Raw genomic sequence first — 72089 nt, 5'->3', positions numbered from 1 at the left:
GGAAATCGGGATAGTGTCTTCAGCCTTCCAATTATTGAGTCCGTCACCAATTGTTGGGTAGACCCAGCTATCCAGGTCGCAATCGCTGTCAGCATCCTCTATAGCATTAAGAGTTTTGTCATGATCAGGCAGAGGAGCAGTGATGACCTTAGGAGTCTCAGGCGGATCCAATTCAAATTCTCCGACGTCGATCATATCCTGAATTTTATTCTTCAACGACTAACAATCGTTCGTATTATGCCCGGGGCTATCGGAGTGATACGCACACCTGGCGTCGGGATTATAACTAAGAGAAGTAGTGTTGGGTTTTGCAGGAGGATCTCTGAGGGTAATTAAATTTGCTTTTAGCATACCCTGCAGTGCTTGTGCTAAAGTCATATTGATCTTCGTAAACTGCCTTCTTCCCGGGTTAATGTGCCTCACAGATTTCTTGTCTTTTTTCTTCTCGAGCAAGAGAGCCTTCAGTTCTTCCTGCCCCTTGGATAAGTTCAAGATCATCTCCTGGAGTTGAGCATTCTGAGCATGGAGATCTTTGACAGTCTGTCCGAGGTCCATTTTTCTGCTTGCATGAAAACCGTGAGAACATTGATCCCTTTAGAACACCTGTTATGCAATGTTATGCTATGCAATGTATGAAATGTTTTCAAGGACTTTTGGAATTTAACTTTGCATAAACTACCAAAAAAGGAAACATTTTTTTTTTTTTTTTTTTTTTTTTTTTTTTTTTTTTACAAAATAGAGCAAAGTTAAATCCCTAAGTCCTCGAAATGGTTAGTTCAATGCCATGATGTTATGATGTTAAGTAAATAACAAGCACAAGCAAGTCACACAACCATCATTCCTAAGTTTTAAGGCTTGCATGAGTTCCATAGGTAAGTACCCTCCCCACTGAGGTTTGGTTGGTTCAACCTGTCCTAGAATAGTAACCGGGTTCTAGAAGGATCTCAGATCATCGACCTTTCTTTAAGTCCACTTCAGTGCAACGCCAAGTGGTTGACCAAAGCTTCCCTAAAGTCCAATCTCAAAGAGTGTAGTATCGAGTCTCAACCAACCCCAGTCGGAACCGAAGTCAGTTATCTCACTACTTTCTAATGGCTAGGATGAGTCAATTAGGGTTCTAAAGGTCTAGTTAATACTTTGATGACACCACGCGAATGCCAAATTTTTCCTCAAGTAAACATGAGGAACATCAGGACATCCAAAGTGTCACATTAACCGTAGCCATCATTTTAACCATTCCAGTATACGCCGGATAGTCGCGATGATCTATTGCTACTTACCTAAGGTACACTAGATCCGGGTGTAGGATCTTTCACTCAAACATAAAATACCCTCAAAAGAAGGAACAGTTTAAACATAAATGATGTTTAAGGTGACCTCTCTTTGTATTTCCCCAGCAGAGTCGCCAGTTCTGTCATACGGTGAACTGACTTGGGGTATTTTGCTTTTTATCGCAATGTCGCGGATAGCAAGAGTCGCCACCGACTTTTCTTTTATCCGATAAGGAAAGGTGGAAAAGAACAGGAAAGACCTTAATTTAGATTCTTAGGTTCGGGAGGTGCATTATACAAAGGGAAGGTGTTAGCACCCTTTGTATCCATGGTTATCCATGGGCTCTTAATTGCTCAATCATTTATGTTTTTTCTGGTTTGAAAAAGTGGTTGAGAAATGTGTAGGAAATGTTTTGAAAGGGAGAATTTAACTTTGTAATGATTCTTGAATGAATGTATACAAAGTGGTTATCTCGTTTAGTTTTGAAAATAGTTTAGAAAAATATGACTCGGCAATGATTCTAGTGCGAATGTATGCCAAGTGGTGATTTTCTAATGGAGATTTTGAAAGGTGTAAGGTGTGAAAATTAGTTTTAACTTGTGAATAAGCAATTAAGAGTTATACCTATCCGAGGTCTTTTCGGGCATTTCCTATCCTTATGAGGGTAAAACTGTCCTTACTATTGAGAAGTAAGTAGTTTTATCCTTTGGATGTAGAAGGGTCATCGAAGGGTCATCGATTGGCTATCGATTGGTCATTGAAGGCAACAGTTGTGAGGATACCTTAGCATTCGAAGGGACGATCATCATTTAACCGTAGGCTACACCGAAGGGTCGTCGAGGGACAAAATCATATATTCGAAGGCAACATCCGAGGGACTATGATTTATTTTATGATGATTTAATCGAAGGGTCTTGGCTAAGTATATCCCCACATTCGCGGGACATGACCGTAATACCGTAATCGTAGGGTAACAAAGAGAGGTCCAAGATCACTTATTTAAAGGCAAAGTTTTACAATTAATTAGGTAACCGTAATCAAGTAGGTAATTAGGTCCATATTAAAATCAGTACATTAAGATCAATTAAGCCATTAGTGTGGGTCTTCGCCATAACATTAATACATTAAAATCAATTGAATAATTCGGGGTGAATCTCCATAAGGGTATCCCACACATAAGGTGGAATACCTAGCCGGCCGTTTCTTCGAGAATATGTAAGCCTTTACACCATTTAACCCACGGGTTAGAGCATTGAGATAAAGTATGATTTGACAATTGCACCATAAAATAAACATAACAGTCATGAACTCAGGCCAAATGATGCAGAACTATAATAAATCATGATTAGATAAACATAAGACAGAACAGCAAAGAGACGAAGCAGCCACTGTCCCGTTCGCCTCTGCTTCGCCTAGCGAAGGCTCAGCGAATGCTCGCTACAAGCTCGCTTAGCGATGTGCTAGCGAGCGGCCACGGGTTTGGATTTTGACAGCAGCATGACCTCCGAAAACCTGAACTTTTATGGCATTTGATTACAGGAACAGCATGGACAAACATTCATGATATTCAAGCATATTTAAATTCGCATGTGAAATCAAATTACGTATTCGAAACTTCAATCATGATGCTTTATGTATATAGAGATTACCGATTAAAAGCATAAAACAATAGTGATGCGCAAACCTGCTTGCAACTAAGCTGCTATGTTGAAGAGACTGATCGCTTTTGGTATCGGATGGAGTTGGGCGGCGATAGCTTCGGAGCGGAGGGGGCGGCCTTCAGGGTTTCTTCACTCGGAATTCTCTAAAGTAGCCTTCAGGGTTTCTGTCCGTCTTCCCTCTGTCTTTCCTCTGTTTTTCGTCCGTTTTTCGTCCTCCCCTTCGTGACTGAAGGCTTGGCTATTTATAGTGCTCTTGTTATGACCTAATGGGCTCAGGATGAAGCCCAGAAATTCTGATATTCGCAAGCTTCGCTAGGCGAAGGAGTTGCTCGCCTAGCGAGCAAGCTATTTTGGGCTTTTACTGGATCTGATGCTTCGCTGGGGCGAGTGTCATAACGAAGTGTTCGCTAGGCGAAGGAATTGCTCGCCTAGCGAGCAGGCCAGTTTGGGCCATCTTCTGGATTGGACCTGTTGTGAGTTGGGCTTTTGTTCCTTTGAGGTCAGTGTCTTGCATAACAAGTCGGAGTGTCTTGAAAAATGCTTTGGGCAAATTTTGGGGTATGACAGTAAGTTTCTAAGTGAAGTTAAAGTTCCAGAAGGGTACTCTTCAGATATTAGAAGACTTGTGTCTATGAAAGACCTCAAGTTAAAGAGTTTAAAGACCCATGATTGCCATGTTATAATGGAACATTTTCTCCCAATAGGTATACGTTCTATTCTTCCAGAAAAAGTAAGAAGCTCTATAACTAAGTTGTGTTCTTTCTTCAAGTCAATTTGCAGTAAGGTGATCAATCCTGCGATCTTACTAATGTTGCAAAAAGAAATCGTTATTACTTTGTGTGAGCTTGAAATGTTTTTTCCTCCATCATTTTTTGACATAATGGTACATCTAGTTGTTCATCTTGTGAAAGAGACACAATTGTGTGGACCAGCTTATATGAGATGGATGTACCTTGTTGAACGTTATATGAAAATATTAAAAGGGTACGTGAAGAACCGAAGTCGACCAGAAGGTTGTATGGTTGAAAGATACATTGTTGAAGAAGCGATTGAGTTTTGTACTGAATATTTGTCTAATGTTCAGTCAATCGGACTCCCCAAGTCTCAGATTGTCGAAAAGAAAGAAGGAAAAAATCTAATTGGAAATAAAATCGTGGCAGTATGAAGGGTCGAACAGGATCAAGTGCATTTGTATGTTCTGCACAATGAGAATGAGGTTGAGCCGTATGTTGAAATTCACAAGGATGTTCTCCGAGGTTTAAATCCCAATATAAATGAAAATTGGATAGTACGAGAGCACAATCGATGTTTTATACCTTGGTTTAAGGATCATATTTATTCAAAGTATTATTCAGATCCCGCTTCAATAACAGAAAGGTTGAGATGCTTAGCATATGGTCCAAGTTTCCATGTTTTTTCTTATAGCGCATACGCGATTAATGGATACACATTTTATACCAAAGAACAAGATGATAAAAGTACTATGCAGAATAGTGGTGTCACCGTGGTAGCTGAAGCAATGCACATATCAAGTGTGAAGGACTTAAACCCTAAATTTGCAAATCTGTCGTATTTTGGTGTTATCGAGCGCATTTGGGTGTTTGATTATGAGAAGTTTCAGATTCCTATATTTGGTTGCAAGTGGGTTGAAAATAATAACGGCATTCGAATGGATAAGTCAGGATTTTTGCAAGTGGATCTTAATAGGGTGGGATACAAAGATGAGTCTTTTATTCTAGCCTCTCAAGCTAGACAAGTGTTCTATGTCAATGATCCGAAAAGTACGAAATGGTCTATAGTTCTTTTTTCCAACAAAGTAATTGATGAAAACACTGGAGATCAAGGTGATATTGATGTTGAGATTGAATCGTTTACCAGAAATGATCAAGATGAGAATATTATATCAAATGATTCATATATTAGAAATGATCATAATGAGGGTATTTGGATCAATCCAACCGTCCGTGTTGTTAAGAGACATGTAGAACATATTCCAACCAAGAAAAGAAAGAGAACTTAGTGAAAAAGGTACAGGTCAAATGATTTTAATTGTGCTCTTTATTACAGGTAAAATGACTTTTATGATTTTAATTGTTTTTACATTTGTCATCTGATTTTAATTGTTTTCTTTATTACAGGTAAAATGGCTATTATGAAGTCAATCATTCGTGCAAGGGGCAAGGGATACTCGAAAGTATCAATTGATATTTGTTTAGATGGAGATGTTCCATTGTCGTCAAGCCTCATTCGCGTAGATGATGATGCTGGATATTTGAAAGTATCCCTCTACGACAATGGAACATGTCCATCTAAACAAATATCAATTCTATCTTCAAAAGATAAGAGACCAAAAATATAAGGGGATTACGCAGCAAATCGAGTCAGTTGCATAAAAAAAAAGGTATAAACACAATTATATGATATTTATGCATAGAAAATGTTAATTCTTGATCTTATACATCACCTAACTAATTTTATGATATTTTAGGTTCATGCTATTGATATTGAACAAAAAGAGGTTGTTGCTAAGAAGACTGCTGCTAGCAAAAAAAACATACATCTCAGAGATGCTTTTGCTACTTAGTTTTATTTCTTTTTAAGTTATGAATTGGTTGTATATAGAATCTTTAGAAGTTAAACGATTATATATCAGTGGATTGTTGTATATGTATGGATTGTTGTATATAAGGCTTGTTGAATGCAATGTGTGAAAAAGGGCTTCAAATTATATAGTTTTGGGTGTACTGCTTCAATATACAGGTTGTCTAAAATAAATAAAAAAATATAGCGCTTTTTAAAAAAAAATTTAAATAACCACCCACTTTAGAGGGCGCTTTTTAAAAAAAGCGCCCTCTAAAGTGGAAACATTTAAGGGTTTAGAGGGCGCTTTTACTGGAAAGCGCCCTCTAAACCCTTAAAAGTTTCCACTTTAGAGGGCGCTTTCCAGTAAAAGCGCCCTCTAAACCCTTAAATGTTTCCACTTTAGAGGGCGCTTTTTTGAAAAAGCGCCCTCTAAAGTGGCCCTTAAAGGGCTTAAAGAGCCACTTTAGACAGCGCTTTCACTAGGAAAAAAAGCGCTGTCTTTACCTATGCCAGCGCCAGATTAGAGGGCGCTTTAAAGCGCTGTTATAGGCCAAAAAAAGCGCCCTCTTTTCCCTTATTTGGCGTAGTGGTGTATGTGTATGCGTGTGTGTGTGTGTGTGTGTGTTTGTGCGCGTATGTGTGTGTGTGTGTGTGCGCGTGTGTGTGTATGTGTGTGTGCATGTATGCGTACGTACGTGTGTGTGTGTGTGTATGTGTGTGTGAGTCGAAGGGAAAACGGGACAGTGTGCGTGTGTGTGTGTGTATGTGTGTGTGTGTCTATGCGCGTGTGTGTGTGCGCGCACGTGTATGTGTGTGTGTGTGTACGCGCACGTGTGTGTGTATGTTAGGATCAAATGACACCATGATGTCAAACTTAATAACATAACACCTTCGATAATTCTTTACAGCATATTCGTATAACAAAATCTTTCATCGGATTGAAAGCTATTATGATATAGATGTTTATAAAATTTAATATCAATCAAAAATCATTTGACATGTCAACAAGGTACATAAAAAAGAACGTCTTACAAAACTTCGTGAAAGTCGTTAATTTTTATCATTTGCTTTATCAAACCAAATGATATTTGATTGATGTGAAATTTTATAGGCATGATCTATACGATAATAGCTTTCAATCCAATGGTGGATTCTATTATATGGACATAAGGTGAAGAGTTATCAGAGGTGTCATGTTACTAAGTTTGATACATTTGTGTCATTTAATCCCGACCGTATATATATATATATATATATATATATATATATATATATATATATATATATATATATATATATATATATATATATATATATATATATATATATATATATATATATATATAAATATAATTTCGAAGCCAAGCAACTAATATGGGTTTAGGCTTGGGTTACACAACTTGGATTATATCTCAACATACCCCCTTATAATCCAAGTCGTCAAACATAAACTTAGTCATAGTCGATCTGAATTATTCCTAATTTCTTTCTCAAAGTTAGGAATATGTCGATCTTCAGTCCTTTGGTGAGAATGCCAGTCAGTTGTGCTTCACTCGAGCAATGTCTCACTTCAAGTTCACTCTGCTTTACCTTCATCCTTAAAAAATGAAACCTAGCCTCAATGTGCTTACTTATCCCATGAAGAACTGGATTCTTTTCAAGATTAATGATTGACTTGTTTTCGATCTGTAGTACCAGAGGTTTCTTTACTTTGACCTTCAACTCTTCCAGCACAGATTTGATGCAAATTTCTTGAAACACAACATAAGATCCTACTATATATTCAGCCTCACATGATGATAATTCCACCATAGGTTGCTTTCTTGATTACCATGAGAATGGAACACCAAATACTTGAAAGAAATAACCAGTTGTGCTTCTTTGATCTTCCTTATCTCCACACCAATCATAATTTGAATAGAAAGTAATCTCAGCTTCTTTGCTTTCAGAATCTCGTGGAAATAGATTTTCATAGTTTGTCGATCCTTTTAAGTATCTTAGGATTCTTCTTGCAGCCTTCATGTGTGACACAATTGGTTCACTCATGTATCTGCTCACTAATACGATTGAGAAACCTATATCAGGTCGACTGTTGCACATATGTCTCAAAGATTCGACAATTTGTTTGAACAAAGTGACATCGACTTTGTCTTCCTATCCATGCTTCTACAACTTTAAAATTGGTTCGACGGGTATGGATGCAGGATTTGAGTCTTCCATCCTAAATCTCTTAAGTATCTCTTTGACATATTTTCTTTGATGTATCATCATACCTTTCTTCGACATTTGAAATTCCATGCCTAGAAAGTACGACAAATTTCCCAGATCCAACATTTCAAATTCCTTCTTCATCAGCCCTTTAAACTTCGACAAGTTCTCCAAGTTATTTCCAGTTACTAACAAGTAATCAACATATAAGCATATGATTGTTATATCTTGTGCTATAACCTGAACATATACACCATACTTCATATTTGCATTTGATAAATCCCAATTCAACCAAGTATGGGTCGATCTTCTTGTTTGATGCCTTAGGTGTCTGCTTAAGGCCATCGAGCGCTTTATGAAGCCTGCATATTTTTCTTGCTTCCTTCTGTATCATAAACCCAAGAGGTTGTGTGACATATACCTCTTCATCTAGAGGACCATTCAAATAATTTGATTTCACATCTAAGTGAAATATCGATCAACCTTGCTTACATGCCAAGGCTACCACCAATCGAACAGTCTCTAATCTTGCTACTGGTGCATATACTTCAGAGTAGTCGAGTCCTACTCTATGAAGAAATCCTCAAGCTACTAATCTTGCCTCATGTTGTTGTCGACCCATCATCATTATGCTTCAACTTGAACATCCACTTCACTCTGATAGCTTTTGTATGTGTTGACAATTCTACTAACTCATATGTGTTGTTTCTTTCGATCACTTGTGTGAGAGAATTTTTTACCTTGAATTAATTTTTAATGATAGCAAATTGTGTGATCATCATCCAAATGTTGGTTGTGCATTGCATTACATGATACATGTGTGTTTTATTATATTTTTCATCCCACTCTATTGTTGCATAACTGTACATATAGACCTACATTGATACTTCCCTCTAAATAACAATTAAAATGCATTTGGTGTCAGTATGCATCAATACATAAACCTCTGCATCGATACACACAGCATGTGATAAATCACAAAACATTTTTGTTCAGTATGCATCGATGCATACGAGTCATGCATCAATACATGAAAGGCAAAAGACTCTATGCATCGATCCACACGATCCCTGCATCGATACATGACTAATTGAAACAGTCTGTGTATCAACACATACGCATCAGGCATCGATACATACTAGTGTAATAATCACATGCATCGATACACACGACTTTTGCATCGATACATGAATAATCAATTTCACCAAAAATTCACATATCCTACAGTATGCATCGATGCACACTATTATGTATCAATACATAAAGCTGTTTTGTGGTATAACAGTAACTGTTTTGCAGCATATATATAAGACAGGTTATAACAGCAATTGAACACGAATTCATTGAGAAAAAAAAACAATTGAACACAAGATCAAAAGCAGTGTTGGAGCAATTGTTTTGAGAGCAATTAGAAACCTGAAAGAGACTTCATCTTCTTCATCTTCTCAATCACCTTTCTTCAAGAACATTTACACATAACCATTCTTGTTCTTTGGATTAAAGAAGCATCGAGATAACGTTCAGTGGTACGATCAAGGATCTAGCTGTGGTTTGCAGTGGAACGATCGAGGATCTAGCTGAGTTGAAGATTGAAGGGGGTTTCTAGGAAAAACCTACTGGTTTGTCCTTCAAGAACTGGAGTGTTCTTGAGGGTTTGGGAGTCACGTTTGCAGAACATATTCAGCCGCAGCGTTGCGTTTGGAGATCGGAGGATTTCGCAAGCAGGTCGTGGAACCGGTGAAGTGTTTGCAATTTCGTGCAGGAAAATCTTGATCGTGCTCAGATCAAGTGAAGGTTCATACAAGAAGAAGTTCTTAGAGTTTAGAATTCTGTCTTTGTATCATAACCTTGTATCAACGGATTCGGCAAAAATTGATAATCAAAGTTCTCAATTTCATTTGAAATTGAGAGGGAGACGTACCCACACGCGAGGACGACGTGGGGAACTTCCTTACCAAATCTCTGCGTATCGTTTTCTTACCTTACTCCTCTTTACGTTTTAAAACTGTTTTCATAATCTCAGTTAGTGTGTGGTGATTGTTCCTGTTGTAAGACAGCAGTGGCAAGAAAACTTTTGATCAAACTCCATTGTTGTTTATCATCGATCATACACACCAACTGTTTGACAAAACGGTTAGCTAGATTTAATTCATTGGAAATAGAATTTAATGATAAGTGCATTCAATTAGTTAAAATTCTGGTGTGAATTGTTTCTGTCATTCTCATTAAAATCCAGCAATTAAACTTGTGTGTCCGGCTTTCTAGTAGCGGTTCAGAATAGACGGAAGTCGATTCGGGACTGATTTTTCCGCCAATTTTGAAAACTCTGATAAAAATTTCAAATCCGTTAAATTTCAAAGAGGTGATCTATTCACCCCCCCTCTCGATCACTAGCCACACCGTTTAACAAGTGGTATCAGAGCGTCGGTTCGCTGGTGCTCTGTGGCTGCCTGTAACAGTATGGATTCTGAACCAAAGGGGGCGTATAATAGAGCGCCTATTTTCAACGGTGAAAATTATGGCTACTGGAAAGACTGCATGCGAGTTCATATAAATTCTGTGGATAGGTTGGTATGGGCTGCCATTGAAAACGGTCCGTTTCAAATTACTATGACTAATGCAGCTGGCGCCATAGTACCTAAACCAGAAGATGATTGGAATGAGAAAGATGAGAAAAAGTGGTCGTGTGATTGGAGAGCTCGAAACATGTTAATTTCAGCACTTGGTGTTGATGAGTATTATCGAGTATCCCATTGCACGACAGCTAAAGAAATGTGGGACGCTTTAGAAGTTGCCCATGAGGGTACTACTGAAGTAAAACAGTCCCGCATTAACACACTCAATCAAGAGTTTGAGCTCTTTCGCATGAAACAAGGAGAATCCATCTCTGACATGCAAAAGAGATTCACTCATCTAACTAACCGATTGAATGCTCTTGGAAAACCTATTTCCAATGAAATTGCTACTAATAAAATTCTCAGGTGTCTTAGCAGGGAGTGGCAACCTAAAGTTACAGCAATCAAGGAAGCCAACGATCTAACAAGACTTACGATTACAACCTTGTTTGGAAAGCTGGAAGAACATCAGCAAGCATTGGAAAGTCTTGAAAAATATGAGAACAAAAGTTAGAAGGAAAAGGAGAAGAAAAGAGACAAAGAGGGAGAGAAGAAGCCAATAGCTCTTGTGGCCTCTAGCTCTAAGTCCTCACGAAAAGAGCAAAGCGACAATGATTCAAGTAGTGACAAAGACTCGGATGATGAGGAAATGGGACTGTTTGTAAGGAGATATAATAGATTCATTCGAAAGAATGGAGTCAAGCATTCCGACAAAAATCTCATGAAATTTCGAAGACAATCTATAAATTCGAAACAAGAAGAGAACAAGAAGAGTAGAGGAAGAGGATCATGTTTTAATTGTGGTAAATCTGGACACTATAAAACGGACTGCCCTATGAAGTATAAGGACCAAAGAAAAGATTCGCCTAAAGGGTACAGCAAACAAAGAAGAGCGTATATTGCATGGGAAAGTGATAGTGATTCATCAAGCACACAAAGCTCAAGTGATGGTGATGAAGCTGCAAATCTGTGCCTTATGGCTCACACACAAATTCTGCCCTACCACAAGAAGAAAAACAATGACAAAAAGGTAAAACAAGCCTATTACAATAATTTCTCCTCTATGTCTTTTTCGGAACTAAAAATAGCTTTTGAAAAACTGCATAACGAAGCTGTAGATGCTTTTAAAAGACTATCTTCCGACAAACATATCTTCTCTTTTTGGAAGGTAAAGTAAACAAAGCTGAAATTGATTTAGAAGCATTGAAAACTAGTATTGCAGAAAATTCAAAAACTATTGACATTGACGGATGTAGTAGAGTTAGGTATTGTGACGCTTGTTATATTTGGCAAAAAGAGGTAAACACTCTTAAGGTCAAATTAGAGAAAGCGCTACAACCTAAAGTTACTTATGCCGTTGACCCCAAGTTGTTTAAGAAGTCATTGAATCCTCCATATGCAAAATACTTTTTATTCTAAAGGATTCAATGAACAAGAAACAACAAACACATCATCATGGTTTATGTCATTATTGTTGCCATGCTGGCCATACCATTGAGAAATGCAAATTTAGGAGATTTCTTGTCCCTAAAGGCATTTATCAATGGAAGCCAAAAGGCAACCATGTTAGCACTTACCCACTTGGACCCAATGAAAATTGGGTACCAACTTCTCTCTTTTGATGTTGTAGGATGAGTGCCTTGCCTCCGCAGATAGAAGGTAGTTTCTTGACAGCGGCTGCTCGAGGCACATGACCGGTGACATATCGCTCTTTATAGACTTCAAGGCAAAGAAGAAGGGATATGTCACTTATGGAGACAACAACAAAGGAGCTATACTCGGCAAAGGTAGTGTAGGTAATCCCTCCACCACTACTATTTCAAATGTCCATTTAGTTGAGGGACTTAAACACAATTTGTTAAGCATAAGTCAACTATGCGACATGGGCTATAAAGTGTCGTTTACGAAAACTTGCTGCATAATTGAACATGTTGAACAAAACATTGTGTTTAAGGGTGTAAGAGTAAACAACATCTATATGCTTGACTTGTTTGATGTACCTTTAACAAATACTAAATGTCTAGTCACCTTGAATGATGACTCTTGGCTTTGGCATAGACGTTTAGCGCATGTTAACTTCGATTTGCTAAATAAGGTTGTATCTAAGGATCTAGTAGTCGGTCTACCAAAAATAAAATTTTCAAAAGACCACCTATGCGACGCGTGCCAAATGGGAAAGCAAACAAGGGTGTCCTTTAAATCTAAAAATGTAATTTCAACTTCACGACCTCTTGAGCTTCTCCATATGGACCTCTTTGGACCTTCTAGGACAAAGAGCCTAGGTGGAAATTACTATGGCTTTGTAATAGTTGATGACTACTCTAGATTCACTTGGACTATATTCCTTCATAGCAAAGATGAAACTTTTTCTGCTTTTAAAAATTTTGCAAATCTGTCCCAAAACAAAATGAATTCCAAAATAGTTACAATTCGTAGCGATCATGGTGGTGAGTTTCAAAATTACCACTTTGAGAAGTTTTGTGACAAGTATGGTATTGAGCATAACTTTTCAGCCCCTCGCACTCCATAACAAAATGGCGTTGTGGAGCGTAAAAATCGTGTTTTAGAGGAGTTGGCAAGAACAATGCTCAATGAGGGTGGATTACCAAAATACTTTTGGGCTGATGCTGTCAGCACGGCCTGTTATGTTCTAAACAGAATCTCAATTCGCCCTATTTTAAACAAAACTCCTTATGAACTTTTGAAAGGAAGAAAACCAAACTTGTCACATCTTCACGTATTCGGTTGTAAATGTTTTGTTTTGAATAACGGTAAGGAAAACATTGGGAAGTTTGATGCAAAAGCGGATGAAGGTATCTTTCTTGGTTACTCACTGTCAAGTAAAGCATATAGAGTGTATAACAAGCGTTTACTTACTGTTGAAGAATCTGTTCATGTTTCTTTTGATGAGTCTTATCCGAAAAATGTCGGAAAAGGTATTTCTTTTGATGACGCAGGTGTATCTACAGAAGACATACTCAAGGAAGCTGTTGAGGAAACTGATCAGTCCAAAACAGCTGCCCATGAGAAGGAGGAAGATACTAGTCATGAAGAAATTGAGGAAGAAAAGACAGCTGAAGTGAATGATCTTCCAACAGCTTGGAGATCCTCAAAAGACCATCCCATTGACAACATCTTGGGAGACATTTCAAAGGGAGTAATGACTCGTTCTAAGATAAGTAATTTCTGTTCTCACTTCGCGTTTGTTTCACAAGTAGAACCTAAGAATGCCAAAGAGGCCTTGATTGATGAATTTTGGCTCATGGCCATGCAAGAAGAGCTTAATCAATTTAAAAGAAATGACGTTTGGGAACTTGTCCCTCGTCCGCGAGATCATCATATCATAGGCACTAAGTGGGTTTTTAGGAACAAGCTTGATGAAAACGGAGTGATTACTAGGAACAAGGCACGTTTAGTAGCACAAGGGTATAACCAAGAGGAGGGCATAGACTATGAGGAAACTTATGCTCCAGTTGCTCGCCTTGAAGCTATACGTCTTTTGCTTGCCTATGCGTGTTCTAAGGATTTTAAGCTTTACCAAATGGACGTAAAGAGTGCCTTTCTTAATGGTGTTATAAATGAAGAAGTATATGTTTCACAACCTCCCGGTTTTGAAAATGCTGAAAATCCAGATCATGTTTACAAATTAAAACGAGCTTTGTATGGCCTTAAACAAGCCCCTCGGGTTTGGTATGAAAGGCTTAGCAAATTCCTAATTGATCATGGATATTCAAGAGGTAAAGTGGACAATACTCTCTTTATTAAACACAAAGGGAAGCACATTCTTTTAGTTCAAGTTTATGTCGACGATATCATATTTGGTTCAACTAACATACACTTGGTCGAAGAATTTTCTAAGGTTATGCAGGGTGAATTTGAGATGAGTCTAATGGGGGAGCTGAACTACTTCCTAGGACTGCAAATAAAGCAACTTGATGAGGGTACAGCAGTATGTCAAACAAAATACTGCAGAGAACTACTCAAGCGCTTTGGAATGAATGACTCAAAATCAATCGACACCCCAATGCCTACCAACGGAAATCTAGATAAGGATGAGCACGGTAAGTGTGTAGATGTCAAAAGGTTCAGAGGTATGATTGGATCTCTCTTGTATCTTTCTGCTTCTAGACCTGACATCATGTTTAGTGTTTGTATGTGTGCACGCTATCAATCAAATCCTAAGGAATCACACCTAAAAGCGGTGAAGCGCATATTTAGATATCTTCACGGAACACTTAAATATGGGCTTTGGTATTCCAAAGGAAGTGATTGTAGCTTAGTAGGGTACTCCGATTCTGATTTTGCTGGCTGCAAATCAGATAGGAAAAGCACAAGTGGTACATGTCACCTGTTTTCAAACTCCTTGGTCAGTTGGCATAGCAAAAAGCAAGTTTATGTGGCTTTGTCAACTGCAGAGGCAGAATACGTTGCAGCCGGTAGTTGTTGCGCTCAGATTTTATGGCTGAAACAGCAACTACAAGACTTCAACATTCAACTCAAACGTATTCCTATCAAATGTGACAACACTAGTGCCATAAACCTTACTAAAAACCCTGTTTTACACTCACGCACTAAACACATAGAGATAAGACATCATTTCCTTCGTGATCATGTTGAAAAAGAAGACGTTGTCTTTAAGCACGTTGATTCCAAAAATCAGCTTGCTGATATTTTCACTAAACCATTGGCAACGGAACCTTTCTTCAACATTCGTCGCGAATTGGGAATCCTAGATCTTTCTCAATTGATGTCATAAGCATGTTACCTCTTAATTATATTATGCCTCACCATGGTTGATAAGAGCTGTTTTAGATGTCAATTATCCATCACAAGAGTTCTCCAACAGAGGTAATATCAATCCTTTCTACAATTTTCTTATTGCTAAGTGATTGTGTATGTTAGAACAAATGTTCTTACTCTAGTTGATATAAAATTTGTTTGCATATACTCCTTGTCCATATTGTGTGCACATTAACAATTTGACTTCTGAATCTCTGTTGAGCATAATCATCATGACATAGTGCATAATGCATATTCATACTGCATTAAAATTCATTAAAAGCTAGTTCAGCATCAGTATGCATCGACACAAACGAAGCATGCATCGACGCATACATTCTGAAATTCAAATTTTTAAAAACTGCTTCAGGATGCATCGATGCATCCATCGCATGTATCGATACACATGCCAATTGTGAATATTCGGCATCGACGCATGACCCTCTGCATCGATACATACTGATGCTATCTAAATTAAATGCATTTCTTTCTCTCTCATGCATCGACACATCAGCCAATCATATCACTTCCTATCTCATTACTTCATATCATCTGGCCTCAAAAACCCCAAAACCAGTGGCTAACCCTAATCCTCCTCATCTTCACTCTCTCTCTAAAACCCTAAATCTCACATCACCATGCCTCCACGCACTATTCCAGCCAGAGCCAAAGGAAAAGGAAAGGGAAAGGAAACAGCCGGTACATCTCAGCAACCACCAGAAGTTCCTTCAAATGCCTTAGAGCTACTTCATCCTGCTGTTGCTGCTGAATTTGAAGAGTCCTTCAAGACAAGGTTAGTCATGAAACCTCACGTCTTTGATAAAACAGATGTTATTCACCTACACCTAAATAAAGTGGTTGAACTCTTACAAGCACAAAGACTTGGGTCGTTTCTGTCCATAAAGGATGATTATCATGAGGATTTCATTCGGATCTTTTATGCTGGGTTACAAACTGGTAGAGGCTATATGTTCCGGTGTTCTATCGGAGTCAGAACATATACCTTTGAAGCCTCTGATTGGGAAACGGTATTTCAAATGCCGTCTCCGTCGATGGTTTTCAAGTGCTGGCATGACCTGCATTTTGATCCTGAATTTGACATGAAGGACTTTACAACTTCTATCCTAAAGATTGATAGACCGTTGAGTGAGGATGAACACGTCACGTCAGGTATGATCAAGCAAACTCCGCGTATTCTTCACTGGATTATCACACATATTCTGCGTCCAACAAACAGCGGACACTCTCGGTTGGATAGGCCTAACATACATCTTCTCTACATTCTGCAAAATAAGGTTCTCCTAAATTGGGCGAACTACTTTGTAAAACGTCTATTCTTTGTGCGAGACAGCTCCAAGAATGTGGCTCTAGGTTATGCCTCTCAAATAATGAAAATTCTTAAGTTTTGGAAATATCGGTGGGACAAGGACCGCAAATGCTTCTATTTCTTCGAAAGAAAATCCAAAACCAGAATTTACAACTTTGACGTGCCCTCGGAACGCATCCATGTTGCTGAAGATCAGCCTGATGAAGAAATGCAGAATGCGGCTGAAACAGATGCACCACATGCTGAGGCCAATACTGGTTGGGGTGATTGGGTGCCACGAAGGTGGTCTCCTACCAACTACGTACCTGAACCTACAACCTCTCCATTCTCCGGTGGTACTTCAGCCTCAACACCAAATGCGGACATCACTCATATGCTTCAACAGATGGAAATTGTCAACAAAGAACGCCATGAAGAAGCACGGTACTGGCATGTTCAACAATCTGAATGGCACAACGAGCATCGGGACTGGCATGATGAGCATACACGGATGTATCACAATCAACACGCTTGGCACCAAGACTTGGTTAAATGGCATCAGGTTTTCTACAACGAAATGTCCGGCTTTATGGACGACTGCCGTGCAAATCTTGGTATTATGGACAGCTTTAGAAGCATTGAAGTTCAGAACCGATTTAGGCAATACTCCTTCATGGGCCAAAATCCAGACACAATGCCTCCTCCTCCGCCTCCGCCAAGCTACAGAGATCCTGACAGACATGATGAGGAGTCCTGTGGTGGCAACAATCCAAATTAACCAACCATCTTTTCATCTCACTGCATTTCATTTCATATTGCTCAAGTTTTATTTTGTTGCACAATATATGGTTTAGCTTATGTAACTCTTAAACTCGTTCGTATCTTTAAAATGCTTTTCTAATTCTGTTTATCTCTATTGTTATTGCCCTTATTCTTCATTCTTTGTGAATGATTCTTTACTTTGAATCTACATTCTTTGTGATTGACAGCCTGTTATCCATTTTTTGCCATGTCCTGCTACACTATGCTACCTTGATAAATTTGTTTCTTCCTCTTTTTGATGTTGACAAAGGGGGAGAAAATGCAGATATGCACAAACTCAGGGGGAGTATCACACATCTTGACAAGAATTTGCCATCATCAAAAAGGGGGAGTTTGTGAGAGAATTCTTTACCTTGAATTAATTTTTAATGATAGCAAATTGTGTGATCATCATCCAAATGTTGGTTGTGCATTGCATTACATGATACATGTGTGTTTTATTATATTTTTCATCCCACTCTATTGTTGCATAACTGTACATATAGACCTACATTGATACTTCCCTCTAAATAACAATTAAAATGCATTTGGTGTCAGTATGCATCAATACATAAACCTCTGCATCGATACACACAGCATGTGATAAATCACAAAACATTTTTGTTCAGTATGCATCGATGCATACGAGTCATGCATCAATACATGAAAGGCAAAAGACTCTATGCATCGATCCACACGATCCCTGCATCGATACATGACTAATTGAAACAGTCTGTGTATCAACACATACGCATCAGGCATCGATACATACTAGTGTAATAATCACATGCATCGATACACACGACTTTTGCATCGATACATGAATAATCAATTTCACCAAAAATTCACATATCCTACAGTATGCATCGATGCACACTATTATGTATCAATACATAAAGCTGTTTTGTGGTATAACAGTAACTGTTTTGCAGCATATATATAAGACAGGTTATAACAGCAATTGAACACGAATTCATTGAGAAAAAAAAACAATTGAACACAAGATCAAAAGCAGTGTTGAAGCAATTGTTTTGAGAGCAATTAGAAACCTGAAAGAGACTTCATCTTCTTCATCTTCTCAATCACCTTTCTTCAAGAACATTTACACATAACCATTCTTGTTCTTTGGATTAAAGAAGCATCGAGATAACGTTCAGTGGTACGATCAAGGATCTAGCTGTGGTTTGCAGTGGAACGATCGAGGATCTAGCTGAGTTGAAGATTGAAGGGGGTTTCTAGGAAAAACCTACTGGTTTGTCCTTCAAGAACTGGAGTGTTCTTGAGGGTTTGGGAGTCACGTTTGCAGAACATATTCAGCCGCAGCGTTGCGTTTGGAGATCGGAGGATTTCGCAAGCAGGTCGTGGAACCGGTGAAGTGTTTGCAATTTCGTGCAGGAAAATCTTGATCGTGCTCAGATCAAGTGAAGGTTCATACAAGAAGAAGTTCTTAGAGTTTAGAATTCTGTCTTTGTATCATAACCTTGTATCAACGGATTCGGCAAAAATTGATAATCAAAGTTCTCAATTTCATTTGAAATTGAGAGGGAGACGTACCCACACGCGAGGACGACGTGGGGAACTTCCTTACCAAATCTCTGCGTATCGTTTTCTTACCTTACTCCTCTTTACGTTTTAAAACAGTTTTCGTAATCTCAGTTAGTGTGTGGTGATTGTTCCTGTTGTAAGACAGCAGTGGCAAGAAAACTTTTGATCAAACTCCATTGCTGTTTATCATCGATCACATACACACCAACTGTTTGACAAAACGGTTAGCTAGATTTAATTCATTGGAAATAGAATTTAATGATAAGTGCATTCAATTAGTTAAAATTCTGGTGTGAATTGTTTCTGTCATTCTCATTAAAATCCAGCAATTAAACTTGTGTGTCCGGCTTTCTAGTAGCGGTTCAGAATAGACGGAAGTCGATTCGGGACTGATTTTTCCGCCAATTTTGAAAACTCTGATAAAAATTTCAAATCCGTTAAATTTCAAAGAGGTGATATATTCACCCCCCCTCTCGATCACTAGCCACGCCGTCTAACAACTTGTAACTTTTCTACCATAGTTGACTACCATTATTTATTCTTTAAATCCTTGCTATAGTTGATTGGTCCAACACCTGAAAGTAAAGAAAAATGAACTAATTCTCCATCTCTTGTGACTTCATCATAACCAACCATTTCATAGTCTATAAACCTTGTTGGAAGAACTCTAATTCTTTGAGGTCTTTGGCTTGTGCTAGCCATACCCTCTCGACTGTATGTTTTGACTTTCATAGTGGCTGGAACATTATCGACTGGAATTTCTTTGTGCTCATTACTTTATTCATCGACTTTGTAGCCCACCAATGGTTTGTTAGACGCGTCACCTGAATTCCAATCCCAGTAAGAGTTCTCATCAATCACAATGTCTCGACTCATCATGATATTATTGCTTATTAGATTGAATAACCTATATGCTTTAGTCTTATGATATCCTACCAGAATCATAGGTTCACTTTTATCAACAAGCTTCCTTCTTCTTGCATCAGGAACATGCTTGTAGAAAATAGAGCCAAACACCTTCAGATGACTAACTGATGGTCGTTTTCCACTCAATACTTCTTTAGGAATCATGTTCTTCAACTTCTTGGTAGGGCACATATTCAGAATATAAACAACAGTGGTGACAGCTTTGCACCGTAAGGACTTTGGAAAATTCTACTGCTTCAACATGCATCTCGCCATATCCAATATGGTCTTGTTTCTTCCTTTTGTTATTCCATTATGGTGAACCATGTAAGGAGTAGTTACCTCATGATCAATACCATGTTTTGCATAGGACTCTTCAAATATTTTGGATGTGTATTTGCCACCTCCATCTGTTCGCAGAACCTTGATCTTCTTTTCACTATAGTTTTCGACAAGCATCATGAATCTCTTAAAAATTTCATATACTTTATCCTTTCACTTGATCACTTATATCCAAAGCTTTCGACTATACTCATCGATAAATGAGACAAAATACATGTTTCCGCCAATGGTATCATCCTCGAACGGGCCACATACATATGAATATACTACTTCTAGTATGCAAAAGGACATCGTTGGCATAGCCGAAACAAAATATTGTATGGATTTCTTCCCTACTAAGCAACCTTCACAGAGTTTGTCGGGCATCTCAAGACTTGGTATACTAGTTAACATATCTTGAGTAATCAATTGATTAAGTGATACAAAATTCAGATGGCCAAATCTTAAATGCCACATCCGATTGTTCTTGTGATCGACATCTGTTTAGAGGCATTGTACCTCACTCAAACTGATCATGGTCTTAAATGTCATGTTATCTGACAAATGAGATTTTAAGACCAAATTATTTTAGGTGTCGAAGAGTTCCAATGCTCCATCTTTCATAACCACTGAGAAACCTTTTTCGACCAGTTGTCCAACACTTAGCAGGTTGCACTTCATTCCAGGTAAATAAACTACATCTTTGATCATAGCTTTTGCTCCATTGCTCTTTTGAATAATTATATTTCTAGTACCTTCAGCTTGCAACAAGCTATTATCTGCAAGTTTGACCATGCTATTCTTCAACTCGTCGAAATCTTCTAACCACATTTTTCGTCCAGTCATTTGATTCGAACAACCTGTGTCGAGAAACCAGATCTTGGTGTCAACATGCTTATCTGCAATTGCAGCCATAACCATCATGTCTTCAGAATCATTTGAATCTTGGCGTGCAAGGTTTGCTCCTTCATTATTTCCTTTCTTGTACCAATAACTCTTGGTCAAGTGACCTCATTTTTCACAGTTATAACATTTCACACCTTTTTTCTCTTCTTTGTCTTTATGATAGAAGCTTCCTTCTCGTCTTTTCAAGGATTCAGAAGACCTATCATCAATCTTATACTTTTTAGGGTTCGACCAAGACTTCTTGCTCTGAGTCTTGTCTCCTTTGCCCTTGAACTTATTGGAACCACCATATTTATTCTATGTCTGAGCCTGTAGAGCTTGTATCGAATCTTGAACACCTTTCATTTTGACAATCCTCATCTCATGTGCCTCCAATGAACCAACTAAATCTTCCAATTTCAATGTTTCAAGATTATTGGATTCTTGAATAGAAACGTTAACGTGATCAAAGTGAAAGGTCAACATATGAATTACCTTCTCAACTATCATCTTATCAGTTAGGGTTTCACCACAACCTTTTATGAGATGAACAAGTTTCTGCACCTTCGAGATATATCCTGCAATCTTTTCTTCTTATCCCATATGTAGTAATTCATATTGTCATTGCAACATCTGCAATTTGATGACTTTAGCCTTCTCACCTCCTTTGCAATACTTGACAAGAATATCACATGCCTCTTTCGCCGATTCAACATGAGATATTTGATCAAAGTTCGTCGCATCTACCGTTGATTGAATATAAAATGCAGCCTTGCATTCTTTCTTCTTGCCTTTCCTGTTCGAGACTCTCTGAGCATCAGTTGCATTCTCAGCAAGCTCATGGACACTATTAGTAACCACTTTTAGGATTTCATGAAATCCAAACAGAAATTGAATTTGTTTTCTCCATCGAATCCAATTCTTTCCGTCAAGAATTGGAAGAGAATTAGGAATGTCATTATTACCATTGATCTTTGCAGCAAACATGATTAACAACCCACGATCTCGGAAACACGATCATTGACGTGTGATTCTTGAAAACACGATCAAGAAACTAACTGGAGCTCTAGATACCAATTTGTTAGTGCGTGAGACACTTTTAGTAAGGAGAGAAAGAGAGAGAATGAAGAATAATGATTGTTATTATTGAATATGATAATTATTAAAATTGAATTACAAATGCATATATATATATATATATATATATATATATATATATATATATATATATATATAAAAAGTAAGTAACTAACTTCCAAGTCAAGTAACTGGTTTGGATTTGGGTTTGGATTACACAACTTGGATTATATCTCAAGCAGTAAGCACATCCAAAACTAAGATAAAAAGAAGGTAAAATGTTAGGGTTAAACTCTAGTGCAATCCCAATGTACCTAATTTAGTTGCGATAACAGTAGGATTGAGTTATAATTGGTTTGAAAAACAATGCTCATTAATTTTGATTTTGATAATAACAAGATATAAGAGAATAATTGTATTGTCTAACGTGTGTTACATGTGTAAAGAGCTATTCAAATGATTCTAAGTAATTCATCTTTATTAATGAGTGTGCAAGTCTAATTTTATCTAATTATCATTTTGACACAAGATAAATCTCAAAGATATCATTTGACAAATTGATCATTAAACACTTTTTATATAACATTTGTTAAATAATCGTCTCGGGGCGTGTAATAAATAATTTTCTCAATCACCTTTTAGTAAATACTTTCAAAGTTATCCTTCAGTCTAGAGATACTCAAACTATCATGATGTTCCTTTGTTCAACTAAATATTAAATAGTTTACACATTGATCATATTCTTAAAAGATCAAGTTGTTATCCTCTAATGATCTTATCCCCTAGTGATCAATCAATCAATGTTTATAAGTTTATTCTTTGTGGAACAAATTTGATCATTTCTCTCTAAAAAATGAACTAAAATTTTAACATACATCAACCAATAGTACATAAAGTACAAAGGTATAAGTAGTGCATGTACCATGAAAGAGCTATTGAAATTTGTGCTCTCTAGAAAATAATTCTTATTAGTGCTTTCTAGATCTGTGATTTCTTCCCCACATTAATCAAAATTTGTACCATATAGACATACAAAACTTTGTTGCAGGTTGAAATTTAATTATGATTTGTTCCAAAACAATATACGTTTCAATTATTGTCAAATGTCTGAATTCTAATTATTGTCAAATGTATGAATTCTAATTATTGTCTTGCTGCTATTATCTCAAGTGTACCTAACTTGTAGTGTGTCAATGTTATAATCATGTTAGGCGAGACTTGAACATTGTAGCTCTTAAATAAACATGCTAGGAGTAGTATCTAAAACATAAATGGCCTATATTCCATATCAACTATATGTTGCAGCTGGTTGTAATTATGTTTTAGTGAATCATACTAACTTTCATAATGTTTGGATTGCAGAAGATTACTTTAACTGATTGTACAAACTTTTTTAGTTGCCATTCTTGTTGGTGTTTATTTTTTCGATTTTTTCGCCAAGATATTGATTTTTCTCCTGTCAATTAGGAAAGAGGAAGATCATATAAAAAAGAATTAGGAAATAGGAATTGTCACTTTAGTAGTAGGAAGAATGCAGAAGGTATATTGTGATTTTCATGTAATGGATAGTTTTGTATTGATTTTTCAGCATGTTGTAACTGTAACTTGTTCTTTAATTACAAAACTTTCATGTGCATATTTTGCTGATGATCCCTATCAAATTTGAGAAAGGATGGTTTAACACAAGAGGTGCTTGTGAACGGTGGTCACCTTATTTCTTGATTTTGAATCATGATTCCTTTGTGATCAAAGTGGGCTATAATTGTTTCATGTTTATGCACCTGATTTGAATTCAAAAACGGTTTCTTTTGTGGATTTGTAATGTCATTGTTTATATTTGAAATCAACGATTGTGTTCAACCTGTTCATTTTTACTTCAGCATCATTCTACTATGTTTATAGGACAAAACTTAAGTTAACTTAGTTGTTATTCTCTCTATTGTTTGACAAGTATGTTTGTTATTTAGTTCTTTCCATGTTGCATTTTTTCTTATCCTATTTATTATAATATTTCAGGAAGAACTAAACAAACATAATCATGAGGTTGAAACTTCTCAATCGGTCCAAAAGACACTCATATATCTTGGAAGGATGACATTTGTTCCCAAGTAAAGGGATCTAAAAAGAGGGGATGTGTGTGCAATATTCTCAAACCTGAAAAAAATCAAAAGTTTTTTTGTCTGAAAATCAAGAGTTGCGGGATGAATTTAAGAAAATACGAGAAAGTCAAAAAATGACAAAAGTGTTTATGGCAAATATGATGCCAGTGATACAAAATTGATCATCTCATGAAGATTTGAATGTTATTTTAGAAGTTGCAAGACAAATATATACTATTTTACTCTTTGAGTTCATATTTGAGTATTATGAAAACATTTATTAAATTGAGTTTGTAACTCATTTTATTTTATTTTTAATAAGCTACAGATACTTCTAGTGTCCTAAACCAAACAAATTCTCGAAGTCCATGCAATGATGAAGATGGAAGAGAGGAAGATTAGAGATTGTTTTTATTTTAGATATGTTTGTGTTTTTTTTGTTGTCATAGCATATATATTGGTAGTTGTTATTATTTAAATGACATTACTATTTTGAATTGTTTGTAAGACTTGCTATTTTGAAAATATAATTGAAATTTTAATTGATGTTGTTTTAAATTTTGTGCAGTACATATAGAAAGTATTGTTAAAATTTGATTATTAAAAACTACTAATAATAGGAAAGAAATATTTGTAAAAAAAAGACATATATCAACGGTAAATTTTGTCATATACCAACGGAAATACGTGGTGGTTAAAGATATTAAATAGTATAATTAATCGTTGCTATAGTCCCAAAGTTTTGACCAGCGCCTAAAAATTGTCGTTGGTATAAGATATCAGGACGACAATTTGCCGCTGGTATAGAGAATTATAGGTGTCGAAAAGAAATTTCCGTTGATATAGGTTTTTTTTTGATTTTACCAACAGTTCTTGGACCTTTACCAGTAAATTTTTTCCGTTGGTAAATGTAAAATTTCTTGTAGTGGTACCAACGACAAAGGTAAGGGAGAAAGCAAAGGGAAACACCAATACATTGCCACTATCATTAGAGGAGCGTCCCAAAAAAATATTTCATCCAAGGGGACGATGAAGAGAAAAATTATTAAAATGTTGGTTGTCCATAAGAAGGATGGAGGCACATCGACCAAGAGCCCTGACAACACAATGCTTGGGTTTTGGGACTGCGAGAAAATTGGAGGAATTCTTAATGAAATCTTCCCTTTAGTAATAACTATTATGGTCGAGAATTTTGGCGTCGCCTGAATCCTAGTCGATGTTGGAAGGTCATGTGGCATAATGTACTCTGAATTGTTTGAGAAGACGGGCCTTGATAGAGGAAACTTATGGTTGTATGAGGAGTCAGACTTACAGGTGTTTAACGATGCGACGAGCTACCCATGATGGTATGTCGAGTTAATGATATATATAGGAGAATGAATGGGCTTTTGAACTGTGAACTCACATATCCTTTTGATCCCTTGCAAAAGTGTTTACAACTGCATTTTGGGGAGACCTTTTTCAGCCGCACTAGAAATCGTGGACACACCAATCCACCTTAAGATTAAATTTCACAACCTTAATGGTTAATCGGCCACAAATAATGTTAATCTTGAAGGATCCAAAAGGATATATCAAGCAATTTGATAGGACCAGGGTGAGAGAAAGTCCATGGAAATAAATATATCATACCTAATCAACCAGCTCATAAGCATGAACATCTTACCTCTTTGAAGTGGCGAATCCAACGAGACGCAAAACATGGAGAATAAGCGGTGGTTAGTCCCCACGTGGTTATGTTTTCAAATTTACATAATTGGCTTGACTTTATTGATTGACACAAATTGATTCTTTGATTTCTTGCTTGACTTCTCATCATTGGCAATATTCTTTCTCTACTTCGCCTTTTCTTTCCCAGATTTCTCGTAGAATCTTGCTTGCATTGTCTGTTCAGACACTTTCTCTCTCTATGAGTTCCTCTGCTTCAGTATCATCTCATGAGCCTCCAATAAAGCTTGAAGTTCTTCTACCTTAATCTAATCTAGGTTCTTGGAATCTTTGATGTACACGACAATGTATTTAAAATTTGTAGTCAGAGATGTTAACACTTTCTCAATCTTCTACAAATTAATGATTGATTCACCATACACCTTCATCTGGTTCCCCAGCAACACCATACGTGAGAAGAATTATGAGATTGATTTGTCTTCCTTCATTTAAGTCATTATGAATTGCTTTCTCAATGTTTGTAACTCCACCCTCTTCAGTTTTTCATATATGTCGTACAAGTTCTTAAACTTTTCCAACACTTCTTTAGCTGATTCTTTTTAAATGATCTTCTCGAACACGTTTGGATCAACAAGAACATACTCTTTCCATCCTTCTTCCTTTGTTCCATGTGTGCAGCATTTCGAACATCATTTGCACCCGTTTCCAATATCGGTACTCTATCATTCACGATTTCAACCACAACTTGAAATCTAAAGATGACCTTCATTTGCGCCAGCCAGCTCTCGTAGTTCTCACCTTTGAAATCATGTAGATTCACTGGGAATTGTGTTGGTGTTGTATTTCCCTTTGCCATTTAAAATTCCTTAGAATCATGATCTGAGCTCGTTGATACCAATTTGTTGGAACAAATAGGGTTTCAGGATGATTGAATGAAAAATAATAAGAAAGAAAGAGAAAAGAGAAAACTATATTGTGAAAAGGGAAAACTCTTTTAAGTGTAAAAATGTCTTTTGAATTACTATATTATGCCTATTTATAGGCAACAAAGGACCAAAACCAAACCATACAAAATTATATTTCAACTTCAACACAACAACTATATGTTGTATTCGGCTCCGTCGAATACAGCTAGCTCCTACTTCGACTAGGTCGAACACAACTTTCTACAAAACACTGAATTGCAACTTCTAACACAAATTTCTTAGTTGTATTCAAACAATTCACTTCAAGTAGCATTGAGTCATTGACCTTTACAAAAAAAATTGTAAGACTTTCATCATACACTTGTGATTTTACTCACTATGTTGAACAAAATATATGGGTAGTTGTAGTAGTTTTGAATCAATAAAAAAGTTGATATATCAAACAATTTGTTTTCTTTTATTGCATGTATGTGACATTTTCTTTGTGTTGCTACAAAATTGTAAACATTGTCATGATTTAAATTTCTCATTAACTAGCTACTATACCAACCAACGCACATTGAAACATTTCTCTAAGGCATTTCATCAAACAATTTTTGAACATTTTCATAGTTGGTACACTTCTTCATGACTTGGTATCATATACATCAAGTATTCTATTGATATTTCTTGAGGTTTAATAAGATCTAAAAACACCATGGATTCATCCTTTTTGTAGGATGAGCATGACAAATTAAAGAACGGGGTAGAAATGTAGGATGAGCACACCATGGATTCATCATTTTTTACTTTTTTTTTTTAAATATATATTTTTTATTACGAGGGGTAAATCAAAAGTTGTTCACGTTATAGGACTTAAAATATAAATTTTACCTTTCTCGTAATAAATTAAAAATTAAAAATATATTTATTTAAAATAAAATAAAATTAAAATATATATATTTTTTAATATTTGCTGACATGGATTTTAAAAAAATAATAAAAAACTAAATTAAATGACACGTATACACGTCATGTCAACAAATCGTGCACAAATGACCCATAGAGAGGGAATCTCCACATTACAAGGAGGGAATAAAAAAATTTCTTTTACATGGGGTTAACCGAAACTCGCTAACATTGGAAGCGATGTCGTATATTTAACCCAAAAACAAATAAGTATACAAATACATACCTGTCATTTAGTTCAATTTGCATAGATTTTGAAAAATCGACCGAAATTTGATTTGAACTCAGTGATTTTTACAAAATGACATTCAAACACATCCAATAATATATTTATTTTTTTGTAGTTTTTGATTTTTTTGGAACCGTTTATGGTTTTTATTTGGATTGCTTTGGATTTGAGCACCCGTACGATCAACTATCTCTAATTCTTAAGGTTTTCCCGTGATCTAGGGATGATAATGAGTAGGATACAATAGTACTCATCCCTATACCCGCAGTTTGAAAAAATCCCCGTACCCAAGCTCATACTCATGTGAGCACCAACCTTTATACTCCTACCCATCTGTATTTGTTACCTCCATTTCTAATAAAAATAAATCTATCAATTGAAAAATACCATATCATTTTAAAATTTTAACAAAACTAACAAAAATATCAAAGATTTTACCATTGAATTATGAAATAAACAAACACTTATATTAAAATATGTAATAGTTTAATTCTGATGTATATTTTAAAACTATAAACATGCATTTTTTATATGATGATATAATTAAAATATATAAATATAATTGTTGAGGCGGGATGGATACTAAGATACTCGTACTCACACTCATACCTACCTATTTTAATAGGTAATTACTCGAGTCCACACTCGTATTTTGTAAATTTTTACCCAACTCATTGTGATTTTTTTTTCAAGTATCCATTAAATATGTGTATAATTTATTAGAGTTCAACAATGAACCTCCATTAACAATGCACAAGAATGAAGATGATGATGAACAATTGAAGAGAATTGAGGAGAGAGAGAGAGAGAGAGAGAGAGAGAGAGAGAGAGAGAGAGAGAGAGAATTGTGTGACTAACTTTCTAATCTCAAAATTGAAAAAGTTCAAATCTGTTAATTTTGTTACAAATTTAATTCATTTGAGTTTATATAGATTCACCAAATTCAACTCAAATAAAATACAAACTAAATTCACATTCAAATGAAACTGAAACTCAAAACTAAACTAACTTGAACGTTGAATTACATTCAACATCATCCTTTAATTCATATTCAAGTTTAAAAATCAACAACACCAATTCCATCCCTCAAATTGATGAAGTGTTCAATTTTGATTTCCTTGTTCAACATATATGTAAGTTGCTTCTGAGTGATGATATGAACAACCTTAAGTACTCCATTATGAACGTGATTCCGTAGAAAGTGGTACTTGGTATCAATGTGCTTGCTTCTTCCATTCAACACTAGGTTCTTAACAAGACTTGTGACAGATTTGTTGTCAATCATCAATCTCTAGTTAGCTCACCTTGAACTTCAGTTCCTACAACAAATTCATCAGCCAAACAGCCTGACAAGCTAACAAAGCACCAATTATGTATTCAGATTCATAGGTTGCCAATGCAACCACTGGTTGCTTCTTGGAACACCAATAAATGGAGGCTCCTAGATACATAAACATGTACCTTGTAGTGATTCTTTTGTCCACCCTGTCACCACATCAGTCAGAGTTTGAGTAACATATCAACTCAGCAACATCTGAAACTCTATATGGAAACAAAATTTCATGCCTCTGAGTTCCTTTTACATATCTCAGAATCCCGACTACATCTTGGTAATGTGACTACTTTGGATTACTCAGAAGCCTACTCACCATTCCAACTACATAACATATGTCAGACTCGGTGTTACATGAATATCCCAAACAACCAACCAAGTGTTTGAAGGTTGTAGTATCTACATCCTCACCATCATCATCAAAGTTTAAATTATGATTTGTCTCAGCAAGTGTGACTATTGACTTATAATTCATCTTCTCAAATCTCCTTAGCAACTTAAGTTCATAATTCAATTGGTGCATAATAACTCCCTTCTCATAATAAAAAATCTCCACCCCTAGAAAATATACCACACTCCCAAGGTCATTCATATCAAATACATTCATCATCGCTTTCTTGAACTTGTTTATCTCAGAAGTACAACATCATGTCAGAAGTATGTCATCTACATAAAGACACGCCAAAATCACATTGCCATTATAAATATGATGCACATACGCACCATATTCCATTTCACATTTCTTAAATCCCAGATGCTTGAAAAGTTAATCAATTATTAAAATTCTAAGCCATTGGAGCTTGTTTCAGCCCATACAAAGCTTTATGCATTTTGTACATCATTTCTTCTTTGTTCTCTTTCACAAATCCAGGAGGTTGTAACACATAGACTTCTTGCAATAGACCATTTAGAAAAGATGACTTTACATCTAAGTGTATCAAAGGCCAATTCCTATTTGTAGTTATAGCAATAACCAACCTTATGGTTTCCTGTCTGGCTATAGGTGCAAACACTTCAAAGTAGTCTAAACCAGACTTTTCTAGAAATCCTCTAGCTACTAACCTTGTTTTATGCTTAGCAACTGAATCATCTGGCTTCGGATTTATCTTGAAAACCCATCTCACACTAATGAATTTCTTGTTCTGAGGTAGAACAATCAATTCCCATCTCTTGTTTTTTTCAATGGCCTCAAGCTCTTCCTTCATGGCATTCGCCCACGAGCCTCATTGATGATGACAGGTTCAAAGTACACCATCATATCACTCTGTATGACTCCCTCTTCAAAGTCAATCTCAGTATCTTGCAGCAACTCAAAGTTTATAAATCTCCTTTGTATCTGTCTAACTCTTTGTGGCATGTGGAAACCTTCAGAAGCATGACCGCCTTCAGAAGTTCTGCCTTTAGAAGTTCCTTCTTCAGAGGTTGGACCACCATCAGAAGCTCCATCTTCAGAAGTTCCACCTTTAGAGGCTAGACCACCTTCAGAGGTCAAATCACCTTCAGAGTCAAATCCACCATCATAGTCAGAGTCACCTTTAGAGCTAGACTCACCTTTGGAGTTAGAGTCATCTTCATATTCAGACTCTCCTTTAGAGTTAGAACCACCTTCAAAGGAAGAATCTCCTACAGAGACAGAATCTCCTTCAGAGGCAGAATCAGACTCTAGTGTTGACATTGCACTAAAGTTGGATTGAGACTTTATCCAATCCCATGTTTCTAATTCATTCACTAGGAAATCTATACTGACTTCAACTTTGTTGGAGATTGGATAATAAATCTTATACGCACATGTATTATGGTAACCTATAAGTAACATGACTTTTCTACTGTCATCCAATTTCCTTCTAGTAGCATATGGTATATGTTTGTAACATACTGAACCAAACACCTTGAAATGGATGACTCTTTTCCTTTTTCCATTCCACTTCTCAATAGGAACTACTTCTTTTAACTTCTTTGTTGGACATATGTTGAGCACATATACTGAAGTGGCAATTTCTTCTCCCCACAATTGGTTAGGTAAATTCTTCTTCTTCAGCATGCTCCTTGTCATGTCAAGCAGATTTTTATTTCTCCTTTCAGCAAGACTATTATGTTGTGGGGTGTATGGAGCAGTCATCTCATCCTCAATACTATGTTCCTCACATAAATTCTTAAACTATGTTGAGTTGAACTCACCTCCACCATCATTTTTGAGGATCTTCAACCATTGTCCACTTTGATTTTTAGCCTTCACTCTGAACTTCTAAAACTCAACAAACACCTCATGTTTGAACTTAGTGAGTGCTACCCATGTCATTCTTGTGAACTCATCCACAAATGACACAAAATACTTGTTCCTTCCATGTGAAGGTACCTCAAATGGACCACATACATCAAAATTCACCATACCAAAAGTATGAGTTTCTTTTGTAAGCATTTATGATGATAATGGCAATATTGGTCGCTTGCCTCCCATGCATATATCACATGATTTCTCTGGTGCCACAATCTTAGGAATTCCGTGAACTAGGCTCTTTGAACTCATATGCCCTAAGCTTTTGTAGTTCGGATGCCTTAATCTCTTGTGCCACAACTCACTTTCCCATTCAGTACCTCTTGCATTAAGGAATTAAGTGTTTGTTGTTGAAAAATTCATCGTGAGTGTTTTGTTTCTTCCTGGTTCATACTGCATAATCAGCTTCTGTTTACAATCAGACAACTTCAAGAGATTGTCTTTCAGGGTTGCTTAAAATCCTTTTTCAATCAGCTAACATACACTCATCAGATTGCTATTCATGTCATGAACATACCATACATCCTTGATCAATACAGTTTTGTCATTGTTCAACTTAACTCTGACATTTCCCATTCCTTTAGCATTCAGATACTCATCATTAGCACATCTGATCTTAGTCCTTTTACTATAGTCAAAATCAACCAGCCATTACTTGTAGCAGCCAGTGTCCATATACCACCAATATACCATTAATCCACCTACATTCTGAGATTCCATAAATAGCACAGGTTCATCATCAGAATCTTCTCTGGCTATGTTGGCTTATTCACCCTTGCTAACCTTATTTGACCAACAATCTACAGCAAAATGACCAAACTTGTTACAATTGTAGCATTTAACCTTTCTCTTGCCAAACTTCTTCTTTCCCTTTTGAACATTCTAATGTTTCTTATAAGAATTATAGAGTTCTGACTTTTGAACATCACCACCATACTTCTTCATGTTCTCTAACCATGTTTGCTTCTGGTTCTTCTTGCTAGAATAATCTTTTAGCGTATGAGTTTTCAGAGCCTGTTCTAACTCTTGTTCAAAGTTTCTTCAAGTCAAACGCAACTCTTATGCCTCTAAACTACTTTGAAGCTCTTCAATTATCACGATGTTGGTATCTTTAGAGTGTTATATGGCTACAACTATGTAATCAAATTGAGGAGTAAGTGATCTCAGTATCTTTTCAATGATTACTTGTTCAGAGAGCGTTTCTCCAAAAGACTTCATCTCATTAGTGACCACAATCACTCTAGAGGTGTAATCAGGTACCTTCTCATTGTTCTTCATGTTAAGATTCTCATATTGTTCATGTAGGGATTGAAGCTTGATATTCTTCGCTGATGTGTCACCACCATAGCAGTGTACCAGTGTATCTCACGTTGTCTTCGCCATCATCGAATCAACAATTTTCTCAAACACCTTCGTATCCATACACTGATGGATATAGAATAACGTATTCTGATCTTTTTTCCTCGTTTCTCGTTGCACAATTCTTTGCACTTCTGTTTCATTTTCTGCAATCGACGTGTATCTATCATTGACGGGATCAAGAACATCTTGAGCTCCAAACAACACATGCATCTGAATCGACCACCGATTCCAGTTCTTTCTGTCGAATACTAGAAGCTTTGTGTTCAAGTTACTGTTTCCGCCGTTCATCTTCGTTCTTGTGCAAATCACTCGGTTCTCATCAACACTCGTGTTTCCCAAACCATGAGAATCAAGATTTGTGATTCTTATTTTGAAATCCAATTCAATGCGAATTTCAGAAACTAAATCAATCACACACCTCACTACACTCATGTTTCCATGTGAATCGAACTGGAATTTTGGATACCAATTGTTGGAGTTCAACAATGAACAAAAATGAAGATGATGATGAAAAATTATATATAGAGAGAGATGTAACTAACTTTGTAATCTCAAAATTGAAATGAAATACAAATTAAATTCATAATTAAATATAAATAAAACTCAAAACTAAACTGACTTAAATATTGAATTCCATTCAACACAATTGTTCTCTCTACTTTAATTTTATTAAATAGTTGGTATTCAACTCGTCTAAATTTTTAATTATATAAAAAAAAGAGGATGTCTTACAAACTACTCAAGCATGCCTTTGCAGTCTTCGATTCACCCCACAAATCTCCTATTTGAGAACCATTGGATATTTAAAATTGAAACATTAGTAGACTCAATTTGTTTTAGGGATTGTTTATGGTGGCCAAGATGAACATGGCTTAATAAGATAAATTATCATAGTCAAAGGGTACTTTTGATTTTCCATTTTCTTAAAATATAATTTAAATTCCTCCGTTTTAAAATAATTTATTAGTCAATTGTTTTTATTTTTTTAAAATTCTGATCCCTCTATTAAATAGAGTCAATTCTTCTGATGAGACAATAACTAGTAATATTTGAAGAGTCAACAAAATATAATAATACATATTTCATAGTGTAGTTCAAATCCAGTATTTGCATACTTGGTTTTACATGCTCCCATGTCTCTAAATTTCAAATAACAATGATACAAATACATAATATTTCATACAATATTTTGCAAATATTATGCAGCCCAAAATATCATACAGAACACTTAGCATGTGTTTGATTAAGCAGTATGCAACCATTACTGTGATTCTCAGAAGCTCAAGTGTATATAGCTTTTGTTCCACCATTATTCTTCACACTGATTTTTCATGTTTTTCAAACAAACTTACTTCTGTGATAGGGTTTCAGACCTTCGTGTGAAAGGCCAACAACTACTAGCACTTATTTCATGCCTGCATTCAATGCCAAAACTTCATTAATCAATAATCACAATCACAATTTGGTGTCTAATAGTAAAAAACAAAACTGTAGTTCCTTTTGCTTTATCGATTAACATGAACTGCACTGCACGCTTTGAAAATTAACTTGACTTGATTTACATAAAGTTCTAAAAAGAAACGCCACTATATACTACTTTATCAATTTGTCTTTCCTTTTAAGGCTTTCACTTTGTTCACATTCACTTATCAACTTTGACCTACCATCTTAAAGCAATAACCCACCACAAAACTCGTGCATACTTTTTTAACCACAAAAATAATTATCCGACTTTAAAACCGACTAATCTCGGAGACCAATATGGACTCGTCAGGGACCTATGGACTGGCCAGACACAAAAATTATCAGGTCTAAGCCTTCACCATCAGACAAACTCTCAGACAAATCCTGAGAAACCCTAAGATTGTATATATTGTATTTCAATAATTAAAGAAAAAACATTTATAATTATATTATTAAGGAACATACCTGCTAGTATTACTCCGGCTGCTGCAACTGCTGCTGGTACTGATACTACTGGATCTTTTGGTGCTAGCACTATGATCACTTTCACCTCCACATTCTGAACCACTCTTCTTCTTCTTCCACCAATCTTTATTATTAACAGATCCATGATCAGAAACTGATGATGTTCTAGGAGAAACCTTTGAATTATTCTTATTATCATTAACCAATGACTCTTTATTCTTCTTGTAATTATATTGTTTCTTTGATGATCCTAAAGAAATTGGAAAAACCATTTTCAGATAAAATCCTCCACTATCAATATTCCCATGGCCGGTACTAATACTTCTCTTATCCATCATCCCTTCTCTTTTCATGGCCTTTTTGTTATTCAAACTCTTCTGCTTTACCACCCTATTGATATTGTTGTTGTTGTTTTCTTCAACATGATGATGATGATGATGATGGTGATGTTGTTCCTCTACAAGATCTTTTAGAGTGAGTTCATAGCTTGACTCTGGCATGTTCTTGACCATTTCCATTAACTCTCTTTGACCTCTTTCAATGGCTTCTGTCTTTGACTCAGGAGAAAGACTTCTGTAGTTGTTGCTTTTACTCTTTGTTGTCCATAAAGGAGGAGAACACATACCAGATTCATGTGGATCATTGTTGATGTTTTTTGTTTGACAAATGTTGTTGTTGTTGTTGTTGGTGTGAGGTTTTTGTTGTGATGATATATTATCAGAAACTGGAAAAGAAATTGTGGGTTGGTAATGGTATCTTCGTGGATCAACCATTTTTTTTATATAGTATAGTTTATAATATATGCTTTTTTTGGTATAAAGAGGAAGAGAAATTAATGTGAGTAAGGTTTTTGAAAGGAGGGGAGGGTGAAGGTAAGGGATTATTATTTTAATATTTGTTCACAACCACTACAACTATAACACATTGAAAGGTGACAATGAAGTTTTTAAAATTTCTTGGTGATTAAGTTATATAAAGAAAGGAATTGGAGTGATTGGTGAGAGTGTCCAAAAAGTCTATGGATGCTCGTTCTAGAGAGAGTGCCACATGGGTCCAATTCCTTCCTCAATTTTGGTTTTTTTGTTTTCAATACGTCTTGCTTTGTCTTTTTTCTCTCAATGAGAAGAAAATGTGGTAACCAATGATCGTTTCTCGAGGTTAAAATATGTTTTTCATTGTTAAACAAAATAGGCTTAGTTGTACTCCATTAGTTTTTAAATATAAATTGAATATAAATTGTTTTCATATTTTCACATTTATTAAAAATGGAATTCTTTTTGTCCCCAAAAGACGAAGATTCAATTACTAAGTAATAAGTTATTGAATGTGAATAATGTATATTCTTTTTTCTTCGTGTTGTGGACAATCCCTTACGAAAATGTCATGCTAACAGCCTTGATCAATCCAACGGCTAATCGCATCTCTCGATCATTCCGCATGCATGCAGTTACCATTCATCTTCCCGGTTTAAAGAGGAAAGTGCACCACTTTACTCATATTCAAATCATTTTCATTCAAACTTCACTCTTAATTCTCTTGCTAATTTGAGTGTTCGAGTCTTAACCTTGCAGGTCATCTCCCTCTCCACAATATTAGAACTCGCGAACACTGTAGTAAATTATGGATCCATATTTTCCTATCATCTCTAGTTCCACTACGAAACACTGGCGTTGTTTAAGGGAAACGGCTTTTGACTCCTACGATTCTCCATGATCTAACTTCTCTTGATTTTATCGAATCTCCTATGATAGAAATCCAAATTTCCTTTTATAAAAGCGTGGATCACCATTTCCTAATCAATTCTTTCAAATTCAGATTCAAGCTCTTCCCCATCAGAGCCATAGACGATGGCATCTTCCAAAATTACTCGCTCTACCATCCAACGGTAAGTCGCTATAGCTATCAGGAATCCTCTACTTCCTCCTTAAAGATGGATGACCAAGTCCTAACAATTGTTCCAACCTATGGCAAATCAAAGAGTGTTTCAGCCTCATACATTCCCTGGATCCTCACTGCAGTTTCATCTAGGTGAACCTTCATTCATACCTCTGCTACTGCCTACAATATTCTGACGAGAAAGAGTCTTCGTCTTTCAACTCTTACATGTTAAACTGAGAGTGTAGGGAACCAACAAATTGTTGAACATCGTCTACCAAATGGTTTAGGAGCATAACGCTCAGGCTTTGGCATAGAAGCTAACTCAGATTGAAGAAAATTTACACAACACCAATCAGACGAACACCATTGTACAAGAGGCAGCTTCGCACAAAACTGTCATTCCTGAACCAATAGAGGATCCAAGAGAGGTTCAGAAGTCCCACGATGCCGACGACACAGACATCGTACTCATTCCCCTAATCCTGAAGGAATGAGAGGTAGCCATACTCATCTCGAAGTTTGCCACCCTAGAAGTAGGAAAATGTATAAAAAGGATTCTCTCGTCGAGACGCGAAAGAAGAACCTCATGCCCGCTTACATCTTGGATAGCATAATTCTGAAGTCATTAAAGAAGCCTTCAAAGCTCCCAAGATACAACGGGACTATAGATCCATATGAGCATGTCAAGCATGTAGACGACCAAATGGGCTATCATCATGTCGATGGAGTCATGAATTGCAAGCTCTTTGCACTAACCCTAATTGAATCAACTACAGTTTGGTGTCAGTCCCTTTCGGACAGAAGCATGGACTATTGACTTATGTGAGGCGTTCACTGTCCATTTCACTACCATAAAGAGGAAGTTGACCACCATGGTTGGGTTTAGCGGAATCACGCAGGGTAAGAAGGAAACCCTACACAACTATATTGAATGTTTTACCAAGGTGGCGGTTGATGTTAGAAGCTAAGATGAAAGCCTAAAATGTTGGATCTTTGAGAAATGCCTTAGACTGGATTGTGCGTTTTGGGGAAAAAGTAGGGCGTAAAGAAGCCCACAATCTGAAGGATTTGTTGAGTAGAGTGCGGTCATGCATCAACTATGAAGAACTAGTCATACATCAACTACGAGGAATTGGTTTACGGGGGTAGTCGGGTGTTAGGGAATGCAGGATGTATTCAACCATCTAAGAAAGACTTCAGGCGGTCCAAAAAAGAAAGTGAACGCAGACCCCTCCCAAGGTTTGACGAGTATACTCCCTTGAACACTTCACGAGAAATGATCTTGAAGGAATATGCTAGCACGAAGTTTAAAGAGGTCGCGATAAGGAACCCATATCCGATCAAGGAGTCTTCGCGTCAAAAATATAAAGGAGATAGTTAGTTCATCAAAGAGATCATTTTTCTGTCCTCGATAGCTTGATTGAGGCGAACTCAATCTCGAGAGACATGGACGTCGGAATAAAAGAACTTCACTTGCTTCAAGGCACTCTCAAAAGCACCCAAGAAACCCTCTTGTAACGACTTAGCTAGCTCCTTATAAGGATCAAGGTTCTCTTGGCGCGTCACACGAAGACCGTCATTAACCTTCTCTTGGATTTCCTAAGATTCTTCTAAAGACTTGTCAAGTTCTTCTATACTTTCCGAGAAGGATAAGAGAACTGGTTTGCCTCTCATAGAGCGGCCTCTGCCTTGGACGAAGATGCCTGAGCAGAAGCCAAAACCTCATTCTTTTTGGTTGTTTCTTGGGCAAGTCATTGTACCTTTTCCACCAGCGTACCAGAATATTTGAAAGATTCCACAACGGCCTATATGGTCAAGAATTTGTTGGAAGTACCTCGGATCTCCTTCAAATACTGGTCTCACTCGTGTAAGATCATTGACTTGTTTCTTGAGTTTCTCCCTTCCTATCGAAAGCGGTCGGACAAGAAAACTTTTCCACGACCTGCAGGTCTAAACACCAAAAGAGTTGACGCTCAACGAGTATGGAAAGTCAATTAGCCAAATTCTCTTTGTTGAACCTCGGAAAGACTCGAGAAATAATTATAATCTTCGTAAGAAATTAAATACCGAAATTCCTTATCTATTCTCGGGCCAGGAAGAGCTAACAACACCAGATTCAACCCCACTTGAACGGAGGCCTGCCCTTTTACAGTACTAAACCAAGGACGTTTGTGACCATGCTTCTCAGTCTAAATTTCTTCTAACTTCAAAGTACATGTTAATCTTCCTTTACCTACCAACTGCGAAAATAGCAAGACTTCACCCATAAAGACTCGAAACGGAGAATCACATACTTCCACTCGAACAAGAAGAAGAATTGTTTGAGCAATCTGTCAGGTAATCGGACCGGAAGGCATTCCATTAGACATATCAAAGATGGAGGCTCCCCCAACATAAGAGATACTCAGAATTCCATCCAAAGTTACGATCGCTTGAATCTGGTTAGAAGTGAGTTGAATATAAAATAATTTATGTTTGAATAACTCAACAAAATTAAATTGAATAGTAAATTTTAATGTAAGAATCACGTTTAAACTCAAGCTACAAATTCTAGGTTAAAATATTATCAATTCTAAAAACAAAATTAATTCTAAAAACAAAATCAATTCTACTTTACGAAAACCAAATACCTCAAATTTATTCCAAAATTAATTTCACACCTTAGTCTTCCAAAAACTAAACCAAAAAAATACACTTATACTACTAATTTGATGACATTCTGCTCGAGAGTTTTCAAATAAAACGAACGAGGACAAAACAATGTGAAAAACTTTTAATTTGAATGTAGTTTTGAGAACAACGATCAAAATTTGATAGCGGCTCACTAGGCTCACATGGGAAGGAAGTGATCGTCCATGATGTAAAATTGCATGAGGTTTTAATTTCATTTTATTTCCTTACCATCCCAATGTTTAAACATTCTGGTCTCTAGAACATTTTCATCTCATTGCAAGTGTTAAACAATTTGAACCTCTAGATCAATGTCTATTTTGTAATTTAAAGAACCAAAATGTCTAATATTCATAACTTAAGAGACTAAAGTAACATTTGTAATTCAAGAGATCAAAATAACAAAAGAAAAAATATAGGATCAAAATATCCAGCATTTATAACTCAAGAGACTAAAATAGAAGAAAAAACCTTAAAAGATCATAGTAAAATTCTAAAATAATTTAAGGGACCAAAATAGAACAAAATAGAAAAGAAACTTGGTTGTCATGTATGAGACTTTGTAGTTGAAAGAAGGACAATTTGAAATTATCGATAACATGAAGGATATTTTCTTAGAAGCTTATAATACAAGAGCTTTGTAGTTAAATGTACTTGACTTGAAACACTTATGAAGGATGACATTTTGGAAAGTTTCTTAGATAACATGAGGACAAATACGTATTATTATTTTGTGATAGATGATAACCTAAAAATAGATTAAGTGAGTGTGTGTATATATACAAGATAATGTGAGTTGGACTCTTAGTTATGCTCTTCAAACTATTGGGTTTGCAATATCAATCATCACATTCTTGGCAGGAACACCTTTCTATAGATACAAATTGCTCTTAGGAATGTCCTAACACTATGCATATGTGAACAGACTTCATAGAAGCAAGTTGAAATTGGTTGTTGGACAATGACAAATAAAAAATAAATCCAGATGAACAGTTTAATCTCAAATCAAATCCACTTGCAGTCCAGTGGATATTATCCCTCATCATTCATTGATAAATAACAAACATAAACATGATGGTTTCTCAAAATTAATGACAGTATACAGATATTATTAACAAATTACATGAAAATGTATCAAATGACAAGTTTAGGTGGAGCACAGTTTAAACAGGCTCAGATGGTTTCTCTGGTATGGTCCAGCCATAATTGCTACAGCACAAGAGTAAATAGAGTAACCTGAACCACCTATCTTTCCAAAATGATTGGCACTGCCTTATTTTGATTTTTGCTATCCACCAGTACAGTCACACCCCTACACATCGAATAATACAGTATAAATGCATCGAACAAGCAGATCTTCCCTAGGAAAGATGCAATTTTCAGCATAGTTGGTATTAAAAAAATCACAACATTTAGATTAATCAATCTGACCCAATAATAAAAATGCCAATATATTAAGAGAGAAAGACTAGGCTAATAGGAACCTAGCCTTTTTCAAGCTACTAGGCTAATATTTCTGGTTAACAGCTTTTAAGTTTTGACACATGACATAAACTAAACAATAGCGCAGCAGAAGATAGAAATCAGGTCACATAGATCATGCTACAGATCTCCAATCCAAGACGTGAGGGATGGTGTTGAAAGTCCCGCATTGGATGTGATATGGCTTAAAAACGTGTTTATAAGTGGGAAGCATATTTCACCTTATCAACCAGTTCTGTATGATTGTTAGACTAACCCAAATTCTAAGATAAATATTCAACATCTATCACTTCATAGGAATAACATACTACCATAGTAACAAGTTCTCACATTTAAGTTTTCCAAAGGCATATCTCATACCTATCTAAACACCTAAAATATGTGTTGAATCCTTCAATTTAAGCTAAATATAATACTTCATTTATATACATGTGCCTTTATTTTATCAACAACTTCTGAAAATGAGATTAAAAGCAAAAATGAGGATAAATACCTAACCGGTGGCCTGCAGCAACTCCCTCTGTGCATTCTCTTTAATCCTTCTCTCAAGCTCAGGCCTGAAATGCCTGATAAGTCCCTGCACTGGCCATGCGGCAGCATCACCCAAGGCACAGATTGTGTGCCCTTCAATTTGCTTAGTCACCTCCTGAAGCATGTCAATTTCTTCTAGCTTAGCATTCCCAACTTTCATTCTTTCCATGATCGTCCAAAGCCATCCTGTTCCCTCCCTGCATGGTGTGCATTGCCCACAGCTTTCATGCTTGTAGAAGTACGACAGCCTTGCAATGGCATCCACAACATCAGTAGACTTATCCATCACAATCACAGCTGCAGTCCCCAAACCTGTCTGGGCAGCCTTCAATGCGTCATAATCCATCAGAACATCATCACATACATTTTTTGGAATCAGTGGAACAGATGATCCTCCTGGAATCACAGCAAGTAAATTGTCCCACCCTCCTCTAACACCTCCACAGTGCCTCTCAATCAACTCCTTCAGGGGTATACTCATTTCTTCCTCAAACGTGCAAGGCTTGTTCACATGTCCTGACACACAAAACAATTTTGTTCCAGCGTTGTTCTTCCTACCAAAACTGGCAAACCATTCTGGCCCGCGCCTTAAAATGGTTGGAGAGACAGCTACGGTTTCAACATTTGTGACAGTTGTGGGACAACCATACAACCCTGCATTGGCTGGGAAAGGAGGCTTCAATCTCGGTTTACCTTGCTTCCCTTCAAGGCTCTCCAAGAGGGCAGTTTCCTCGCCACAAATATAAGCTCCAGCACCATAGTGTATATGAACTTCGAAATCATAGCCTGAACCACAAGCATTCTTCCCCAATAAACCAGCTGCATAAGCCTCTTTCCTAGCCTTTTCAAGATTTAAACGTTCGTTTACATATTCACCCCTGATGTAGATGTAAGCAGCACTAGCCCTCATTCCCACTCCAGCAATTAAGCAACCTTCTAGCAATTTATGTGGGTCATGACGCATAATTTCCCTATCTTTGCAAGTACCGGGTTCACTTTCATCTGCATTAACAACAAGGTAAGAAGGGCGGCCATCAGATACTTTTGGCATAAACGACCATTTGAGGCCAGAAGGAAAACCAGCACCACCACGTCCACGGAGACCAGACTTCTTCATTTCATTAACAATCCAATCAGTACCCTTAGTCACTAAATCTTTAGTGCGATGCCAATCACCTCTTTTCATGGCACCTTTCAGGAAAGGATCATGCAGCCCATACAAGTTGGTAAAAATCCTGTCCTCATCCTTCAGTCCACCGAAATGGGTTTTCTCTGGAGGTGGAGGAGGTGGTGGAGGCTGTGGTGTATTTGCAGTTGAAGCACCCTGAGTGCTAAATAATCTATAACCAATACCCAACTTCTCACTACGTTGTTGAGCCAACACTGCCCTCTTTAAAGAAAGAATGCCTCTCATGGTTATCCTACCTGACAATAAAAAGCATTTTGGGTTAATATGCAAACCATATAGTCCAAGCTAAAGATAGTCAAATAAAAAAATGCTAATGAAATCAGCTAATAACTTTGGGACTAATAAATAAAATCAGGTCACACAAGTCCAAAAAAAAAAAACAAGCTTTCAAACTAACAATTAGTCAGTTATAAGAGTTCACCCCCAATTGCAAATTCAAAAACATACAATTAAAATACTTAACAACATCCCGATTCATACCATGCCACATTAAACATAAAATTCTCATAAAACAGTAACCTCCAACCTAGGTAGTTAATCGTAGCCAATTGCATTGCAATCGCGGCTGCAACAGTGATGACAGGTTGGACGTGCAAATATATACATGTAACTAATATATAGTTAATACTTCTGCCAAATCAACCCACATACAACCCGAACCCCAATCCAATCAGATTTAAACAAACCAACAACAACAAAATAATTTTACAACTATCAAGATTTGAACACAACAATATATGCATTAAATTTGCAATCTAAGATAAATTTGGGGAAAATTATTGAAACCCTAGAAAGAATGAAAAGCGATGAGAGCACTGTGAATCTGCAAATCTAAATCCAGGAAGAAATCAACTACGGTTCATATTGAAATGCACGTGAATTGCAACCCTGAGTGTGTTCATACGAAAAATCAAATAAAACGAAAAACCAAAACCAAAAAAACAAACAAACATGGATTTGAGCTTGAATGTAAATTGAGATAAGGGGATAATGATTTAGAATAATAAGATGAACATAAGGCGATAGAAGAAGAAATTGCAGAGGATATGACATACCGGAAAACGTAGTAGATCGGAGCAGCGTGTTGTTGTTTTTGTTCTAGTTTCGGTATTTTCGATTTACTTATAATTGTTGGTTTATTTGAGTTAGAAAGAATAGAGGTTGGGTTGTTTGAAATTTGGGCTTTTGTTTATCCACGTTGCACTTTAAAAAACAGATTGCCGAGACTTCAATGCAGAAAGAGACATATACTGTACAACTTTTTATTCACAAAAATAATTTAAATATATTTTTTTAATATAAAAAATATTTAAAATGATTTAGGTGATTAGGCAGATTGATAATTTCTTATTAAATGATCATATAAAATTTCTTTACTCTCTAATGGTACATTTCTATTAAACCCTTGATTTTTTTTTTTTTCTATCGGATCTAAATCTACTTGATTTAATATAGTGATATGATTTGAATAAAGTCGTTGTATATTTTCTCTTATATTTTAATATTTTTGAATTAGTGTAAATTGGTTTTATAAATTATCATTCAATTTTTAAATTTAAAAATAAAAAATTGTTTGATAGTTTAATTTTACAAATTTTTTATTTTTAAATGTTTTTTATTTAAGAATTTTATTAAATCAAAAACTAAGATAGGCTTAGAGATTGGTTTTAACTTTTAGTTTTTAAAAATTATTGAGTAAATAAATTTTAAAACGATTTTGAAGAATATATATTACTTTTAAAAACGATTTAAAAGTTGCATATAATATTATAAATTTGTTATTAATAAAAAATATTTTTTTTTCTCTTTCCAATTTCCATTAAAAAAAATAGAATTTCTAAAATCTATTTTAATTTATTTAGAGCTTATTTGAATGAGTCTTAATTTTTAGTTTTTAAAGATTATTTTTTAAATCAATTTTAAAAACTAATTTTGAAGAAAAAAATAAAAGGGATTTGAACCAAGGACATCTACTTCAATTGCAAACACCTTACAAGTGAACCAAATTTTGTGTTTGGATATATTTTCAAAAGAAATTTATATATTACATAAGTAACTAATTACTTTTAGTACAATTATCTCTCATCAACAACAACAATTTCATCATTTTCACCATCACTCCATCAACACAACAATATATAAAGTTGGACTTTTATCGTGGAGTTTCATCACCATCAACAACATATGGATTCACTCTTAAAGTGGGTCCCAGCATTATTTATAAAAAAAAGTTTTTGTATGTGTATTGGTTTTTTTGAGTCAAATCCAAATTGGAATATATTTAAAAGGGATTATTTAATTCCTAAAACATCACAACAAGCGACTTAACAAGGGTTGCAGAGAACTTTTGAATAGAGGAAAAGGCAAAGGCACGAGTTATAGATGGATGTAGCAAACCTTATCAGTTTGAGATATAAATTCACTATGTTGTTCATATCACCTGGTTAATTATATTTATATTCTTGTTAAATAATTTTACCTCTCTTAGAGTTATTTTGGTATATCCATATTTTATGGAGAAGTTGTTTAGAGTGTATTTATCACCTTTATTGTTTATCGGTGAAGATAGCATTCTCTTACTAAGAAGACTTTTATATACTCATTATTTATATAAGTAACAACTAAACCACGTTCCTTTCTTCTAGATTATTCATTAAGCATGCTATCTTTGACCATTGATATTACCAATTTTCCATTCAAAGCTGAATTAGTAAGTGTCACAACAAGAACTTTATTATTGCTTAGTTCCTTGTCTGATAATTGAAAAGTTCTTGTTGTGACACTTACTAATTCAGCTTTGAATGGAAAATTGGTAATATCAATGGTCAAAGATAGCATGCTTAATGAATAATCTAGAAGAAAGGAACATGGTTTAGTTGTTACTTATAATCAGTCTGAAGCTCTAGTTACCGAGTAAATGGGGTGAAGCAAAACCAAAAGTTTCCATAAGTGTGACAAATCTGAGAGTTACGGCAAGTCAAGAACTATAAAAGAAATTGTATGCTACAATTTAGGGCAAGATGTGACACATAAAAATGAATTTCAGGTTTCTCAAAAGAGAATATTCAAGGTAAAAAGATGAAGATAATGAGAAGAAAAATGATAAAGACACGGCGGCATTTGCATGTGACAGTGATGTCTATATCGTTTATGATGATAATTCCATAAACCTTGCAGGTCAAGATTCAACTTGGATTATTAACTCAGGTGTCTCGTACCATGTTACTCCTAGGTGTGATTTCTTCTTATCTTATAATATTGGTAATTTTGGAACAGTAAAAATGGGAAATGAAGGAGTTTGTGAACTTGTTGGTATGGGAGATGTTTGGGTTGAAACTGGTGTTAGACGCAAGCTTAAATTGAAGAATGTGAGACATGTTCCTAATATTTGCCTCAACCTGATTTTGGTCAAAGCCTTGGATATTGAAGGTTATCACACTTACTTTGATAGTGGTGGCATTTGTAGCATCACCAAAGAGTCACTAGTGGTAGCAAAGGAGTAAAGTCCAACAACTCTTTATAGGGTACATGTAAAGTTATGCAATGAGGAAGTGAATGCAGTTGAAGACGCATCTAGTGATTTATGGCATACACTACTTGGTCACTTGAGTGAGAAATGACTCAAAATTCTTGCAAAAAGAATTTTCTTTAGATGAAAGATAATTCTTTAAAAACATGCACTCATTGTTTTTCCGGTAAGCAAAATAGAATTTCCTGTTGGTGTAAGCCCTAGAGGCCAATACTTTTGGTACTTGTATCGAATTATTTATTAATAATAAAAGGCTTTTTCTTTATTATGTTTGTTTAATAAAGTCCCTAGAATAGCTAGTCCGTTTAATGTATCAAGTATGACTTAATCATGAGATCACATTAAACATAAGGACATTATTCTTAAAGTATCCATAGTCGAGCTTTATTGTTAAGTGGGATAACATTAAAGCATTAAGACTATTATGTATATAGACTGATGATCACATCTCATGGATCATGGATAAGGAGTTATCAAGTCTTAAACATAGGTATGAATATTAAGAATAATATTTATACTAGATTGACCCGCTATGAGAATACTATATAGAATTTTATGCAAAGTGTCATAAGTTATTCTCATGGTGATAATGGTGTATACCACCCTTCGACCTGAAACCACTATGGACCCTAGATGTAGAGTCGAGTGCCTTATTGCTGATCAAACGTTGTTCGTAACTGGATGACCATAAAGACAGTTGATGGGTACTCCACGAAGCATACTAAGGGACATGAGTGACCTAGATGGAATTTGCCCATCCTGCGTAATAGGATAAATGTCTATGGGGCCAATATTGAACTGGACAAGGATGACACGGTTTATGCCTTGTGTTCAATATAGACATGAGGGCAAAAGGGTAATTGTACACATAAGTATTATCACAAAAGGATTTGTCAGATCACATGACATTTTCGTGTCTTGGGTAGCAGTGATGTGTTTCTAGATACCGCTCACTGTTTATTATATTAAATACGTGATTTAATATAATTACCAATGTCGCGAAAACCTACAGGGTCACACACAAAAGGACGGGTTGATGAGAGATAGAGTAACTAAGGAATACCGTAATGTACGGTTTCCTTAAGTGAATTATAGAACATCATAAGGTACGGTGTACTTAAGCAGAATACGAAATATGGTAAGGTACCACGCGCTTAAGTGATTTTGGCATATTATAAGATATGAGCCACATATACTTGAGTGGGTTTTTTAGCTTGCAGCCCACACAAGTGGTTCTATAAATAGAACCCTTGTGTAGAAGCATTTGTGCAGTTGTAATTTTGTTTCTCTCTCTCTCTCTCTCTCTCTCTCTCTCTCTCTCTCTCTCTCTCTCTCTCTCTCTCTCACACTCAAAGCCTTCATCCGTAGCGGCTAGCACTGAGATTGAAGGAATCCGTTCGTGTGGACTGAGTAGAGGCGTTGTCATCGTTCAACGTTCGTGATCGCTCTGTAGATCTGCATCAAAGGTTACAATCGCCACAAGAGGTAACGATTCTATCATTAATCATGCTCATTCGTAAGGATCACTAAAGGAGAAATTTTAAATTCCGCTGCGTTTTGGATCGCTCTTCTCCTTCAGTGGTATCATAGCCACTTACGAAACCATGCATCTAATAATTGTTTATTTTCTGTATTTTCTATATTAATACGATTAAAAGAAAGAATGAATCAAAGAATAAATGAGTAATTAAATTTGGCATCATGTGTGTACGATTTGGATGATTGATGTTGACTATGTTTCGGAACATGACATTAGTATGGTGAAACAGCGAAACATCGGTCGTCCATAGGTTATGCAATTGAGATCGATCAAGTTATATATATGATATAAGTAATCCTGATGCAAAATACAGTATATATGATATACTGTTTCTGTTTCGTTCATTCAAACACTTAATGGTTGTTTTCCTTTGAGCTATCAATGGTCGTTTGCTTCTTGATCCGACATTAGTATGGTGAAGCAATGACGTATTGATCAATCATACTGAATCAACAATCGAGATATGTTTGACGGTATGAAATTGGTGTATTAGGGTTAATAACGGCACAAGGGTTGTGTTGTCAAAGAGTTATGCGATTAGGGTTGTAACTGCACAAGAGTTGTACTTTAAAATATCAAGTGTTGATGCGAAAAACGACGTCGATTTCAAATGAATTGTTGACCGGGCAGCGGACCCCCGGCTAACTCTGCGTAGTGTGATCGGTCACCGGAATTTAATTTGGTTTTAATTAATTAAAATAATTTAAATTAATAATAATAATGTGTTTATTATTATTGTCTTGTGGTGATCGGTTATGATCTTAGTTTTCCTTTATTTTGTTTTGGGTTTTTAAAATGCGCCATGCTTGTCGTGCCTCTCTTTTTTTTAATCTCTTAATGTAACTTCTTTTCTCATCTCACTCCCTCATATGTAAAACGAGTTTCTTTTATGTAATGTAATGTTATGAAGAAAGAGAAGAATTCAATATCAAAGGAGGACAACCTTGAAGATCTTGCTTGGAGAAGCTTAGATCGTTATTAGGATAGCTTAGGTTCTCTCATTGGCTTGGGAGAACAATTGCGCTAGGGGCCATAACTGTTTCATTATGTATGTTGGTGCATGTGAGAGACGATTTATATGATAAATAAGTCGGTGAGATCAGAATAATTGCATATTCCCTCAAATTAAATATTAAGTTTATGCTTTCCTAGTTTTAGCACTCATCGAGACTAGTATCGGATAATGTAGGTTTCGCCTACGCGAGGTGCATGTTCTATATTAGTAAGGTGCGATGGGATAATTATAATATCCAATTGCTAAAACAATGGGTCAAACTTAACTAAACAAATTATAATAAGATTATATATGTTTAGAAGCAAGAGTTGGAAATGATCCATGTGACGGATTAGAATAAGGAGTTATTCACCCAACTAAAATATTCGAGAGTTGTATTAGATACAATTGCAAGGAGTTCCTACCTAAATAACCTAGTTTTGTGTACTCCGCCCACGCGGACTTAAAACAAAGTGAAATGTGGATCTCGACCCACTAGAAAATCTTCCAACGGGATTTTCCGAATCAAATGGTGAGGGTAATCTGTTTTGAGTAAAATAGTGGGAGCATATTTAATTAAAGACCTAATTAAATATGTTATTGATACTTATATTTTCATTATTTTCATGTAAATTACCATGACAACAAACACCTCTAACAACATTTTGCGATCAATCCTTGACAAGGAAAAATTGTCTGGGACAAATTTTCTGGATTGGCACCGAAATCTGAGGATTGTCCTCAAACATGATATAAAGTTGTATGTCTTCGAGAAACTTGTTCCTGAAGAGGAAACTCCTAGTTCTGCACCTAAGGTAGAAAGAGATGCTTATAAGAAGCATGTCGATGATGCCAATGAAACTGCTTGTCTCATGCTAGCTACCATGAACTCAGAGTTGCAAAAGCAACATGAGAACATGGCAGCGTTCGATATGATCGAACACCTGAAGATGCTCTATCAAGAGCAAGCAAGGCATGAAAGGTTTGAAGTTTCAAAAGCCCTTTTTCAAGGCAAGTTAGCTGAGGGAGCCCCTGTAGGTCCCCATGTGCTCAAGATGATTGGGTATGTGGAAAACCTTGAGAGGTTGGGTTTTCCCCTCGAAAAGGAACTTGCGACTGAATTGATCTTGCAATTGTTGCCAAATAGATTCAGTCAATTGTCCTAAATTTAAATATGAATGATATGGACAAATCTCTTCCTGAACTACTAGCCATGTTAAGAACTGCCGAGCAGAATCTGAAGTCAAAAGGGAAGTCCATTCTGATGATCGGGAATGGAAAGACACAGAACAAAAGACCCACCAAGCAAAGTGATAAAGGGAAAGGCAAGGAAATTGCGAAACCCAAACCCATTGTTGCTGCTTTGAAGCATAGTGGAGGCATAGCAAAGGAAGGCACATGCTTCCATTGCGATAAGACCGGACACTGGAAGAGAAACCGCCTAAAGTACCTCGAAGATAAGAAGAATGGAGTAGAGACTTCAACTTTAGGTATTTTTGTTATTGAAATTAATTTATCTACTTATGCATCATGGGTATTAGATACTGTATGCAGTTCTCACATTTGTACCAATGTGCAGGGGCTAAAAATGAGTAGAGATTTGGCAAAAGGTGAAGTTGACCTACGAGTTGGCAATGGAGCAAAGGTTGCTGCTTTAGCCGTAGGAACTTATGTATTGACTTTACCTAGTGATTTAATAATTCAGTTAGAGAACTGTTATTATGTACCTGCAATTAGCAGGAATATTATTTCTGTTTCTTGTTTGGACAAGTTTGGTTTTTCATTTATAATAAAGAACAATTGTTGCTTAATTTATTTGAATGATATATTCTATGCTACTGCACAAATGAACAATGGACTATATGTCCTTGATCTTGAAATGCCTATTTATAACATTAATACTAAAAGGATGAAACTTAATCAGTTAAATCCAACTTACCTTTGGCATTGTCGATTAGGCCACATAAATGAGAAACGCATTTCCAAACTCCATAAAGATGGACTCTTGGACTCTTTTGATTATGAATCATATGAGACATGCAGATCTTGTTTAATTGGAAAGATGACAAAGTCTCCATTCACAGGAAAAGGTGAAAGAGCTAATGATCTTTTGGCCCTCATACATACTAATGCATGTGGACCACTGAACATACTAGCCAGAGGAGGTTTTCAGTACTTCATCACATTTACTGATCATTTCAGTAGATATGATTATGTGTATTTAATGAAACACAAATCAGAGTCCTTTGAAAAGCTCAAGGATTTCAAGAATGAAGTGCAAAACCAACTAGGTAAGAATATTAAAACTCTTCGATCAGATCGAGGTGGTGAGTATTTAAGCCTAGAGTTTGATGACCATCTGAAAGAGTGTGGGATCCTATCCAAACTTACTCCTCCTGGAACACCCCAATGGAATGATGTATCTGAGAGAAGAAATTGAACCCTGTTAGACATGGTCCGATCCATGATGAGTCACGCCGATCTTCCAAACTCCTTTTGGGGACATCCACTATTGACAACAGCTTACACACTTAACCGTGTTCGATCCAAAAAGGTTGAGAAGATACCATCTGAGATATGGAGTGGTAAGAAACCACATATGTCTTACATGAAGATTTAGGGTTGCGAAGTTTATGTGAAACGACAAATTTCAACTAAGCTTGAGCCCAAATCTGACAAATGCTTATTTATGGGGTATCCTAAAGAAACAAGAGGGTATTACTTCTACAATCCTTCTGAAGGCAAAGTGTTTGTCGCTCGAACTGGAGTTTTCCTAGAAAAGGATTTTATTTCCAAAGGAATCAGTGGGAGGAAAGTAAAGCTTGAAGAAATTCAAGAATCACAAAGCATCGATACACCTATGTAGGAATTAGAGCAGGAAACACAAGTAGTTGTGGAAGAGCAACCTGCTCAAGTAGAACAAGACCAACGTAGGTCAAGCAGGATACGTCACATACCTGAGAGATATGGATATCTCATAACTGATCAAGGTGATGTATTACTCATGGATCAAGATGAGCATGTGACCTACCAAGAGGCCATAACTGGTCCCGAGTCTGAGAAGTGGCTAGAAGCCATGAAATCTGAAATGGATTCCATGTACACAAACCAAGTTTGGACCTTGGTAGAGCCTCCTGTAGGAGTTAACCCTATAGGATGCAAGTGGGTCTTCAAAAAGAAGACTGACATGGATGGTAAGGTACATACCTATAAGGCAAGACTGGTTGCAAAAGGATATAAACAAATTCATGGGGTTGACTATGATGAAACCTTTTCACCAGTTGCAATGCTTAAATCTGTTCGGATTTTACTTGCTATCGCTGCATATCATGATTATGAAATATGGCAGATGGATGTCAAAACTGCTTTCCTTAATGGGAATCTTCTTGAGGATGTGTACATAACACAGCCTGAAGGATTTGACATACCAGAAGAAGCCCAAAAGATATGTAAGTTACAAAGATCAATCTATGGATTGAAGCAAGCTTCCAGAAGCTAGAATCTTCATTTTGATGAAACAGTAAAACAATATGGATTCATCAAGAACGAAGATGAGCCTTGTGTCTACAAGAAGGTTAGTGGGAGCATGATCGTTTTCCTGGTATCATATGTAGATGACATATTACTCATTGGAAACGATGTCCCTACCCTGCAACAAGTAAAGTCTTGGTTGGGGAAATGCTTTTCTATGAAGGACCTAGGTGAAGCAGCCTATATATTAGGAATCAGAATCTATAGAGATAGTTCACAAAAACTGCTTGGCCTAAGTCAGAGTACGTACATAGACAAAGTGCTGAGACGCCTTAATATGCATGATTCCAAGAAAGGATTCATACCTATGCAACATGGTTTGTGTCTATCAAAAACAAAATCCCCTTCAACTAAGGAAGAAAGGGATCGCATGAATAAGATTCCATATGCATCTGCAATAGGATTTATCATGTATGCCATGTTATGTACTCGACCAGATGTCTCATATGCTTTAAGTGCAACGAGTAGGTACCAATCTGATCCTGGTGATGCTCATTGGGTAGCTGTCAAGAATATCCTTAAGTATTTGAGAAGGACTAAGGACTCATTCTTGATATATGGAGGTCAGGAAGAGCTAGCGGTAATTGGATACACCGATGCTAGCTTCCAAACAGATAAGGATGACTTTAGATCGCAATCTGGTTATGTGTTTTGCTTAAACGGTGGCGCTGTGAGCTGGAAAAGTTCAAAGTAAGATACAGTTGTTGATTCTACAACCGAGGCTGAGTATATTGCTTCCTCAAGTGCAGCAAAGGAAGTTGTTTGGATCAAAAAGTTCACTAGTGAACTTGGCATAGTTCCTAGCATTGTGGATCCCATTGGTCTCTATTGTGATAACAATGGTGCTATCGCACAAGCTAAGGAGCCTAGATCTCACCAACGATCCAAATACATACTTAGGTGTTATCACCTCATTCGAGAGATAATAGATAGAGGAGATGTGAAAATATGCAAAGTACCTACACTTGACAATATTGCTGACCCATTGACAAAGCCTCTTGCGCAGCAGGAGCATGATGGGCATACTAGATCTATGGGCATTAGGGGTATGCCTGATTGGCTCTAGTGCTAGTGAGAAATTATTGGTGTAAGCCCTAAAGGCCAATACTTTTGGTACTTGTATCGAATTATTTATTAATAATAAAAGGCTTTTTCTTTATTATGTTTGTTTAATAAAGTCCCTAGAATAGCTAGTCCGTTTAATGTATCAAGTGTGACTTAATCATGAGATCACATTAAACATAAGGACATTATTCTTAAAGTATCCGTAGTCGAGCTTTATTGTGAAGTGTGATAACATTAAAACATTAAGACTATTATGTATATAGACTGATGATCACATCTCATGGATCATGGATAAGGAGTTATCAAGTCTTAAACATAGGTATGAATATTAAGAGTAATATTTATACTGGATTGACCCGCTATGAGAATACTATATAGAATATTATGCAAAGTGTCATAAGTTATTCTCATGGTGATAATGGTGTATACCACCCTTCGACCTGAAACCACAATGGACCCTAGATGTAGAGTCGAGTGCCTTATTGCTGATCAAACATTGTCCGTAACTGGATGACCATAAAGACAGTTGATGGGTACTCCACGAAGCATGCTAAGGGACATGAGTGGCCTAGATGGAATTTGCCCATCCTGCGTAATAGGATAAATTTCTATGGGCCCAATATTGAACTGGACAAGGATGACACGGTTTATGCCTTGTGTTCAATATAGACATAAGGGCAAAAAGGTAATTGTACACATAAGTATTATCACAAAAGGATTTGTCAGATCACATGACATTTTCGTGTCTTAGGTAGCAGTGATGTGTTGCTAGATACCGCTCACTGTTTATTATGTTAAATACGTGATTTAATATAATTACCAATGTCGCGAAAACCTACAGGGTCACACACAAAAGGAAGGATTGATGAGAGATAGAGTAACTAAGGAATGTCGTAATGTACGGTGTCCTTAAGTGAATTGTAGAACATCGTAAGGTACGGTGTACTTAAGCAGAATACGAAATATGGTAAGGTACCACGCGCTTAAGTGATTTTGGCATATTATAAGATATGGGCCACATACACTTGAGTGGGCTTTTTAGCTTGCAACCCTCACAAGTGGTTCTATAAATAGAACCCTTGTGTAGAAGCATTTGTACAATTGCAATTTTGTTTCTCTCTCTCTCTCACACACACACACACACTCAAAGCCTTTATTCATAGCAGCTAGCACTGAGATTGAAGGAATCCGTTCATGTGGACTGAGTAGAGGCGTTGTCATCGTTCAACGTTCGTGATCGCTCCGTAGATCTGCATCAAAGGTTACAATCGCCACAAGAGGTAACAATTCTATCACTGATCATGCCCATTCGTAAGGATCACTAAAGGAGAGATTTTTAATTCCACTGCGTTTTGGATCGCTCTTCTCCTTCATTTCCTTTACTAGTAATGGTCCTCATTGGAGGCTAAACATTCTAGATTTAGTTCACATTGATGTTTTCATGATGGATGGTAAATATTTAGGTGGTGCATCATGATTTGTTACTTTTATTGTCGACCACTCTAGAAAAGTGTCGGCTTTTGTTTTGAAATCTAAAGACCGTGTGGTAAGTGTTTTCAAGCACTTTTCATGTAAGTGTTGAAAGGGAGAAATGATAGAAGCTGAAATGTATCAAAGTTGATAATAATGGTGAATATAAAGACCCATTTTATGAGTATTATAAAGAGCATCATATCCAACTGTCCAACAAAAAAACCGAGTGTTACTTCCGCCAAGAAGGTTGTCTATCATGTTCAGTTTGTATGTTAGGAATGAGCCTAAGAGGGGGGGGGGGGGGTGAGTTAGGACTTTAGAAAGTTTATTCTGATTTGGTGGATAAAGGTTATTTTCTTTTCTGGATTGATGACATGATGAAATCGGTAAAGTGCGGAAAGTAAAGAACACCAGGAATTATACTGGTTCCCCTTACAATGTGTAAGAGATTTTATTATTGTTAGATATCCTAAAGCAAGCCTCTAACTAAGCGATCAAGAACAATCCTCTTGAAAACTTAACTCACAAGAAAATAAAACAATCCTTCCTTTTCTTGACACTTATATCCAACAATCCTGGATAATAAGCAACACACCTAAAACCAAACAATCCTTGGTACTTAGGATTTTACAAAGTAACTTTGAATGAATATGAATATTTGTATTGGACAAGATTTTAATCAATTGATTAGAATATTATTCTCTTTCAATATGAAGGTTCAAGACAAAATAATCTCTAAGTTCTCAAGAATACTTTTGAAGAAAATGATATGAAAATTTATTTCAAAAGTATCTGAATATGAAAATATAGATGAAGATGAATGCAGAGAGATTTTGAAAATTGATTTGAAAGAGGTGAATTTGAAATGAAAATATAAAGAGTATTTATAGCATGAATGCATCCCTTCAATCATAACATGGCAATGGTTAAAAGAGAAATCTGAGAATTGTTGATGAAAAGATGTAAGGTTTTGCCATGAAGAGTTATGATGAAATGGTGCAAGGAGTGGTGAAACAAAATCCAGATTTTTCAAAAATTTCCCAGCATCAATCGATTGACTCTCATGACCAATCGATTGACATAAACCAAAAACTAAAAAATACACTAAGATCAATCGATTGACATGCAGCGCCAATCGAATGGTCCAGCTTTGGAAACGAAAAATGCTAAAACAGAAAGCTTGACCAATCAATTGCAATATAGGATCAATCGATTGGTCTAGGCAAAACTTTGAAAAAATTCTAAGTTAAAAAGCTTTTGAATATGCAATGTTTTAAACATCATTTTAAAACAAAAAATCATGATAGAAAAAGTTTTATAATGATCATATAATGTATGATAAAAACTTTTGAGCACTAGGAGTATATTGTCAAGAATTCCATATACATTTACTAGATCCATGAAAAACTTGAGCAAAGTTGATATAATCTTCTTTTTCCATTCTTTTGATATGGAGGGCTTAATATGTTATCTTCATCAAAATCTTGAAGGAAGTTTGTCTTCACACAGTTATTGGTGAAAAAAATTAGGAAGTGTGGGTTCAAGTGTCGTTTCCGCAATAATATGAGTTTCTTTCCTATAAGGCATGGAGAATTTTCTAGATTGTTTCACTTTGAATCAATCAAAAGGGGCGACATGAAAAAAAGGTAAGCGTCATCTGTTATTTTATTTTTGGCATAATTAGTCACCAAGTCTATTAACTTTATTTAATGTTCTATTTTAATCCCTTAACTAAAAAATGTTACAAGTTAGTCACTTAACTTAACTTCTATTACCTTACTTGCCTCGTTCCGTCAATTTCTGATAAAAAAATGTTAAGTTCTAGTGATGTAGCATGATAGAAAGGTCATTGGTACAAATTTGAGTCAACATATGTAGTTAAAAACTAATAATTGTTCAAACTGCGTGAGTTTTGTTTTCGAGGTTTTTAACCTCCGAAAACAAAATATCTGCAGTTTAAATATTTTATTAATTTTTAACTACATATACTCATTCAGATTTGTACCTAAGGCCTTATTGTCACATCACGTCACCAAAATTTAACGTTTTTTTTCACAAATTAACGAAAGATATCAAATAGGGTAACATAAGTGAACTTAAGGGATTAACTTGTAACGTTTTTCAGTTAAGAGACTAAAATGGAACACAAAATTAAGTTAAGGGACTAAAACATATATTAAACCTTTATTTTTCATCAGAAATTTAATAATTTAAATATGTCCTTTAAAATAATATTTTTAGTGGATCCCTTTAGTTCCTGAGGAGTACTAAGGTGAAAATAACTTTATTAAAATGAAAATAGTAGATAAAACACTGAAAAAGTTATTCAAACATTATTTTTGTTTTAAAAAAAATACTAATATGTCTTACATTACCCAATTTATGGCTCTAATGTTCATTGAAGTTTATATTCAATGAAAAGGTCGTAACACAAAAATTGTCTTTGTTATTTTTGATGGTGAAGTTTAAATAGTTAAAAATTTCTGCACATGTTTGTCACAACATCTACTACGTTTATTTTAATCATTCGCTAGCCTGAAGTTGAATTGAATTGAATGAATTTTTCATTTTCTATTTATTCATGCAGTTGAAATTATGTAAGTTCTCTCCTCACCATTGCAAATAGAATTATCAATATTATAATACAAATCAAATTTTAATACTTTCATGTTTTAAGTTCATGAATCTTTTCCAGATATATTAGCTTAAAATTATGGTAGATTGACACATTTGTTTGTGTTGATTGATACACCTTCTTATCATCTCTGAGCAATGCCAATTAGCTTGGACTTTCAAATTTAATGTTAGGAGAAACTTATTTAAATTCATTTGAGTTTATTTTGTGTCATAAGTGCTTAAATTAATATTTATATAAGTATTTCATAATTATACTCTATTGCAATCACACGTACGAGGAGGGTCATCTTCATTAACATATAAGTGGGTTTGATTGACATTGTAAATATCAAGTATTTTTTCTCAATAAAATCAGAGTTTGTGATACTTTTAAATTTGAAACCTACTACATAATCTGTTATTGCATTTATCTATATTATGTATGATACTTGCTTATTATATTTTCATCAAGCATCCATGAAAGACGGTACAACTAAATTCCTATCTTAATTTATTTATCATGACTCGATTGGCTCATTTGTGAAGCATAAATTCTCAAAAACAACCTAGATATCACCATTAAGTTAAAAGACAACAAATTTCATACAAAGAGGCGAAATATGTCAAACTGCATCATGAGTAGCAAAACATGAGTTGACGGAGCGAATAAGAAAAGCATGAATTTATCAAGCAAGATTGTCGGAAAAGTTAGAAGGCCTAGCGGATCCAAGGATATATTTTAGTTAGTTGTTTTAATGAGGAATGGAGTAAGGTGAGACATTGTCTCTGTCTTTTGTATAATTTCTTTGAGGACTATTTAATTTTGACTTTGTATAATGAGTGTCATTCTCTTCCCCTAAGTGGGTAGAGGTTTTTAATGAGGTGCCCCTCTCTTTTAAAGTTATATACATTTTGCTGGATGTACGTTAAAGTATCGATCTATCATTCTTATGCTATAGAGAATTGGACTTTCACTTAAGGATCTTTGCCACCCTAAGAGGCGATAATTTTCTAAACTTTCATTAAAGGATCCTTGTCGCCTTACGATGCGATTAAATACGTTGGACCTCCATTGAATGATTTTTTTTCCCTACGAGGTAATACGAATGATGAATCTTCATTGAAATACCCTTGCCACCTCAATAGGCTACTCATTTAATGCCAAATGAGGAATCATTACCGTCTTGGTAGGTGACCTCGCATAAGCTCTGAATAATAGAAAATCCATTACTCTAAGAATTTCATTTAAAGAAACTCCAAAAGGCGTCGACACATTCATTAAAGAAAAACCCCTAAGGGCGTCTTTACAAACTAGCTTAAAAAGAGCAAGATTACAAATAAGGGAAAGAATACATAGGTTAAATTAAACTTGCCTCAAGTAGTGGTTGAGGGACTCACCGTTTAAGGAACTCGTTTTTATAAGTCTTGCGTTAAGAGGTAGGTGTCTATGTATGAACTTCATAGGGAATCAACTAACGTCTTCCCTAAGAGGCAATATGAATGTTAATCTTCCATTGGAAGACTAATGTCATACTAAGAGGCGATATGATCACCAAACCTTCAATAAAGGATCCTTGTCGCCTTATCAAGCAACTTACTATTGCAATACTTGTCAGATTATATGTAACTATTTGTAGTGTCATATTTATAAAATCCCTAGAGAAAGCGGGAGGGTTATACCCCTCAGAAGGGGTGATGACCATATGTCCCCCCGGGTGAGAATCCCGCCCCCCTAAGTGTCTCTTACTCACCCTATTATGGAAAACATAGAGAAATATGTTTCTTGGTCAGAGAGAAGTAAGCGTTAATAGTTGATCCACGTTCTTCTAGAAAGTAAGGATTCATCAGTCCACCGTTGACTAGTCGACATTTATCATTCCCCAAGAAACCTTAGGCCCAAGAGCCTCTATAAATACTTATGCTCTAACAGGAGATAGACATATCATAACTTAATCATTATATTTTTATTTATTAATATTTTTAGTAAACAGTCACAATTTTGGTTCACTAAGAGATTAAACTCGAAAAATCTCGAGGATAAATTTTTGTGTGAATGTTTTGAGAAAAGTTTGTGTGTTTGAAATGGTGGTCTTGTCTGAATTCGTGAGAACTCAAGAACATGGAAATATGTAGAAAAGTATGAAGGTTTAGAATGAAAAGAAATAAGAGTCTAATTAAAACAAAGAGGACAATGAAACAAACTGAGAATAAAGTGTTTGCTTATGATAAAATGGTATGCATGATCATCCATTTCTCACTGAATCTCTGAATCTTTTTGAAATAGATATTTGATTCTATCTATAACTTAATGAAATATGGGGACCCCAGTTACAGTGCAGAAATTCAACCTATACACAAGTGAAAAAAACTATCGACAAGGGTTACTTTTTCATTACTTAACATATTCATAACTATGTGGGTTATTGCCCCCTGCATGACTTTCATGCAACTTCAATGTTTGAACTACTTCAAACCATCACCTACATTGATAACTAGCTTTAAATATCTCAATTTCCTCTCTCGAGAATTTCCAATCGACTCCTATAGTTATTGTTGAAACATCCTTAGTTTGGTCGACTTATAGACTTTAAAACATATTAAGTCCCCAACATCTTATGGACGTGTCGAACTCAACACTTGTCGAAGTGCTAATTTATACAAACTTTTTCGAGATTCTGGACATGTTTTAAAGAGATAGTAATCTTAATCTTGTGGATTTATTCCTGAGACTCTTCCAAACCAGGCTTAGTGTAGTGTCAAAAATCATAAGCTAACATATGCTCCCCAAAAATTCAATTTTTGATCATATGCAAAAGATGGAAGAAAGATGGTATTTTTAGTAAATGTTTGATATTGTTCAAGATAATCTGCTAACATCACAGTCACCATGATCACTTTTCACCAAATCGTCGCGCCAGTGCTGTCGCATCTCGAAAAATACGATTCCTCGCGATGGTCGCGGAAAAAATTATGTTCGAACAGAGTCGCCACCGAACTTTATTTATCCCAATAAAGGGATAGGGAAATATCGATAAAACCTTTAGGTAATGGAATAATGGTCGTCGCAACCATATTCGGGTTCGGGAGTGGATTACGTAAGGGGAAGGTATTAGCACCCCTTACGTCCGTTGTACTCAACGGGAACCTTTTAGCTCTAAAGTGTGTTCGAGTGTTAATTTATGTTTGTTTGTTATCTTTGGGTTATAAAATATCGAAAATAGAAATGGATGAGAACCTCAGAAAGGAGAAAGGGGAGGTTTTTTATTAGTGTGCTCGCGAAGATACAACAATCTCCTGCCTACGTATCCTTATGGTATAATAAGGAAATCAGAGCATTCGTAGTTCGGGGAAACTACGGTTGGTTGGTATTTTTATTAATGAAAAATTGTTTAGATCGCATCCTAAAGGCTAAACGTTGGCTTGTCTACTCTCGGCGGAGGCTTAAGCGCTAGTTTGTTGTGCGCATTAGAAAGGATTAAATAGTGTTCTTTCTGAAAAGAGTTTTTGGTCACACGGGGGGCGACAAGTTGGATTAATATGTTGGATATTTTGTTTGACTGGTTTCGATCGCACGAGGGTGAGAAAGGATAAACTTGGTAGGTTAAGATATTTTTGGTTGGATGACGATTACTCGGATAGTCGAGTGAGACAACTCGTATCCTAATAGTCGGGAAAGGGAATAGAAGACTCTAGACCACTTTCTTTTTCATCCTTAATTATAGGAAAGATTTGATAATAGTTAAGGTGCTTTGGACGGATGACGAATACTCGGATAATCGAGTAAGACAACTCGTATCCTAATAATCGGGAAAGGGAATAGAAGACTCTAGACCGCTTTCTTTTTCATCCTTAGTTGTAAAAGGATTTAATGAAGATTAAGGTGTTTTGAAAGGATGACGAAATACTCGGATAGTCGAGTAAGACAACTCGTATCCTAATAATCGGGAAAGGGAATAGAAGACTCTAGACCACTTTCTTTTTCATCTCAGTGATTATGAAAATAGGTATATGTATGGTTGATGTATTTTAGAATAAATGACAAGTACTTGAATGGATGAGTAAGACAACTCATATCCAAGCATTTGAGAAGAGGAATTGAAAACTCAAGACCATCTCCCTTTTCGTATGGTTTATTATGAAAATGATTTGATTAAGTTATATGTTTGTAAAAAATGACAATTGTTCGACTGACCGAGTAAGAGAACTCGTATTCAAACAATTGAGGAGAGAAGTTGAAGACTCAAAGTCATCTCCTTTTTCATTTAGCTTATTATGAAAATAATTTGATTTAATCGGGTTTAGAAGTTTGTAGAGGAACGACAATTATTTGAATAACCAAGTAAGAGAACTTGTATTCAAATAGTCGTGGAGAAAAAAATTTAAGACTCAAAGTTATCTCCCTTTTAGTTTCTTGTTGTAAAAGGATTTGATTTGTTTGTGCTTAAATGAATTAGAAATGACGACCATTTGACTAACCGAGTAAGAAAACTCGTATTCAAATAATCAAGGAGAGGAGTTGAAAACTCAAAACCATCCCCATTTTCATTTTCAAATGAAGTGTTGTTTTAAATGTGATTAAGTATTTTAATTTAACTTTCGATGTCGGATCGAGGTTTTAAAATTTGTGTTCTTATGAATGAATTGAATTAATTAAAATCGAATAAGTCTCATTGTAAGAAGGCCCAAGAGTAAGCCATGTGAGGTTGATGGCGATGCTTTTACAAGCGATCGACTTACATAGGTGTTTTGAAAAATGGGCTCGACTTTGAATCGAGAGGTTCTATTTGTTTTAAAAATTGGTTTGAATTGATGGCATGGGAATTATAATCTTTTTGTATTTTTAAGTCTTTATTATTTTTAGGTTCATTTTAAGATGAGATGAAGAATGTACAATGATATATCATAAAGCGAAGTAAAGTAAATACACAAAAATAAATAGATATTATAAGCGGGATTTAAAAAAATTAGTTGTTAATTGCGGAAATTAAAAAAAATTAGAGTTAATCGTTAAATGTTAGGTGTTAGTTGAAATCAACATGAAATAACCAAGAGAATTACAATAAAATATTAAATCTAAAACAAATAACTAAAGTTTAAACAACTAATAAAAGTATCATTAAATTAAAACTCAAAACAATATTAAACTATCGAAAATCTCAATTCTAAACTATTATCCAAAATATTAATTTTAAAATATTAACAAAGTTAAATTTTAAAATCATTCTAAATTAAATTAAAATTCTAAAATAAATCTAAATCACAAAAGAATTCTAATTAATCTATAATTATTTCTAAATAAAAAATTATCTAATTAAATCCTAAAATATTAACAAAAATTAAATTTTAAAATCATTCTAAATTAAGTTAAAATTCTAAAACAAATCTAAATCACAATAGAATTCTAATTAATCTATAATTATTTCTAAATAAAAAAATTATCTAATTAAATCCTAAAATATTAACAAAGATTTAAATTTTAAAATCATTCTAAATTAAACTAAAATTCTAAAAATAAATCTGAATCATAATAGAATTCTTAATCTCTAATTATTTCTAAATAAAAAATTATCTAATTAAATTCTAAGATATTTTCCAATTAAATTCTAAAATCATTCTAAATTAAACTAAAATTCTAAAATAAATCTAAATCACAATAGGATTCTAATTAATCTACAATTATTTCTAAAAAAAAATATCTAATTAAATCCTAAAATATTAACAAAGATTTAAATTTTAAAATCATTCTAAATTAAACTAAAATTCTAAAAATAAATCTAAATCATAATAGAATTCTAATTAATCTACAATTATTTCTAAATAAAAAATTATATTTCCAATATTTCTAAATCCAACTGTTCAAAAAAATTATAACCTAAATCTAAAAAATTCTAATGAACCTAAATTCCTAATTATTTCTAATATTTCTAATACTATTTCTAATCCTAAAATTATTTCTAATTAATCCTAATCATAACTAATTTAATCTAATTAATACCTAATCATCTAATTAAGCTAAGTAACCTATATTAACTAGTAACCAAAAACAAAGGAATAAGCCCATAGAAGTTGAGAATGGGCTCAACAAAGGCTATCAAAGCCCATTCGGATGGGGTGCAGTAGCATCGAGGGAGTGTGCGTGCATGCCAAAATTGATTGGGCCAAAGGCCCAAGTTCTGACCAACATAATTAGGTTTTTACAACAGAAACTTCAGAATCGTACCTTCAAAATTTTCCCAAAATGAGCGATTGTGGTTGTGAGACCTCACAGACCAACTAAAGCCGTCATGGAGGTTGCGCCGGTGAGGAGCGATTGAAGGTTGATTGTGGCCGGCGGAGAAATTGTGGTTTTGTGAGGGTGCTCGTTGGAGGTTTGGAAGGATTCGTTGGAAGAAGAAGAAGATGAAGCTGAGTTTGATGCGTCCCGTCTTCAGATAAGCCTCCTTCTTCTGTTTCGGTTTTTTTTTAGGGCTTTTTGAAAATATTGCTCTTTGTTGTTGTTCTTGCTGTGCGTTTTCTGTTGTGTACTGGTTTAGGGTTTTGAGAAAAATATCTTTGTTGTGTATCCTCTTGCTGTTAACTTTTTAGGGCTCTTAGAAAAAATTGATTTGTTCTTGCTGTTGTGTTGTTTAGGGTTTTAGAAAAAATCTCTGTGTTGTTGCTGTTGTTCTTTTGGTTTTTTTTTAGAAATAATTTGTTACTGTGTTGTGTTCCTGTTAACCTCTCCTAATCCATTTTTGAAGACAAGATTCAGACTTTAAAAACTCTTTGCTTTTTGAATTTCCCATCCCAGATTATGTGGGATTTGGTTTATTCTGTTTTAAGCTAATGCCAAAAGTGCTTTTTGGATGTTTATGTTAACCTTATGAATAAAGCTTCAAACTGAGTAATTTGTTTAGTTATTTTTCAGTTTTTTAAGCGCTTTTGAAAAGTGCTTTTTGAATAAGCTGTTTTTTGATTTTGAATTGGTTTTTGCAGGTGAAGTGATGTTGATGCTGATTGATTGAAAAAGGGGGTTGTTATTCAACAGGTTTTTGAAAAGTTCTGAAGAGTTGGTTTTGAATTGGGAACTTCCAAAAGAGCTTTTTGGAAGAGTCTTTGAATTTTGCTTCAAACTGCTGTGTTTACAGCTTATTCCAATTTTCAACTTATTTTAAATGTACTCCAAACTCTGTAATAATATTGGGACTTAGAAATTTGAGATTGATTAGAATACTTCAGCTTTTGAAAAGTTGGGTTAAACGTGTAACCCCTTTGTTATTATGCATTGGCCCTTTGGATTATTCAGAACTTATTTGGAAGCATTTTTTTTGTGTAATTAGTCTCTCTTTTTTAATATGCAAATTTAATTTGAAACTTCCCTTTTTTTTTAGAACTATGTAACTATTTTTTTGATTATCAGCAAGATCTTTTTAAGCTTTTTTTGTTATTTATGTGGATACTTTTATTATGTAATATTTGGATTAAATTTTAATTATGTAATTATTTTTTAAACTTTTCAAAATTTAACTCAATATTTATTTATATTAATCAATTTCAATTTTTAAAAAAAAAAAACAAATTTCCAACCTAAGTATAATGACTTAATTTTAAAACAAATTTCTAATTTAAGTATAATGACTTAATTTAAAAAAAACAACACAATTCTATTTTAAATACAAAAAATCTAAATATGGGACTTTTGAAACAAAGAAATCTTATGGATTAAACCAAAATGGCCGGACAAAATTGGGGTATGACAGCTGCCCCTATTTAATTACCTTAAACCAGTAAGTGATAATGACAGTAGTCTTTACACATTCACGGTGGGAGATAATTAAATACAAGAAGACCCAAATTTTGTCCCAGGCAATGAAAGGAAGAAAATATAGGAAGAAAATGCGGTGAGAAATGGCAAAACACATCATCCCACAGTAAAATGGAACAGTCAAGACTTTTTAGGAGTCGTTAGAACAGTATCTTGGACGTCACAGTCGAGATACGTTAGCGATGGAATGACATCCCTAGCTAAATCTCAAGACTTTCCAGGATGCTAGAATAATATAAAGGAAATCTAGCATGAGACTCTTCATTTTGACGAAGCAGCATCTCAAATAAAAGTGAGATTCTCTGTATCGAGTCGAAACAACATCTTACATGATAGAATTAAAATATTCCAGCAAGGGAAAAATACTTTAATTGAATCTAATACTTTTCGAGGATATTAGAGGAGTATCTCTAAAGAAATCTGAAATGAGACTCTTCATATTGATGAAGCAGCATCTCAAACAGTAAAAGTGAGATTCTCTGTATCAAATCGAAGCAGCATCTTATATGATAGAATTAAGATATTCCTAGCAAGGAAATGATACCTTAATTGAATCTAAGACTCTCCGAGGATATTTAGAGCAGTATCTCAAAAAAAATCTGAAATGAGACTCTTCATATTGATGAAGCAGCATCTCAAACAGTAAAAGTGAGATTCTCTGTATCAAATCGAAGCAGCATCTTATATGATAGAATTAAGATATTCCTAGCAAGGAAATGATACCTTAATTGAATCTAAGACTCTCCGAGGATACTTAGAGCAGTACCTCTAAAAAATCTGAAATGAGACTCTTCATATTGATGAAGCAGTATCTCAAACAGTAAAAATGAGATTCTCTGTATCGAGTCGAAGCAGCATCTTATATGATAGAATTAAGATATTCCGAACAAGGGAATGATACCTTAATTGAATCTAAGACTCTCCGAGGATACTTAGAGCAGTATCTCTAAAAAATCTGAAATGAGACTCTTCATATTGATGAAGCAGTATCTCAAACAGTAAAGATGAGATTCTCTGTATCGAGTCGAAGCAGCATCTTATATGATAGAATTAAGATATTCCGAACAAGGGAATGATACCTTAATTGAATCTAAGACTCTTCGAGGATATTAGAGCAGTATCTCTAAAAAAAAAACTGAAATGAGACTCTTCATATTGATGAAGCAGTATCTCAAACAGTAAAGATGAGATTCTCTGTATCGAGTCGAAGCAGCATCTTATATGATAGAATTAAGATATTCCGAACAAGGGAATGATACCTTAATTGAATCTAAGACTCTCCGAGGATACTTAGAGCAGTATCTCTAAAAAATTTGAAATGAGACTCTTCATATTGATGAAGCAGCATCTCAAATAGTAAAAATGAGATTCTCTGTATCGGGTCGAAGCAGTATCTTATATGATAGAATTAAGATATTCCGAACAAGGGAATGATACCTTAATTGAATCTAAGACTCTCCGAGGATACTTAGAGCAGTATCTCTAAAAAATCTGAAATGAGACTCTTCATATTGATGAAGCAGCATCTCAAATAGTAAAAATGAGATTCTCTGTATCGGGTCGAAGCAGTATCTTATACGATAGAACTAAGATGTTCCAGCAAGGGAAAAACAATACCTTAATTGAATCTAAGACTCTTCGAGGATATTTAGAGCAGTATCTCAAACAGAGAAATGAGATTCTTCAGATAAATGAAGCAGTATCTCAAATATTCGTCTGTTGGGGGAATTTTTTGAAAAGACTCCTTTTGGGTGATTTATTAGAAATGCTCTACAGGGGAAAAAGCTCATAAGAGACTTTTTAGGGTAACCTCTACTTGGGGAGATATGATTGCAAAGAAAATGCTGGGAATACCATTATTAATCATAGAGTTGAAAAATGGTTTGCTGAGAAATAATTCTACGAGCACATGCAGGGAAATAACTTTATTTAGAAATGAGAAATGTCCAGGGTATACATGAATGACCTTGGATCCTGATATTTTGGTGTGATTTTTGTATGATGTTCCACTTTGGGTGGAAATACTATGCATGGGAGGATGCATGAGACGTATGCAGTATGCAATTGCTGGGGATATTTGGGATGTGCATGTAGGAATGCGAATGATTTTTATTTTGTTGAAATTCCCATTTTATGGGAGTGTTATGCATGAGTATGCTGATGATTGATATGACTGTGTTTTTTTCGAATTTTCTATTTGGTAGGAAAACCATGTATGGATGATTCGTGTGATGCATGTGGGAATGCAACTAGGTAATTGGATATTTTTGTAGGGTTTTATTTTTGACTGTCAATGAGGTTGGACTTTATATGGGAACTGCCAGATGAGAACTGGTGAAGGAGACTGAACTGCCAGGTGAGGACAACACTTGAAGGATATGTTACCAGACGCGAACTGTTAAAAATAATTGAAATGTCAGACGGGACTGAACTTGTTCTTATTTGTCTGATAGGAACTGATTTTTAAAGTAGGCTACCAGACAAGAACTGGTGAAAATAATTGACTACCAGACGAGAACTGGTATCGAAATAGGTGACCTACCAGACGAGAACTAGTATTAAGAAATAATTTACCAGACGATAACTGATATTAAGAGATAATTTACCAGACGAGAACTGGTATTAAGAGATAATTTACCAGACGAGAACTGGTATTTGGCAAATGATTTGCCGTACAAGAACTTGATTTTGGATATAGTTTGCCAGACGGGAACTGGACTTTGGAATAAGTTGCCAGACGAGAACTGGACTTCAACATAAATTTCCAGACGGGAACTGGACTTTGAAATGGCCAAGCGATGTTGGGCTTTGGTGTCAGGTTTTGGGTTTTAAGGCTTTTTGATGTCAGGTTCATGTTATGGGTTATGCCTGATAAATGATATGATATGCATGGCTTTATGCTAGAGCAAAGCGACATGACTAATGCATGATGATGATTTATGTAATGATTGGAAGGTTTCCAAAATGCCCATGCGCGGGTATTAGAAGACAAGGTTCTTTGCAGAAAGGCTTTTGTCTGTCAAAAGGTTATTTTATGGGGTGATAGCATGATTCCCCGACACTCATCTTGAACTCTGCAGTTGATGACGTGTGAAAAAGCTTTCCCTTGAACAGCTTGAAGTCAGGGAGATGACTTGCTCCTGTATGGCTCATCTTGCCCCAATGTGATGGGTCTATGCAAAATGTTTACCTCAAAAAGGATTTTGAAAGCAATTGTACCATAATTTGGAGATGGATTGCCCCAGAATTTTGATCCATGAAAGGATTTATCCATAGTTAACTGACTCTTGGAGTGGTTGACTTTTCTTGCGCTCTTGAGGTAGCTTGCCCCGGTATGAGCGTTGAAGCGACTTAACTCACCCTAACTGAACATTGAAGGGGTCTGCCCCTGGCCAACAGAACCTCTAGGTGATCTGCCCCTAGTTAATAGAGTCCTGAGATGATTTTCTCTGGATCAACTGATTCTTGAAATGATTTGCACATTTATTAACAGATGTTGAAGACTGTTTAAGATTGACTAATTCTTGGAGTAATTTTCCTATGATCAACTTGATGTTTTGGTGGCATACACCTGATTCGTGGGTTATGAGGTAGTATTGATTCGGGTTAGCACCAACGAATGTCCAAGTTCCTCTGATGATTCCTTATTGTTGGAATTTCCCCGACGTCAAGTACTGACTTGCAGTTAAAATTGTTTGTTCAGAAATGGTAATTTTAATGCGACACTCATGCAAGTTTTGAAAAGAATTTATTTGAATGATGTGATAATGTGTGACAAGTGGACCATGAGTCCAAATGTAATGCTGATTTAGCAACTTAAAGTGTGAAAGACACAACGAGAATAATGACATCGATGTTGAAGATTAGCAAATCTTTAGGAGTCATTTTACGCAATTTTGCTGTAATATGCTTTCGGAAATAACCCTACCTCAATTAGGTCTTTTGAGGGTTGTAACGTGGCTTGGTTCATGGTTATTGAAACAAAAGGATATAAGGCTCAAATTTTATTTTAACCCGCCCCTTCTTCATGATGATCTCCAATCCTACGTTCAATTAATTCGACACACACTTACTCTTACGAGATTTCAGCAGTGTAAGATCTTTTTGAAATGACAGTCACTTTTTCGCTCTTTATGGATGTTGGTGACCTTTTGATTTGGATATGGTGGTCACTAAATCTTGTTTTTATTTTGTTGAGGGTTTTCGTGACCTCTTTTAATTTTTTTCTTGATCCCTAAGTTTTGCCTGAACCACCTTTTTCGAAGTTTTAGTCCATCGAGATTGCCCCAGTTTTTTTTGCCTAAGTCGCCTTATCAGGTGTTCGACTTAGCGGGCTCTTTTTTATTGATTTCCTTTTTTAGAATGTGACTTCCAAGTCGTTGGTCATTGAAGAATAATCGTCATAACCTTTGGATTTGCATGGTTCCTTCTACACTTCAGGATATGTGCGAAGAACATCATGCGGTTGATCCACAAACGGGATGCTTCGTCTTGTAATTTGAATGTGTAGTCAGATTAACTGAACACTACCCTGCCCCAGGTTTAATGTAAGGTTTTTTAGATCCGAAAGAAACTCCTACTTCTAGGCTCGAAGTGGTTGACTAGGGATTAACTCCTTATCTCTCCAGTGTTTGGGGATTTGAAACAATGCCTGTACATCATTAGTAGGATTTTATCCGAAAGCATATAGTCAGCAATTATGGGTAACTTGTTTTCGTCATCCTCCCTCAAATCTTTGCTAAAAAAAAAGTTATGGTAAAGAAAAGTGAATGGGAGAAACCCTGATGCATTTTTTTGTTTTTGATATAAGAGAAGAAAAATGAGCGAATGCGAGATAATTAATTCAAAACATGCATCATTACTTCATCAATATTACCATTTAAAACAACAATGTTTAAACACAAGCAGCTTTTAACAACAAAGAAACTACAAATGCAAAAATAGAAACAAATCAGTCCAACAATTGCCAATGTTGAGGATGTCTTCCTGCTTTGCTAAAACTATCATAGCTTCCACAAGTTGGTCTAGCTGATTTTATATTAAGTCAACATATCCTCTTAATGCAATGTGATTTTGCTCCAATGGATCCATGGTTTTTCAAGAGCTTCTTCAAGTCTGATATGAGTATCGGGAAACCAACTGCAGGCTATGGACGAAGGGTGGATGAGTTTTTTTGTATATATTTTGTATGAAAGGTGATATGCAATGCATGACGATTGCAGATGCAATGATATGTGTATGAGTTGTAGTGACATGTTTAGGATCACAGGTTCAAAGTGTTTTCAGATAGATCAAAATAAAGGGTAAATGATAGGTATCTCTGATTAATGGGACCCCATGGGTAGGCTCTACAGTTGGTAAGTTCCTAGAGTCACGGATATTTCTTGAGAACATCACTGCCGTGACGAAGACTCGTCAGACAATAGTATCCTTAAGAAGATCTCGTCTAGGTGAAGTCTTTGTATTATCCCAACAAGGAAAACTCCATGAGGATTCTACTACACGACTCTCGAGTCCAAGGTTCTAACAAGGTTCTCAGAGTCATAGATCGAGGTTGGAAATATTACTGTAAGGTAATAATACGTCCAAGGGATCTCATCTGATTGGGGCTTTCGTATTAACCCAATAAGTCTGGGACTTTTCAGGTCGATACTACATAACCACCGGATGTAGTGGGTTAAAAGGTCCCTAGAGTCATTGATCCAACTTGAAAATACTATCGCCGTGACGAAGACTCGTCGGACAATAATATCTCAAGAGAATCTCCTCTAGGCGGGGTCTTCGTTTCTTCCCAACAAGGAAGACTCCTTGTGGGCGCCCACTACGCGACCACCAACTTAATCTTATGGTTTTTCTCAGACTCGGGTAGAGAGCCTATCTCACAAAGTATCACCAACCAGAGAACCCCAAATAAGACATAGTCAATAAATCACAATATAATAATTATGACAGAATAATAATAGCAGAATAAAAAAATAACAGACAAACAAACAAGATTAACACACAATACAGAAACTCAACTAAATTAGGCTTCACTCTCTTTTGCTTGGAGCTGTCCCCAGCAGAGTCGCCATCTGTCGCATCTCGAAAAATACGATTCCTCGCGATGGTCGCGGAAAAAATTATGTTCGAACAGAGTCGCCACCGAACTTTATTTATCCCAATAAAGGGATAGGGAAATATCGATAAAACCTTTAGGTAATGGAATAATGGTCGTCGCAACCATATTCGGGTTCGGGAGTGGATTACGTAAGGGGAAGGTATTAGCACCCCTTACGTCCGTTGTACTCAACGGGAACCTTTTAGCTCTAAAGTGTGTTCGAGTGTTAATTTATGTTTGTTTGTTATCTTTGGGTTATAAAATATCGAAAATAGAAATGGATGAGAACCTCAGAAAGGAGAAAGGGGAGGTTTTTTATTAGTGTGCTCGCGAAGATACAACAATCTCCTGCCTACGTATCCTTATGGTATAATAAGGAAATCAGAGCATTCGTAGTTCGGGGAAACTACGGTTGGTTGGTATTTTTATTAATGAAAAATTGTTTAGATCGCATCCTAAAGGCTAAACGTTGGCTTGTCTACTCTCGGCGGAGGCTTAAGCGCTAGTTTGTTGTGCGCATTAGAAAGGATTAAATAGTGTTCTTTCTGAAAAGAGTTTTTGGTCACACGGGGGCGACAAGTTGGATTAATATGTTGGATATTTTGTTTGACTGGTTTCGATCGCACGAGGGTGAGAAAGGATAAACTTGGTAGGTTAAGATATTTTTGGTTGGATGACGATTACTCGGATAGTCGAGTGAGACAACTCGTATCCTAATAGTCGGGAAAGGGAATAGAAGACTCTAGACCACTTTCTTTTTCATCCTTAATTATAGGAAAGATTTGATAATAGTTAAGGTGCTTTGGACGGATGACGAATACTCGGATAATCGAGTAAGACAACTCGTATCCTAATAATCGGGAAAGGGAATAGAAGACTCTAGACCGCTTTCTTTTTCATCCTTAGTTGTAAAAGGATTTAATGAAGATTAAGGTGTTTTGAAAGGATGACGAAATACT

General features: G+C 35.7%; 2 protein-coding genes across 2 annotated transcripts; both read right to left on the bottom strand.

Annotated features, from left to right (window-relative positions):
• Positions 1 to 33862: 33862 nt before the first annotated feature.
• Positions 33863 to 35731, bottom strand: LOC127091056 (uncharacterized). The gene is made up of 2 exons (XM_051029576.1): positions 34729 to 35731; positions 33863 to 34214 (listed from the first exon to the last, which is right to left on the bottom strand). The coding sequence occupies exons 1-2, from the start codon at positions 35499 to 35501 to the stop codon at positions 34148 to 34150; spliced, it is 840 nt and encodes a 279-aa protein (XP_050885533.1). The 5' UTR covers positions 35502 to 35731; the 3' UTR covers positions 33863 to 34147.
• Positions 35732 to 40245: 4514 nt separating this feature from the next.
• On the bottom strand, positions 40246 to 43702 carry LOC127091055 (NADH dehydrogenase [ubiquinone] flavoprotein 1, mitochondrial). Its single transcript, XM_051029575.1, has 3 exons — positions 43534 to 43702; positions 41252 to 42714; positions 40246 to 40588 (listed from the first exon to the last, which is right to left on the bottom strand). Exon 2 carries the CDS (start codon positions 42701 to 42703, stop codon positions 41252 to 41254), a length of 1452 nt encoding a protein of 483 aa, XP_050885532.1. The 5' UTR covers positions 42704 to 42714; positions 43534 to 43702; the 3' UTR covers positions 40246 to 40588.
• Between the last annotated feature and the right edge of the window lie 28387 nt (positions 43703 to 72089).

Source organism: Lathyrus oleraceus, chromosome 6 (assembly GCF_024323335.1).
Source record: "Lathyrus oleraceus cultivar Zhongwan6 chromosome 6, CAAS_Psat_ZW6_1.0, whole genome shotgun sequence".
Taxonomy (NCBI): domain Eukaryota; kingdom Viridiplantae; phylum Streptophyta; class Magnoliopsida; order Fabales; family Fabaceae; genus Lathyrus; species Lathyrus oleraceus.
Note: the sequence above shows the minus strand (reverse complement) of the source record. Positions and strands in the feature narration are given on the sequence as shown.

Excerpts from the sequence above, each read along its gene's own strand:
- LOC127091055 (XM_051029575.1), bottom strand. The coding sequence starts at position 42,703 with ATGAGAGGCATTCTTTCTTTAAAGAGGGCAGTGTTGGCTCAACAACGT.
- LOC127091056 (XM_051029576.1), bottom strand. The coding sequence starts at position 35,501 with ATGGTTGATCCACGAAGATACCATTACCAACCCACAATTTCTTTTCCA. Across the intron at positions 34,215-34,728 it reads AGCCGGAGTAATACTAGCAG|GCATGAAATAAGTGCTAGTA; the intron begins GTATGTTCCTTA and ends CATTGAATGCAG.